The sequence below is a fragment of the Phyllobates terribilis genome, unplaced genomic scaffold, assembly GCF_046119375.1.
Source record: "Phyllobates terribilis strain yellow unplaced genomic scaffold, ASM4611937v1 Scaffold_12__6_contigs__length_324123572, whole genome shotgun sequence".
NCBI classification, from domain to species: domain Eukaryota; kingdom Metazoa; phylum Chordata; class Amphibia; order Anura; family Dendrobatidae; genus Phyllobates; species Phyllobates terribilis.
Window position 1 is genome coordinate 242591360 of NW_027362772.1, and position 72089 is coordinate 242663448.

Sequence of the window (72089 nt, forward strand, 5' to 3'; positions counted from 1 at the left end):
GCTAGGTTGGACATTATAAATCCCACCTTAACCCGATCAGAAGAATAGGCATTAGCATAGAACCGGAACTGCAGCAAGCATTGCACACAAACTCACGGCATTGTTTTGGATCCCCGTAGTACCGTGGTGGATCCGCGGGAGCAGGTGCAGCTTCAGCAGGGACTCCAGGGTTGGGGTCATCGAAGACCATTAGGAAGGCCACCAGGAAGGCCTGCAGGTCAAGGACGATAGGATCCCAAGCTTCCCATAGGGGGGTGACCCACTTCAAGGCATCCCCCGCTAGGTAGTCAATTATAAATGCCACTTTAGACCAATCAGAAGGAAAAGAAAGAGGGTAGAACTTGAAGTGCAGCATGCATTGCTCCACAAATGCACGACTTTGTTTTGGATCCCCATAGTACTGGGGCGGATCCGCAGGAACGGGTGCAGAAAGCTCCATCTGGACGGGTGCCACATTAGCCTGGAACTCAGCTAGAGAAAAAATTTTTTTTATTTATTTATTTTTAATGCACGTATTAGCTGGAAAACGTCTCAGAGAGCGAAGGCCGTGGGGCTCAACGGGAACCATGGCCTGAGCATGCTGTTATGCACACGCCCGGACTGACTGGCGTGTGCGGGTGTTGTGGTTCCACTGGACCATGGACCGGAGAGTGCCTGGAGGGGCGTGACTAAGTATCTGGCCGATCCGACCAAGGTGGCACGACGGCATACGACGCCAGTGCACCAGGGAGAAACCGGGCAGAGGGACCAGGTGCTACTCCAGGTCAAACTCCGGACACGGGGGTTGACCCACACTAGGATTACTGGAACAGGCAGGTTAGGCTGGCACAGACCGGTGGATGTAAGCAAACACGGCAGGTATGCAGATGGGTGGATACAGGCGAGTATGCAGGCAGGGAGGTACCGGCCGAAAGGACGGGCTGGAGCACAGAGAGGTTAAGACCCAGTACAGACTGGGTCACAGAACCGCAGATGCGGTAGACAACCACAGCAGAGAGGGAACGCCCGAAGCGGTGGGCAAGAACAGAGCAGGACGGGGCTGCAGGAGCAGCGAGCACAAGCAGGGCAGGACAGGACTGCCAGAGCAGCGGGCAGAAGCAGGGCAGGACGGAAACCGCAGAAGCAGTAAGCAAGATAAGAGCAGAGCAGAAACCGCAGGAGCGGCAAGCAAGGCAAGAGCAGAGTGAAAACCGCAAGAGCGGCAAGCTAAGCAGGAGCAGAGCGGACACCGCAGAGCGGTAAACAAGGCAGGAGCAGAGCAGAAACCGCAAGAGCGGCAAGCTAAGCAGGAGCAGAGCGGACACCGCAGAGCGGTAAACAAGGCAGGAGCAGAGTAGAAACCGCAAGAGCGGCAAGCTAAGCAGGAGCAGAGCGGACACCGCAGAGCGGTAAACAAGGCAGGAGCAGAGCAGAAACCGCACGAGCGGCAAGCTAAGCAGGAGCAGAGCGGACACCGCAGAGCGGTAAACAAGGCAGGAGCAGAGCAGAAACCGCAAGAGCGGCAAGCTAAGCAGGAGCAGAGCGGACACCGCAGAGCGGTAAACAAGGCAGGAGCAGAGCAGAAACCGCAAGAGCGGCAAGCTAAGCAGGAGCAGAGCGGACACCGCAGAGCGGTAAACAAGGCAGGAGCAGAGCAGAAACCGTAAGAGCGGCAAGCTAAGCAGGAGCAGAGCGGACACCGCAGAGCGGTAAACAAGGCAAGGGGATAGGACTCTGTTCACAAAGAACAGACGGAGAAGGAAAGGCAGAACCAGAAGTACGCACAGTACTTACATAGAAGTAGCGAGCGTACACTAAATTCACAACAGAGGTACAGAGACGACGAGAAGGAATTTAGGAGCGGGTTCAGACTCTGCAGAAAGACGCAGAAAACAGACATAGAGGGAAAAGGGAGACAAGGTTAAAGTAGAAACGAGGCACAGACAACAGGGAACAGAGGAACGGGAACAGAGACAGCAAGGCAGGAACACAAACAGGACTCTGTTCAGACTGGAACAGATACCGCAAGGCAGGAACACAAACAGGACTCTGTTCAGACGGGAACAGATACCGCAAGGCAGGGACACAAACAGGACTCTGTTCAGACGGGAACAGATAACGCAAGGCAGAGACACAAACAGGACTCTGTTCAGACGGGAACAGATACCGCAAGGCACAGACAGGCAGATCTAGGAATACGGCCCCTAGAAGGCGAAAGAACAGGCAAGAGGCGTGTTCACAAGAACAGACCACAGTTCAGACACAGAACTGGAAAACAGGCAGGAAAACAGGATAGGACCTGGCATGTCAGAGACAAAAAGCCAACTGACAAGAAACAATGCTCAGGCGCCATCTTGAGGAAGAAGGTGGTATAAATACCCAAAGATGGACAGCAATAGGCTGAAGGTGCAACAGGGGCGTGTCCGCAGCAGGTACAAGAAACAGGAAGTTCAGCGGGCGTCGCCCTATGCAGCCAAAGTGGAGCAGAGCAGAGCACAAGGAAAGAAGCCAGACCAGGAAGCTGGGCGGGAGATGAAGTTTGCGATCTTGCATGATGAGAGATGGAACACCATGCAAGAACGCCGCCAGGTATGCTACAGGAATGCTTTGTCAGCATCCAACGAGAGTATCTAATTACAAATTTTTAACTGCATCTAGCCCAGGAAATACTTTGTGCCTAGTAGCAGTGTCTGCTAGTCAGCGGATTATCCCGGCTGTTAAGCAAGCTACACCACCTGTAGTTTGGACACTTAATTTTTTCAAAGGAAATGCTTCGGGACCACGGGATACTCAGTGAAGAGCATCAGAAGGCACCCCAAGGCATAGGGGCTGGGATTGGCGGTAGGATGCCTTGCGGTGGACAGCCGAGCTCGATCCTTATAAAAGCTTTTTAACTGCAGCAGCTTTAGTGGACGCTACGGGAGCTGGAATTATGCGGCTGCTGGCATGAGACTTGCCCTCTAATAGATCCTTGTAAAAGGATTTAAAGTGTATTCATTCAAATTAGAGAGACAATTTAAATTAAAAAGCTTAGAGCTGCCTCCACCACAGGGGGGCTCGCCTCGACCCACCAGCGGACAGGCACCAGTATTGGGAGAGGGGGGCTGGCCGTCAGGGTCCACCGCAGCTCTGGCACAAACCCGGCGACACGGAGGTGGCACGGGCAGGAACGGACTGGCTGTGTCGGCTTCTCACTTTTTGGATTTTAGAAGGGCATGACATGCCTATATCTGTGTCTCCCCCTCCTTTTACTCCTCCACCTCTTTTCTTTTCGCATGACTATATGTACTTGTCACTTTTCCATGTGTTAGTTATGTCTTCTGAGCAGTTTGTCAGCTTTTGGACACCTTTGAAGGTGTTTTCTATGTGTTTTTATGTGTTTTTGTTTGCCTGCCATTGGTTTTAACGGTGTTCGAAGGTGTTCGACGAACAGTTCGACGAACAGTTCGGCGAACACACGGGTGTTCGACAAACCGAACCGAACTCGAACACTACGGGGGTGGCTCAACACTAGGTAGTATCACTCATTGGGAAATCTGGCTCCATACCAACAAGCTGGGCACTCAAAGCTTCCTCTTTGAGATTATGCAGTGATTGTTTCAAGAGACACAGCAGCGGGATGGTTAAGCTGATAATAGCCTGATCACCGCTCACAAGGTTGATGCAGTACTCAAAATTCTCAAGAACCTCACAAATGTCAGCGATCCACACCCACTCGACAGTTGTTATGTGTGGTGGCTGACTCAGTCTGACGGGCATGTTGAAGCTGGTATTCAGCTACTGCCCTCTGCTGTTCACTAATCCTCGCCAACATATGATAGGTTGAGTTCCACCAGGTGGGCAGGTCGCAAATGAGTCACTGACTTTGCAAATCAAATTCAAGCGCTTTTGCAGTGCTGTAAGACCAGCAAAAACGGTAGAGGAATGGCGGAAATGGGCGCTAATACGGCGCACCTTCTCAAGTAGGTACGGCAAGTCACGGTAGGTTTTCAGAAATTTCTGAACAACAAGGTTCAGCACGTGAGCCATGCATGGCACGTGTACCAGCTTGCTGACCTTTAAAGCCGCCACCAGGTTACGTCCATTATCGCAGACGACCAGACCGGGTTGGAGGTGCAGCGGGGAGAGCCACTGATCGGTCTGTTGTTTTAAAGCTTGCCACAGCTCTGCTGCAGTGTGTGCTTTCTGACCTAAACAGATCAGCTTCAGCAGAGCGTGTTGTCGCTTTGCTGATGCGCTGCTGCACAGGTCCCAGCTTGGCAGCAGAGGATGAGGAGCAGGAGGAGGGGAGAGAGGAAGTGGAATATGAAGAGGCGGAAACCCTGACAGAAGTTGGGCCCTCTATTCTTGGCGTGGGTAGGATATGTGATGTTCCAGTTTGTGCCTTTGTCCCACCCTCCACCAGGTTCACCCAGTGTGCTGTGACAGAAATGTATCGTCCGTGTCCACAACAACTTGTTCAGGTGTCTGTTGTTATGTGGACCTTCCCGGTTACGACGTTGGTGAGAGCACGGTTCAGATTGTTTAACACGTGCTTGTGTCACACAGGGACGGCACACCGGGCAAAATAATGGCGACTTGGAACACTGTATCGTGGGGCAGCCACAGTCAAGAGATCACGGAAAGACTGTGTTTGCACAAGACTAAACGGCAACATCTCCACAGCTAGCAATTTCGCAATGTGCGAGTTTAGTATTTGTGCCTGTGGGTGCGTGGCTGGGTATTTACGCTTTCTTTCCAAGCTCTCAGGCATGGACAATTAGCTGCTTCGCTGAGACAAGGAAGTGAATGTGGTTGATGTTTGTTGTGTGTGAGCAACTGCAGCTTGTGGGCAGGAGGTATGAGTGCCTGCTTCCTGAACAGCAGATTCTGAAGGACATAGCCCAGGTGACATGGCATTGGTTTGCAGATGCAGATTTGGTACCCTCGAGTTCCGCCCACCTACTGGGGTGCTTGGCTGCCATGTGGTTTCGCATACTGGTGGAGCTCAGTTTGTCTTTGCCCTGGCCTCTGCTAAACTTGGTATGGTAGATGTTATAGACTACAATGTTTTTCTCTGAAGGACTTTCAGGAAAAAAAATTCCACACAGCAGATGAACACCCCCTTGACCTGACTTGGAGCACAGCGGGGGTGTTCTTGGGAAAAGTTGACCCAGTTCTCACTCCTGGCAAACCACGACCCCTTGGTGCCTATGTTGGTGCTACATATCCATCTTCTTGTGTGTTGCTGTCATGGCTATGCATGCCAACGGTCCAGGTCGGATCAGTGGACTCATCATCAACCACCTCATCTTCCATCTCGTCCTCCTTCCCAGTTGACATTGTAGGCTGACCTGATGGCAACTGTGTCTCATCATCATAAGCCTCCAACTCTGGAGACAGTAAATGACGTTCCTGCAAGTGGCTTTCTCCTGACCTTAGTTCCTCAAATACTTGAGCATCAACGCACGCCACCTCCTCTTGTCCCTCTTCAATGCTGCACGGTTATAGGCCAGAGCCAACCAAAGGAAACGTACCAAACAGATCCTAGGAGTGGCCACGCTTGGGGTCATATGTCTCCTGTGACTGATAATGGCAGGAGGAAGGAGAACCAGCTTCAGGACTGGATGGGCCAGCCTTCTGTGTATCCACAGTACTGTAGACTGTGTGGTCATGGAAGATTTGTTGCTGCTTGACAAATGCGTAGAGGCCTTGTCTGCTATCCAAGACAGAATCTGCTCTCGCTCTTCTGGCTTCCACACACGTTTACGTTCCAGACCGGGAAATTTTCCCAGGAACATAGTGGATGCATCAAGCTTCTTCTGACCTGACACAGACTGAGTGCCTTCTTGTGCACCACTGACAACACTGACCACATCCACGTCACTTAACAACAGGCTTTTTGGGCATTTTCAGTTGTTGATGGCACAAGCCAAGCTAGCTGTTACAGCCAAAATAGTGAGTCAACCATGACTCGGCCCATAGGGCTAATTTTTCCAAACCCTATGCATATTGTGCAGTGGACAAACCAGGACAGTATTCCTACTCCAGCTTAACTACTATTTGTGATTGGAGACCCTTGGGATGGTGGCTTCCTGCGTCAACCATAACTCAGCCAGGAAAATCCCTGACTCTCCTAAACCTAGGTGCTTGTGCTCCCCCTTCTGGTAAGGGATGAGGCATGTGTGTGCATGAGTGGATACCTGATGTAGGGAGCTCCATTTTCCTCCAGACATGATACCACCCCACTTAGGGAGGTGATACCATTGTGACTGGACCGCAGGGGCGCCATAAGTGCTGGAGAATAGCGAACTAAAAATGATGTATGACAGAGGGACCTAGAAAATGTATAAGTCAGGGCCCTCCCAATTGTAAAAGGGGAAAAAAAGCCACAACAGTATGTGTGAACAAACACTATTTTTTTGTTTCTCTGGTTTATTTAGCCTTATATACTAGTGATTATGCAGGAAAAACTGTTTTTTAACCTTTTGGCCTGTTAAATGCATTTTAGGTTACGTTTGGTAGTTGTTCTTGTGTGTCTGTAAAAGTGGCATAATAATGCGACAAACTTATTCCCAGAAACCATATGTGAGTCAGAAATGCATGCAGGCACATTCTCCGGGCTCTTCCCATTCTGTTTCATCACTTTCCCATCCATTTCAGCCTTTTCCTCAGGCCCCCAGAGCCCTTTGTAGGGTCCAGCAGAAAATTACTCGCATTCCCCATTGACTTACATTGCACTCGCTATTCGGAACTAATATGCGATTATTACAACGTACTCGTTACGAGTATAGTGATTACGAATATTACGGTATTCGCTCATCACTAAATCCACACCTAAGTATATCAATAAAGTTTTGTCAACGCAAAAAAAAACAGGAAGTATCAAAAACAAAGCAGCTTTATTTAAAGCATGACACATCAACAAGAGACAAAATAATAGAGTCAAAAACGAGAAAAAAAGCAATGTTTAAAAAAAGCACACACAAAAATGCATCCGAGTGCAGTCCAATATTGCATTGATTTGCATGGCCGTGTGCAATTCGAACATCAGGTAAAACTCAGGCATGAAGCGAAACATTGGTCCGAGTGTGATCTAATGTTTTGTTGGATCGCAGTCTTATCTGCACGAGCCCTTAACCTGAAGAAAACGTCTAGCTGAAAACGGCCAGCAAACACTGAAAAGTCCTGGCAAAATCACACACTTTTTTTTACAGAATTTTTGATGCAGCTTTGTCCATTCAGTCATGTCAATACGTATCCATAATTTTCTAGTACGAATGACACAGGATTGGCACAATGTAGAAAAGATGTCCCAAAGTTCTCATTTAATGATAAACAAAAGAATTTGCTAAAACAGACATATCCCGAAATCCGGCAGATCTACTTTAATGGGTAAGTTCACACAAGCGTATAAAACATCGGTCAGAGTTTCATCCAGAAAAGTGGGACGATTTTTTTTCTCACTTGTCATCTGTGTGTAATCCATTTTTTTTACAGCAACTATTAACCATTTACAGTTTCCTATGTTACAGAACTGCAATGTATCTGTAAAAATCGTATAATATACTGTGGCTCTTTATGGCATATGCTTTTTTTTTGCGCACCCATGGACTTGAATGGGTGAGTCTCATCCGATTTACAGTAGAAACTAGTGCACTACTGCAGGCTGCCATTTTTTCACACACAGATTCGGTCAGTGAAAAAAATTGTTCATCTTCACTGCCCCATTTAATAATATTGGTTCGAGTAATGTCAATTTTTTCACGGATAGAACTCGGACCGAAAATATGGTCATGCAAAGAGGCCCAAGCACTGATGGTTGAACAGTTACAACCTTCATTTTTTTTTGCATTTTATTTCATTATTAATTTGGTTTAAAAAAAAGGAGTCGCAAGGAACCAGACAAATATATATGCACAGGGGTATACAAGGTTATAAATTAGGTAAGAATATTAATATATACAAAACTATATGTGTGCATACATATAGGATATAAAATGCCAAAGAAAGACTAAACAGAAAATAGAAGAGAGCAAAACACGTAAGAACAGATAAAAAAGTCCATAGAGTATAGGTACAGATAGTGCTAAATAGTTAGTACATACCGAAATAACAGCAGAGGACTAACGTATCCTATCATTTTGTGTCTTAGAAGTTGTTAAACAACATGCCAGAAAGGTGAATGAGATAGACTGATATTGCAGAAAGAATGTCAGTGGATTTTTCGATTTGCTTCACTTTCCCCTAATGGCCTCTAATGGCCTAAATGAGCAGATACTGTATTGTACAACTGCTTTATTTAGATAAATATGTTTTTGACCCAACCTTTGAATGACATTTTAATTAAAAGTCTATTCTCCTCAACAGCAGAACAATTATCCTATGCTCGACATATATACTATTTTTTGATACACATATTAATTAGTTATATACTCTTATTACTCACATACAAGTGAGCCTACAAAATTTTTAAATCCGAAAGCAAATTTTCTGTATGGATCCTCGAAATAACATTCCCTGCCCCAGGACTGTACAATCGATGGAAAATCCAGGAGACATGTGCGATTTTGATCTGAGGGTCAAATTAAAATCGGTTATGCTAGTCTATGGGTCCATGAAAAAATAGGTCACTCGGATGACATATAAGTGCGGTCCAATATTCACAGACTGTCAGAATGAAGAAGGTGGAGAAGCTTTTTTTTCCCTAGGTATGAGAAAAACTGATGACACTTGGACCATTTATTGATTGACATATATGTCAAGTAAACAAAAATGTTAAAAACATTGGAAGGTGAGCCAGACCAAACAGGAGGAGACAGTACAACGTAAGCACAAAATAAATATATCTAGAAATTAAATATGCTATTAAACCTCTAAAATAATACAAAAGTACCATAAGCAAGTCAATAAAATCATCAGCCCACAAAGAGTATAATGAAATAAAAATTGAAAAGTTACTTGGCTATAAATGATTTACAGTTTATTAAATAGTAACAAACACTCCACAACTATGCTGAAACAAGAAATCTATGTCCATGCTAAAGAGAGAACTAGAAGTTGGCAAAGTGGTAAACATAGCAAAGAATAATAGGCGTATGACTACATATCAGACAATATCTGTGTTCTGCTGCTGGAGTGGTGCCGAAACCCGACCTACTGTTCGGCAAAGTAGGAGGACGCAGATACTGTTTAGTATGTCGGACACTTAGCTGCCTGCACCTCTCTCATCTCTTCTGTCTATTAGTTGACAGCTGGTTGATAGCATTTAGATGTTGCTAGCACAGTCAGTCAAACAGCAGCTGCACTGGTAACATCTTACGCTGCTGTCCAGTGTACTCACTTACCGCACAGTATATTACCAGATTCTATCAGGAAGTCCCTCCTCTCGACTCTACAGGACCCCACTGACTATAAGGGCTTATACTATACAGAAGAAAGAAACTCTGGAGATTAAAAATTACTCTGTCTTACAAACTATGCTCCTCTGGGGATCGCTGATGTGTGATGGTCCAGGTATCGACCACCACTGCATAAAGTATGATCATTCGCTGGATGTCATAGCTGCAGGACATTATGGGGAGGTCTGTGCAGCAATATAAATTACATTAGCTTGCTCTCTGATGTTTCAGTAGTGTGGTAAATAGTACCAGGCAAGTTTTTTTTTTTTAATTTTGTGGATCGAAAATCGTATCTCAAACTGTTGAAATTCATATGAAACGGCTAATTTCAGGAAATTTGACTCACACTCGATCCTCCACAGATCAATCCACTCATCTTTAGTCATAACATAAAGCAAAAAATGGAAGATCTCAAAGATTTTCACCACACAAGGTTTCAAAGGTTTTTAATGTAAGCACTAACATTATCCAAAGCCAGCTTTCCAGAAACCATATCAGGTTCGTTAAAGTAGCTGACAATTCCATGGAAGCCATCTTTAACATGATACCATGTGACCGGGACTCTATTGTCCTCCAGACGTTTCTTATAGAGTATCCCATCATCACGAAGAACATCAAACTCACATGTTAGTATGTAGGCCTGTGGTAATTGATTGATCACAGAATCATCGGACAACAATGGGGAACACGGAAGGTCAAGAGTTATCTTAACTTTCTCATAAATCTCTTTATTAAAGGGTGCCATGATGTTAGGTTTGTAGCCTTTGACCTTAAATTCCTCAGAATTTTTCTCTTATTTCAGGAGGAACATGGCTGCCCTTTATAATTTCTTTTGATAAAGAAGGATCACCACCTATATAGGTCAACAGGTAGTATAGGACATCTTCTTGGAGTAACAAAGGGACCATCTTGTTTTGTTGGTATGAGGGTAAATTGAGGTCCGCCACCTGGACCACTGGGTACATCATCACCTGGGCAAAAAGCTTTGGGATATCTGTCCTGCCCACAAGAGCTTGACAAACACCAGCTGTGAGATTACCCCCGGCACTGTCTCCACATATTATAATAGAAGAAGGATCGACTCCATGTTCTTGCGCCGTCTTCAGGAAGTGAACTGTGGCCAAGACACAGTCATCCAATGCAGCTGGGCATCTGTGTTCTGGTGCCAGGCGGTACCTGAAATATAGATATGCATAAAAAAAATTATATTGGAGTTTTGTGGTTTAGAAAACGAGGGTCAATATCTGTATAATAAAGAACACAATATCCATTGTTTACCACCTCTACCCATTTCATATAGTTTGCAGGCACTTTGCATAAGGTATTATTAATTGCTCCCAATAAAAATGAGCCATGGCCAAGCTCAGATCGAGAACCTTTTCTTGTAGTTACTCTTGACCCTAAGTGATAGTGGTCCTGAGCTGGGTATCCTCTGTACAAGGACAGAAGTTGTCTAAAGCAGGCAGCTCAGCTCCTTCATTACACTATTTTAGTTAAAATACATGGAAATACAGCTTTAATTTTCCAAAAATGGGAGCTGAAAATTGAGTTATTGTCTTGGACATTTCCTGTATTTTTTTGTTTTTAATCAATCTCCCCTCCAGGCATTTTGTATGAAAATAAACGCAGTTGCAGTAGTTACCCCCAAAAATCAATCAGATTTCATCTATAATCAGCTTTAATCAGGTTGGTTGCTTTAGACAACTCATTTTTATCTACAGTAATTGTCACCATACCTACAAACTGAAGTGATAAAAATCCAATATCATCGTCACTACATCCCTACATTAATTAAAACATCAGGAAATGTTAGTGGAATGTTGTCACCTTACCCAACAGAGACAACCACTGCTCCAGAATTCTTCATTAGGTATCGGCATAAAGTTTCATAGGTGTCTAAGCCAAATGAACAAGGGATTAGTTATTAGGATCCATTCTACTATCAGTGTCATAGAAATTCTCAGGAGCCATTCTATCAGGACCCGTTAAAAAATGGCCATAATAATCTATTATATTTACTTAACTAGATGATTCTGGATGCTGCTAGCTACAAAAGAAAGTTGGGTACTTAAAAGTGGAAATGGGGGTCTTCTGCTTCTCTTTTCCTTTGCAGTGTTGTTGCCTATTTTCTACTGCACAATGTGGGTCACAAAACCTCCTTTCCTTTAAAAGGTTGTAAAAAGGTTGAAAGGGTCCCAAAACTCACTTACAAATAAGTGGCCTGCCACCATGATGGTGGCTGAAGCTATTGCTGGGAAAGTTCCTTTTAGGTTAGGCTTGGTTGGCCCCTTCTTTGTTGGGTGGCTTGCTCCATTCTGGTTAAGCACTTATTACATTATTTATATTACATGCTATACTCATGCTGCTTTATGCATATGTATGAACAAATGTATGAGGGGCAAGTGGATGTTTGATGATCAGTATGAGTGCCGACTGGATGAAAAAGCACCGGGTCAGTATGCATGGTAGGGTGATGGGGTGACTGTCTCAGTCCAAAATGCTGTCATGATGACATGAAAATGACAGCTAAAGGGGTTTTCCCACGAACGAAAGCTGATTTTAATCAATAGATCTTGGAATAATAATAACTTCCTCAATTGGATGTGTTTAAATAAAATGTTCCTGTGCTGAGATAATCTTATAATGTCCCTGCTGTGTACTGTGTAATGACTGTGTCTGACCGTGTACGGAACATGGTCTGATCATACCACAGCTCCTGGGCAGGGAAAGAAGGAAAAGAGTATACAGACATTACAGCAGGGGATCACAGCTGATTCTTTCTGTGAGGTAAGACATTTCCCTGCCTGTTTTTAAACCATGTTTTACCTCAAAGAAAGAATCAGCTGTGATCCCCTGCTGTAATGTCTGTATTCTCTTTTGCTTCCTCCCCTGCCTAGGAGATGTGGTATGATCAGACCATGTTCCGTACACAGTCAGACACAGCCATTACACAGGGGCACATTTATAAGATTATCTCAGCACAGGAACATTTTATTTAAATACATTGAATTGTGGAACTTATTATCATTCCAAGATCTATTGATTAAAAATAACTTTTATTTGTGGGAAAACCCCTTTAACCCCTTAATAACATCTGACGTACTAATACGCGTCTGTGCCCTGGGACTTAAGAGCCAGACCCGTATTAGTACGTCATCGCGATCGCGCGCGCACACAGGCTGTGCGGGCGCGATCGCCGCCGGGTGTCAGCTGATTGTCACAGCTGACACCCGGTACTATGTGCAGGGAGCGGTCCTGCACCGCTCCCAGCACATTAACCCCCGCGATGCTGCGATCGAAGTCGATCGCGGCATTGCGGGGGCAAGGGGAGGTGATCGGCGATACTCACCTCCTCTTCCGGCTTCCAGCGCAGTCTGCAAAGGCTTCCCGGGTGTTGCCATGATGACCCGATGTCGTCATGACAACATCCGGGTCACCAGAGAGCAGGAAGATTGCTTGGACATGCGCAGTGCATCTCCAAGCAATCTTCACACTGTGCACTTCTGACAGCCTTCATGGCATAGGGATGGTGCTCCATTCCTGTGCCATGCAGGCGATCAGAAAAAAAAAAGTGAAAGTCCCAGAGTGGGACAAAGTAATAAAGTGTATAAACTGTGTGAAAGTGGAAAAAAAAAAAAAAATGTGCAAAAATATTATAAAAAAATAAAAAAAATAATACACCAAAAATAAAAATATAATGTACCCATCAATAAATATTATTATAAAAAAAATAAAAAAAAAACAATAAAAGTACACATATTTGGTATCGCCACGTCCGGAACAACCTGACCTATAAAACTGTCCCACTAGTTAACCCCTTCAGTGAACACGGTAAAAAAAAAAAAAAAAAAAAAACGAAGCAAAAAACAATGCTTTATCACCATACCGCCAAACAAAAAGTGGAATAACACGCGATCAAAAAGACGCATATAAATAAAAATGATACCGCTGAAAACGTCATCTCGTCCCGCAAAAAACAAGCTGCCATACAGCTCCATCAGCCGAAAAATAAAAAAGTTATAGCTCTCAGAATAAAGCGATACTAAAAAATATTTTTTTCTATAAAATAGCTTTTATTGTGTATAAGCGCCAAAACATAGAAAAATGATACAAATGTGGTACCGCTGTAAATGTACTGACCCGAAGAATAAAGCTACCTCATCAATTTTACCACACGCGGAACAGAATAAAAAAAAAAACAAAACAACAATTCCTGAATTGTTGGTTTTTGTTTATTCTGCCTCCCAAAATCGGAATAGAAAGCGATCAAAAAATGTCACGTGCCTGAAAATGGCACCAATAACAACGTCAAGTCATCCCGCAAAAAACGAGCCGTCACATGACTGTCTGCCAAAATCTGGAAAAATTATAGCTCTCAAAATATGGCGATGCAAAAACTAGATTTTACAAAAAATGCGTCTTTTAGTGTGTGACAGCTGTCAGTCATAAAAACCCCATATGATTCTGACATTGCTGTAATCACACCGACCCGAAGAATAAAGTCGTCTAATCACTTATACCGCACAAGGAACGGCGTCAAAAATAAACTCTTGGGTTAGGATTGGGCTAGGGTTAGGGCTGGGTTTGGGGCTAGGGTTGTGCTGGGGCTAGGGTTGTGCTGGGTCTAGGGTTGTGCAGGGGCTAGGGTTGTGCTGGGGCTAGGGTTGTGCTGGGGCTAGGGTTGTGCTGGGGCTAGGGTTGTGCTAGGGTTAGGGCTGGGGTTGGGATTTTTTTCAAAAGTAAGAAAAAAAGATGACGATATGGCGACTAGTGTTGAGAGCAAGTGCTCGCTACTTGAGTTTGCATCGGGTGCTCTGGTATGCATTGAGCATCGTGGGTATTTGAGTGACAAGCTCGAGTCTCTGCCCCATATGCTTCGCGGCCAAAAAACTTTACGGGGATTGCCTGCCATGCACGAGCGATCCCCGCATGTTTTTTTTTGGGTGTCTAATAACCGTGAAACATGCGGAGCAGGGACTCGAGCATGTCACTCGAGCACACGCTGTACATGGTGCATACCTGAGTACCCGATGCAAACTCAAGTAGCGAGCACTTGCGCTCAAGAATAATGACAACTTATTCAAAATGATGACCTAATGTAAACAAATTCTGTGCCGTACCTCTGGGATCAAAATGTTCACTATACACCTTAATAAAATCCTTGAGGGGTATAGTTTCCAAAATGGGGACACTTGTGGGGGAGCTCCACTGTTTAGGCACATCACGGGCTCTCCGAACGCGACATGGTGTCCGCTAACAAATTGAATGGAAAATCGGCTCAAATTGTTAGCGGACGCCATGTTGCGTTTGGAGAGCCCCTGTGTGCCCAAACATTGGAGCTCCCCCACAAGTGACCCCATTTTGGAAACGAGACCCCCCAAGGCACCTATCTAGATGCATAGTGAGCACTTGGAACCCCCAGGTGCTTCACAAATTGATTCGTAAAAATGAAAAAGTGAAAAAAAAAACACTTTTTCATTTTTATGAATCAATTTGTGAAGCACCTGGGGTTCCAAGTGCTCACTATGAATCTAGATAGGTGCCTTGGGGGGTCTAGTTTCCAAAATGGGGTCACTTGTGGAGGAGCTCCAATGTTTGGGCACACAGGGACTCTCTAAATGCAACATGGTATCCGCTAACAAATTGAATGGAAAATCGTCTCAAATTGTTAGCGGACACCACATTGCGTTTGGAGAGCCCCTCTGTGCCCAAACTTTGGAGCTCCCCCACAAGTGACCCCATTTTGAAAACTAGACCCCCCAAGGCACCTTTCTAGATGCATAGTGAGCACTTGGAACCCCCAGGTGCTTCACAAATTGATTCGTAATAATGAAAAAGTGAACAAAAAAACACTTTTTCATTTTTATGAATCAATTTGTGAAGCACCTGGGTTCCAAGTGCTCACTATGAATCTAGATAGGTGCCTTGGGGGGTCTAGTTTCCAAAATGGGGTCACTTGTGGGGGAGCTCCAATGTTTGGGCACACAGGGACTCTCCAAATGCAACATGATATCCGCTAACAAATTGTCGGCTCAAATTGTTAGCGGATATCATGTTGCATTTGGAGAGTCCCTGTGTGCCCAAACATTGGAGCTCCCCCACAAGTGACCCCATTTTGGAAACTAGACCCCCCAAGGCACCTATCTAGATGCATAGTGAGCACTTGGAACCCCAGGTGCTTCACAAATTGATTCATAAAAATTAAAAAGTGTTTTTTTTTTCACTTTTTCATTATTACGAATCAATTTGTGAAGCACCTGGGGTTTTCAAGTGCTCACTATGCATCTAGAAAGGTGCCTTGGGGGGTCTAGTTTCCAAAATGGGGTCACTTGTGGGGGAGCTCCAAAGTTTGGGCACAGAGGGGCTCTCCAAACGCAATGTGGTGTCCGCTAACAATTTGAGCCGATTTTCCATTCAATTTGTTAGCGGATACCATGTTGCATTTAGAGAGTCCCTGTGTGCCCAAACATTGGAGCTCCCCCACAAGTGACCCCATTTTGGAAACTAGACCCCCAATGCACCTATCTAGATGCATAGTGAGCACTTGGAACCCCTAGGTGCTTCACAAATTGATTCATAAAAATGAAAAAGTGTTTTTTTTTTCACTTTTTCATTATTACGAATCAATTTGTGAAGCACCTGGGGGTTCCAAGTGCTCACTATGCATCTAGAAAGGTGCCTTGGGGGGTCTAGTTTCCAAAATGGGGTCACTTGTGGGGGAGCTCTAAAGTTTGGGCACAGAGGGGCTCTCCAAACGCAATGTGGTGTCCGCTAACAATTTGAGCCGATTTTCCATTCAAATTGTTAGCGGATACCATGTTGCATTTAGAGAGTCCCTGTGTGCCCAAACATTGGAGCTCCCCCACAAGTGACCCCATTTTGGAAACTAGACCCCCCAAGGCACCTATCTAGATGCATAGTGAGCACTTGGAACCCCTAGGTGCTTCACAAATTGATTCGTAAAAATGAAAAAGTGTTTTTTTTTTCACTTTTTCATTATTACGAATCAATTTGTGAAGCACCTGGGGGTTCCAAGTGCTCACTATGCATCTAGAAAGGTGCCTTAGGGGGTCTAGTTTCCAAAATGGGGTCACTTGTGGGGGAGCTCCAAAGTTTGGGCACAGAGGGGCTCTCCAAACGCAATGTGGTGTCCGCTAACAATTTGAGACGATTTTCCATTCAATTTGTTAGCGGATACCATGTTGCATTTAGAGAGTCCCTGTGTGCCCAAACATTGGAGCTCCCCCACAAGTGACCCCATTTTGGAAACTAGACCCCCCAAGGCACCTATCTAGATGCATAGTGAGCACTTGGAACCCCTAGGTGCTTCACAAATTGATTCGTAAAAATGAAAAAGTGGTTTTTTTTTCACTTTTTCATTATTACAAATCAATTTGTGAAGCACCTGGGGGTTCCAAGTGCTCACTATGCATCTAGAAAGGTGCCTTGGGGGTCTAGTTTCCAAAATGGGGTCACTTGTGGGGGAGCTCCAAAGTTTGGGCACAGAGGGGCTCTCCAAACGCAATGTGGTGTCCGCTAACAATTTGAGCCGATTTTCCATTCAATTTGTTAGCGGATACCATGTTGCATTTAGAGAGTCCCTGTGTGCCCAAACATTGGAGCTCCCCCACAAGTGACCCCATTTTGGAAACTAGACCCCCCAAGGCACCTATCTAGATGCATAGTGAGCAGTTGGAACCCCCAGGTGCTTCACAAATTGATTCGTAACAATGAAAAAGTGTTTTTTTTTTCACTTTTTCATTTTTACGAATCAATTTGTGAAGCACCTGGGGGTTGCAACTGCTCACTATGCTTCTAGATAGGTGCCTTGGGGGGTCTAGTTTCCAAAATGGGGTCACTTGTGGGGGAGCTCCAATGCTTGGGCACACAGGGGCTCTCTAAACGCAACATGGTGTCCGCTAATTATTCAAGCAAATTTTACAATCAAAAAGTCAAATGGCGCTCCTTCCCTTCCGAGCCCTACAGTGCGCCCAAACAGTGTTTTTTCCCCAAATATTGGGTATCTGTGTGCCCAGGGGAAATTGCACAACAAATTTTGCGGTCCATTTTTTCTTGTTGCCCCTGTGAAAATAAAAAAATTGGGTCTAAAGTAACATTTTTGTGAAAAAAGTTAAATGTTCATTTTTTTCTTCCACATTCAAAAAATTCCTATGAAGCACCTGAAGGGTTAATAAAGTTCTTGAATGTGGTTTTGAGCACCTTGAGGGGTGCAGTTTTTAGAATGGTGTCACTTTTGGGTATTTTCTGTCATAAAGACCTCTCAAAGTGACTTCAAATGTGATGTGGTCCCTAAAAAAATGGTTTTGTAAATTTTGTTGGAAAAATGAGAAATCGCTGGTCAACTTTTAACCCTTATAGCTCCCTAACAAAAAAAAATTTGGGTTCCAAAATTGTGCTGATGTAAAGTAGACATGTGGGAAATGTTATTTATTAACTCTTTTGTGTGACATATCTCTCTGATTTCAGGGCTTAAAAATTCAAATTTTGAAAATTGCAAAATTTTCAAAATTTTCGCCAAATTTCTGTTTTTTTCACAAATAAACGCAAGTGATATCGAAGAAATTTTTCCACAATCATGAAGTACAATATGTCATGAAAAAACAATCTCAGAATCAGGGGGATCCGTTGAAGTGTTCCAGAGTAATTACCTCATAAAGTGACAGTGGTCAGAATTGTAAAAATTGGCCTTGTCATTAACGTGCAAACCACCCGCGGGGCTTAAGGGGTTAAACAAGCATAATGTTTTAATGGATGGAGATAGGTAAATGGTTTAAAAAAAAGTGAAATGTTAGGCTCACCTGGAGAGGTGGATTCATGAAGACACTGGTCCAGGTATACTCACAGACACAGGGCATTTACACAGCTGGCTGGATGGCATGTGAGCGTAGTGTTGAGCCAGCGGCTCTTATGAGAGCTGTCGTCACTACCCAGCACCTGTGAATTTACTGCTATTCACAGATATCGAAGCCGGATGTAAGGAACTTGGACTAAGATGGAGGAGATTCATGGGAACATTTTTTAAATAAATTGATGAACAAGGGATATTGTGGGAGAGGCTTCATTCAAATAAAGCACAGTGGGTACGGACAGTATTCAGACCTCTTTAAATTTTTCACTCTTTGCTTCATTGCTGCCATTTGGTAAATTCTACAAAGTTCATTTTTTCTCATTAAAGTACACTCTGCACCCCATCTTGACTGAAAAAAACATAAATGTAGAAATTTTTGCAAATTTATTAAAAAAGAAAAACTGAAATATCACATGGTCATAAGTATTCAGACCCTTTGCTCAGACACTCATATTTAAGTCACATGCTGTCCATTTCCTTGTGATCCTCCTTCAGATGGTTCTACTCCTTCATTGGAGTCCAGCTGTGTTTAATTAAACTGATAGGACTTGATTTGGAAAAGCACACACCTGTCTATATAAGACCTCACAGGTCACAGTGCATGTCAGACCAAATGAGAATCATTTTCTCAAAGGAACTGCCCAAGGAGCTCAGAGACAGAATTGTGGCAAGGCACAGATCTGGCCAAGGTTATAAAAGAATTTCTACATTACTCAAGGTTCCTAAGAGCACAGCGGCCTCCATAATCCTTAAATGAAAGAAGTTTGGGACCACCAGAAGTCTTCCTAGACCTGGCTGTCTAGCCAAACTGAGCAATCGTGGGAGAAGAGCCTTGGTGAGAGGTAAAGAAGAACTCCAAGATCTCTGTGGCTGAGCTCCAGAGATGCAGTAGGGAGATAGGAGAAAGTTCCACAAAGTCAACTATCACAGCAGTCCTCCACCAGTCGGGCCTTTATGGCAGAGTAGCCAGACGGAAGCCTCTCCCTAGTGCAAGATATATGAAAGCCCGTATAGAGTTCGCTCAAAAACTCATGAAGGACTCCCAGACTATGAGAGATAAGATTCTCTGGTCTGATGAGACAAAGATAGAACTTTTTGGTGGTAATTCTAAGCGGTGTGTGTGGAGAAAACCAGGTACTACTCATCACCTACCCAATACAATCCCAACAGTGAAACATGGTGGTGTCAGCATCATGCTATGGGGGTGTTTTTCAGCTGCAGGGACAGGACGACAGGTTGCAATTGAAGGAAACATGAATGCAGCCAAGTACAGAGATATCCTGGATGAAAACCTCTTTCAGAGTGCTCTGGACCTCAGACTTGGCCGAAGGTTCAACTTCCAACAAGACAGTGACCCTAAGCACACAGCTAAAATAACAAAGGAGTGGCTTCAGAACAACTCCGTGACCATTCTTGACTGGCCCAGCCAGAGCCCTGTCCTAGACTCAATAGAGCATCTCTGGAGAGACCTGAAAATAGCTGTCCACCAACGTTCACCATCCAACCTGACGGAACTGGAGAGGATCTGCAAGGAAGAATGGCAGAGGATCCCCAAATCCAGGTGAGAAAAACTTGTTGAATCATTCCCAAGAAGACTCATGGCTGTACTAGCTCAAAAGGGTGCTTCTACTCAATACTAAGCAAATGGTCTGAATACTTATGACCATGTGATATTTCAGTTTTTCTTTTTTAATAAATTTGCAAAAATTTCTACATTTCAGTTTTTTTTCAGTCAAGATGGGGTGCAGTGTGTACTTTAATGAGAAAAAAAATAAACTTTTTAGAATTTACCAAATGGCTGCAATGGAACAAAGAGTGAAAAATTTAAAGGGGTCTGAATACTTTCCGTACCCACTGTATTATTTTCAGTGTGTGTGTGTTTTTTATTACTGGGTTGGTAATGGGGGAGTCTGATAGCCAGCTGACATTACACAGCAACCCTAAAAAATATTATCCCAATTGCCACTGGACCAGGTCAATTGGGATGATTCTGGCAGAGCACCAGAATTGTCACATCTAATATGATATGTCAATTTTGTGGCAGCAGCGGGCTAGTATTTTTATACTGGCAAGGGGACAATATCTTTCCCCAGCCTGACAATATCAGCCCCCAGCTGTCTGCTTTACCGTGGCTGGCTATCAAGAATAGGGGGTACCCCAAGTAATTTTTTTTTTTAATTAATTAAAATTAACTATTTATTTAATAGGTGTAAAAAAGGTTAAAAACGCCCTTTAGTGCCACATGAAATGCACTAAAGGGTGCAACTTTATAATATTTAGAGGGAGGAGGGGCACACATTAATCTAAGCTCTGCCTCCTATAACAACTTTCCCTGATCTGCTTCCAAAGGAGAGTGTGCCGAGCATCATGCCACCGGGTCTTCTATATGACCCAATGACACAATGCGGCCAATCACATTAATGCCAGTAGCCAACATGGCTACGGCATTACTGTGTATGGTGGGCAATCTCCACATGTTTATTGGCTGTCTAACAGCTGTGAAACAAGCAGGCCGGGGACTCGAGCATGGCGCTCGAGCACCCGCGATACTTGATCTAGTGATGCTCGATCGAGTATTGAGCAGTGCCAAGCATGCTTGCTTATCACTAGTGCTTAGGATTCAAAATCTAGCTTTTAGGAAATCGTTTCAGAAATTCCAGCATTTTTTTTCTCCTGAAGCGTCTTTTCCAAGATTATGTTTTTTTTTTCAGTGTTTTCCCAGTGTTTTTAACATCCTTTTTTAATTCAAGAATGAAGAATCAGCTAGTTGTTATTCAAGCAAAAAGACTTAACAAAGCTTTTAAAAATACGCACGGGATTTATTTGAGGTTTCCCATTGACTTGTATTATAAATGATAGAACAATTTGAAAGAGGAAAATGCCTGAAGATTGGTCAGGTCACTTCTTTTAACCGCTTGGCGTCTTAGGAAACCTGAAGTGATTAAAAGACACTCAAAAGCCCCAACATGTGAACAGAATGTAATTTTTATATATCAAAATACATATCTTCATTCTTTTTTGTATTTCTGGATGATTTTTTTAGGCAGGTTTCAGAACAGACTTGCTCCAAACCCACCTGAAAAAGGTATCACGTGTACATACCTTTATACAGCAGAATGAATATGTAAGTACATCCCTTCACACAATGGATCAATCTTTGAACCACAGAGTTTGATTTTCTTACCAATACTTCCAAACATGAATCCTCCTCCATGAAAGAACATGATTCCTTTTCTGCCACCAGCTGAAGGAGATCGGGGCTGGTAGACTCTCACTGGTACTCCTTCAAATTGTAGGTCTTTTGTGAAGATCTCTAGATCCTCCTTCAACTTAGGCATTAAAATGTTTAGTAGAAAATTAATAGGTCCTGCAACGTTCCATAATCCAAGTTTATCAAGAATCTTCCCCTGTAAAGCAAAGAAAAGAATAAGTGAAAAATCGCCAAGGCATGTCCGATGTTGATCCAAGTGTTGGATCAAAATAGACAATGTAAGTGAAGAAATCAGACAACTCTCGGATGCCATCCCGGTGCGATCAGATTTTCAAGAACTTTTAACTGAGAGAAGATGGAGAAACTTGGATGACACGCTGATGAAACTTGGTCAATTTTTCTCATATGTGAAAAAAACTAATGTCTGAATGTGGGCTATAAGAAAAACAGTCCAATTTTCATCAGTATTTTTGATCAGTTTCATCAGAGTTTGGTCAGTGTCAGTTTTTACTATAAGAGTTTGATCAGTTTTTCTGATATGCAAAAAGAGTTTATTCAAGTTTCTCTCATCAAATAGTCCATGACAATTGGACAGCACATGAATGACACCTGAGTGCTGTCCATTCTTATCACTTCCCCTCTATCAGTATTTGGTCAGTATTTTTTCTCAGGAGTGGGAGCCAAAACCAGGTGAGGAACAATCAGAGAAAAGGTATAATAGAAACAAGTCACCAATTCTGCATTTATCACCCACTCCTGGTTTTGGCTCCCACTCCTGAGAAAAAATACTGACCGAATACTGATAGTGGGACCTTAGCCTTAGGCCAAGTTCATACAGTACAGACCAAAAGTTTGGACACACCTTCTCATTTAAAGATTTTTCTGTATTTTCATGACTTTGAAAATTGTACATTCACACTGAAGGCATCAAAACTATGAATTAACACATGTGGAATTATATACTTAACTAAAAGTGTGAAAAAACTGAAAATATGTCTTATATTCTAGGTTCTTCAAAGTAGCCACATTTTGCTTTGATGACTGCTTTGCACACTCTTGGCATTCTCTTGATCAGCTTCAAGAGGTAGTCACCGGAAATGGTTTTCACTTCACAGGTGTGCCCTGTCAGGTTTAATAAGTGGGATTTCTTGCCTTATAAATGGGGTTGGGACCATCAGTTGTGTTGTGCAGAAGTCTGGTGGATACACAGCTGATAGTCCTACTGAATAGACTGTTAGAATTTGTATTATGGTAAGAAAAAAGCAGCCAAGTAAAAAAAAACGAGTCACCATCATTACTTTAAGAAATGAAGGTCAGTCAGTCCGAAAAATTGGGCAAACTTTGAAAGTGTCCCCAAGTGCAGTTGCAAAAACCATCAAGCGCTACAAAGAAACTGGCTCACATGAGGACCGCCCCAGGAAAGGAAGACCAAGAGTCACCTCTTCTTCTGAGGATAAGTTTATCCGAGTCACCAGCCTCAGAAATCGCAGGTTAACAGCAGCTCAGATTAGAGACCAGGTCAATGCCACACAGAGTTCTAGCAGCAGACACATCTCTACAACAACTGTTAAGAGGAGACTTTGTGCAGCAGGCCTTCATGGTAAAATAGCTGCTAGGAAACCACTGCTAAGGACAGGCAACAAGCAGAAGAGACTTTTTGGGCTAAAGAACACAAGGAATGGACATTAGACCAGTGGAAATCTGTGCTTTGGTCTGATGAGTCCAAATTTGAGATCTTTGGTTTCAACCACCGTGTCTTTGTGCGATGCAGAAAAGGTGAACGGCTGGACTCTACATGCCTGGTTCCCACCGTGAAGCATGGAGGAGGAGGAGGTGTGATGGTGTGGGGGTGCTTTGCTGGTGACACTGTTGGGGATTTATTCAAAATTGAAGGCATACTGAACCAGCATTGCTACCACAGCATCTTGCAGCGGCATGCTATTCCATCCGCTTTGCGTTTAGTTGGACCATCATATATTTTTCAACAGGACAATGACCCCAAACACACCTCCAGGCTGTGTAAGGGCTATTTGACCAAGAAGAAGAGTGATGGGGTGCTACGCCAGATGACCTGGCCTCCACAGTCACCAGACCTGAACCCAATCGAAATGGTTTGGGGTGAGCTGGACCGCAGAGTGAAGGCAAAAGGACCAACAAGTGCTAAGCATCTCTGAGAACTCCTTCAAGATTGTTGGAAGACCATTTCCAGTGACTACCTCTTGAAGCTCATCAAGAGAATGCCAAGAGTGTGCAAAGCAGTCATCAAAGTAAAAGGTGGCTACTTTGAAGAACCTAGAATATAAGACATATTTTCAGTTGTTTCACACTTTTTTGTTAAGTATATAATTCCACATGTGTTAATTAATAGTTTTGTTGCCTTCAGTGTGAATATACAATTTTCATAGTCATGAAAATACTGTACTTTCAGTATGTGGTCAGTATTTTCCATCAGTATTTGTAAGCCAAATTCAGGAGTTAAGCAATCAGAGGAAAAGTATAATAGAAACACATCACCACTTCTGTATTTTTTACCCACTCCTGGTTTTGGTTTACAAATACTGATGGAAAATACTGACCACATACTGAATATGTGAACGTGGCCTTACACATAGACTTGCACTGGTGAGTTTTATCTGAGACTTGGATTAAAATCTGACAACCAATCAGTCTGCAAAAATACACTGATGTGTGAACAGCTTCAGGTAATAACAGGTAGGAGTGCTGTCCATGAAAAGCATGTACTTCTTACTCTGTAAAAAGTTGGCCAATCATAAGCAGGCAGCATCATCAAGGGAAAAAAAGAACACCCCCCACAATAGTTTAGAACTGACTTTAACTTGTGTGAAACATGTAATGACAGACAATCTGCTCTTCCCACTGACCTACCTGAAGAGCTGTGTGTGATTACGGGGAATAGAGCAGAGATGAGTTTGATTCCATACACCTTTCATCTTTCATCTCATGGCAGTCAGTGGGTGGGGTGGAACATTATAGAAGAGCTTTGTCCCATTACAGTCACCTGTGCATCTGCAGCTCTTCTTTCACAGCGCTGTCAGCTCTGATATAGCCATCCCCCCACACTGACTGCCCTAAGATGAGTGATAAACAGTGATTATAATCACGCTCATCTCTATTCTACTCCCAGTACTTGTAATTATTCTGCAGAGTGAGGAGATCAGACTCGGTGTCATTACATGTCTCACCCCAAATAATGCCTATTCTAAGCTATTTTAGAGGAGTGTTCTTTTTTCCCCTGTATGTTGCTGCCTGCTTATGATTGGTCAATCTCATACAGAGGAAAAAGTACAGACCTCCCAAAGCCAAATCTCTTGTAACATCCCCTTGCGCTTAAGATAAATTACATCCTAAACTATACAAGCTAATATCTCCCCAATGTAGTAGAGAAATTAAAATTTACAATCACTTGAAAAAATATTCATACCCCGTGAAGTTTTCTGTATTTTTTCATGTTACACCTAGAAACGTGTTTTTTATTTCGATTTTATGTGATATACCAAACTAAGTAGCAAGCATTTGTGAAGTGTAAAGGAAATGATACATGGTTCTCTAATTATTTTAAAAACATAAATCTGCAGCCATTATTTCATGATGTGCCCAGTTTAACATTTTTAAACTGGTGAAAGGTCCAATTTAACGCCAAAATAGGTTTTTGTAATATATATGTATACACACACATATATATATATATATATATATTATATAGTATTGTATGTCTATAGCTTTTACATTTTCAAGTAGGTTTTCTCTGCCTGAGCTTATAGAATAAATCATTGTAAAACTGCAGCAATTAATTGCCAAGAATTAGAAATAAAAAGTGCCCATAACTAGAATTCTGAGACTGGAGAAAGAACAAGTAGGAAAACAAAGGAAAGGTAAAATTCTTCAGATTTAGGCTATGCACTCACCAGGATGAATGAGCCAACAACAAATGTATGAGTTGTCTTAAGAAATTTAGGATTTGCAATCCCTGGTGGGAACTCCGCTTTCGAGGATTCATACCAGGTGACCCCCAAAAATATCAGAAGGCACAAGACAAGAGAAATGACGATTACTCCGAGCATTCTTGCGGCTTCTGTCCTTTCTGGTAGAGATGAGCGTTGTTCTACTCGAACTGTTCGCCAATCTCAAATTCGAGCTGTTTTGGGCGGTGTTCGAGCCGTTCGGCGAACACGAACAATTTGAGAAAAATTCGGCTGTTCGAGTTTATGTTCGATAACTGTTCGTGCACCAAAATTATAACTGGATTTTTTCTCAGTAATGATGAAAATTAATGTTAATACGCAGTTTGAGTGTACAGCGGGGTGGGGGGAGGGGCAGGGGATGGATCTCTGCAGGAACAATGAAGATCTCCATTTTTTTTTCTCTTTCCCGCATTTACAGTGGGGAGGTGCAATCTGTCAGCCTATCAGCAGCGCACACACGGAGCGAAGTGCTTTTTTTCACACAAGCAAGGGCATGTGTCATTGGCAGTGTATGTCACATGTCCTTGCCCTATAAGACCAAGCCATTTTCCCCGTCGCCACCATTTTCTCACTGCTGCAGCTGCGTGTTAGACGGCACCGCTGTTGCTGTGTGCGCTATACCTTGTTAATTTCAAGCCAATTTTCGCACAAATATACAGATAGCTTGGGAGTAGGGAATAGTTGTGATTGCAGTCCTTTTAAGGACTAGGTTACAGCATTTCCTACGACTTTTATCAGGGAGGTCTGTGCTCTTAAATAGATCGGTTGTGGGAGTAAAGACTAATTGTAATTGCAGTCCTTTTCAGGACTAGGTTACATGAGTTCCTATCAGTTTTTGCCAGGCAGGTCTGTGCCAGTGCTGTGCAAGTTTTTTTCACAGCATTTGGCTGAATCTAGCAAAGCTAATCCTTTTTGGCCTATTGCAGAGTGTGTTAGTCAGTGGAGTAGCCTATCTGTGTTGCAAGATATACCACCTGTGTATAGAATACCAATTTTTTTACTGCACCTAGTGAAGTAAAATCTTTTGGGCATAGCATCATTCTATTAGTCCATCTATACTGACCTCCATCAGGTTGCAAATTAAAACTAATTTTTATCTGCATCTACAGTACCTCTGAAAAAATATTTGGGCTTCTAGCAGTGTGTGGGACTTGTTCTATTAATCCATCTATACTGACCTCCATCAGGTTGCAAACTGAATATATTTTTTTCTGCATCTACCTCTGAAAAAATATTGGGCTTCTAGCTGTGTGTGGGTCTTGTTCTATTAATCCATCTATACTGACCTCCATCAGGTTGCAAACTGAATATATTTTTTTCTGCATCTACCTCTGAAAAAATATTTGGCCTTCTAGTAGTGTGTCGGACTTTCTCTATTAGTCCATCTATACTGACCTCCATCAGGTTGCAAATTAAAACTAATTTTTATCTGCATCTACAGTACCTCTGAAAAAATATTTGGGCTTCTAGCAGTGTGTGGGACTTGTTCTATTAGTCCATCTATACTGACCTCCATCAGGTTGCAAACTGAATATAGTTTTTTCTGCATCTACCTCTGAAAAAATATTGGGCTTCTAGCTGTGTGTGGGTCTTGTTCTATTAATCCATCTATACTGACCTCCATCAGGTTGCAAACTGAATATATTTTTTTCTGCATCTACCTCTGAAAAAATATTTGGCCTTCTAGTAGTGTGTCGGACTTTCTCTATTAGTCCATCTATACTGACCTCCATCAGGTTGCAAACTGAATATAATTTTTTTCTGCATCTAGCTCTGAAAAAATATTTGGCCTTCTAGTAGTGTGTCGGACTTTCTCTATTAGTCCATCTATACTGACCTCCATCAGGTTGCAAATTAAAACTAATTTTTATCTGCATCTACAGTACCTCTGAAAAAATATTTGGGCTTCTAGCAGTGTGTGGGACTTGTTCTATTAGTCCATCTATACTGACCTCCATCAGGTTGCAAACTGAATATATTTTTTTCTGCATCTACCTCTGAAAAAATATTGGGCTTCTAGCTGTGTGTGGGTCTTGTTCTATTAATCCATCTATACTGACCTCCATCAGGTTGCAAACTGAATATATTTTTTTCTGCATCTACCTCTGAAAAAATATTTGGCCTTCTAGTAGTGTGTCGGACTTTCTCTATTAGTCCATCTATACTGACCTCCATCAGGTTGCAAATTAAAACTAATTTTTATCTGCATCTACAGTACCTCTGAAAAAATATTTGGGCTTCTAGCAGTGTGTGGGACTTGTTCTATTAGTCCATCTATACTGACCTCCATCAGGTTGCAAACTGAATATAGTTTTTTCTGCATCTACCTCTGAAAAAATATTGGGCTTCTAGCTGTGTGTGGGTCTTGTTCTATTAATCCATCTATACTGACCTCCATCAGGTTGCAAACTGAATATATTTTTTTCTGCATCTACCTCTGAAAAAATATTTGGCCTTCTAGTAGTGTGTCGGACTTTCTCTATTAGTCCATCTATACTGACCTCCATCAGGTTGCAAACTGAATATAATTTTTTTCTGCATCTAGCTCTGAAAAAATATTTGGCCTTCTAGTAGTGTGTAGGACTTTCTCTATTAGTCCATCTACACTGACCTCCATCAGGTTGCAAATTAAAACTAATTTTTATCTGCATCTACAGTACCTCTGAAAAAATATTTGGGCTTCTAGCAGTGTGTGGGACTTGTTCTATTAGTCCATCTATACTGACCTCCATCAGGTTGCAAACTGAATATATTTTTTTCTGCATCTACCTCTGAAAAAATATTGGGCTTCTAGCTGTGTGTGGGTCTTGTTCTATTAATCCATCTATACTGACCTCCATCAGGTTGCAAACTGAATATAATTTTTTTCTGCATCTAGCTCTGAAAAAATATTTGGCCTTCTAGTAGTGTGTCGGACTTTCTCTATTAGTCCATCTATACTGACCTTCATCAGGTTGCAAATTAAAACTAATTTTTATCTGCATCTACAGTACTTCTGAAAAAATATTTGGGCTTCTAGCTGTGTGTGGGACTTGTTGTATTAGTCCATCTATACTGACCTCCATCAGGTTGCAAACTGAATATATTTTTTTCTGCATCTACCTCTGAAAAAATATTTGGCCTTCTAGTAGTGTGTCGGACTTTCTCTATTAGTCCATCTATACTGACCTCCATCAGGTTGCAAATTAAAAATAATTTTTATCTGCATCTACAGTACCTCTGAAAAAATATTTGGGCTTCTAGCTGTGTGCGGGACTTGTTGTATTAGTCCATCTATACTGACCTCCATCAGGTTGCAAACTGAATATATTTTTTTCTGCATCTACCTCTGAAAAAATATTTGGCCTTCTAGTAGTGTGTCGGACTTTCTCTATTAGTCCATCTATACTGACCTCCATCAGGTTGCAAATTAAAACTAATTTTTATCTGCATCTACAGTACCTCTGAAAAAATATTTGGGCTTCTAGCAGTGTGTGGGACTTGTTCTATTAGTCCATCTATACTGACCTCCATCAGGTTGCAAACTGAATATATTTTTTTCTGCATCTACCTCTGAAAAAATATTGGGCTTCTAGCTGTGTGTGGGTCTTGTTCTATTAATCCATCTATACTGACCTCCATCAGGTTGCAAACTGAATATATTTTTTTCTGCATCTACCTCTGAAAAAATATTTGGCCTTCTAGTAGTGTGTCGGACTTTCTCTATTAGTCCATCTATACTGACCTCCATCAGGTTGCAAATTAAAACTAATTTTTATCTGCATCTACAGTACCTCTGAAAAAATATTTGGGCTTCTAGCAGTGTGTGGGACTTGTTCTATTAGTCCATCTATACTGACCTCCATCAGGTTGCAAACTGAATATAGTTTTTTCTGCATCTACCTCTGAAAAAATATTGGGCTTCTAGCTGTGTGTGGGTCTTGTTCTATTAATCCATCTATACTGACCTCCATCAGGTTGCAAACTGAATATATTTTTTTCTGCATCTACCTCTGAAAAAATATTTGGCCTTCTAGTAGTGTGTCGGACTTTCTCTATTAGTCCATCTATACTGACCTCCATCAGGTTGCAAATTCAAAATAATTTTTTTTTGCATCTAACCCAGCCAATAGTTTTGGCTTAATACCACAGTTTGGCCACTCAGCTCTGCTCGGTTACCATCCATTGTTTTTTTGTGCAAACAACTCCAGAGTTGTGAATTAGTTAACCACCAAAATGAGTGGAAAAAGGCCTGCTGCTGGTGGAAAGGGGAATAGGCGTGTTGGGAAGGGGAAAAAAGGTTGTGTCCGTGGGGTAGGTGTTAAAGCAACAGTAACATCTGCAGAAGAAAGACCATCTTCCAGCCAAACTAAAATGTCTACTTCTTTTAGCGGACAATGTGATAAGATCCCTTTCTTACGGCCACGCCAATCGCTACAAATTCCAGATGAGGCACAAAAACAGCAGGTGCTTCAACGGATATCAAGTGCTCCTTTAAGTGGGCTCTCCTCCACATCAACTTCAACATCACAAATACTCCAGTCCTCAAAGGTGTCACCCAAATCGCACTTGCTTCCTCACAGCTCCCAAATCTCCAGCTGCCCGTCTGAGTATGAGGTAGAACAGATGTGTAGCGCTGGCGTCCCTGCCCTCTGCTAGGCAGGGACGCTGCTCCCCTCACCGCTCTGCTCCGTGCCCGGCGTCCTCTCCCCGCTCTGCTGTCAGCGCGCGCTCCTTCCCGGCGTCCTCCTCCCGCTCTGCTCTCAGCGCGCGCTCCTTCCCGGCCCCTGTGCTTAGGGCGCGCGCGCGCGCGCTCCCCTCCTCTTAAAGGGGCCGCGCGCGCCGTCCTAAGGAGTCCCCGGCCAATGGCCGGAGGACTTCATCATATATAAGGCACCTCCTCCAAAATGGAGGTGCCCGAGCAATGTTGTTTGCACCTGTGTCTCACCTGTGCTTCAGCCCTCAGGTCCCGTTGCCAGTTACCTGCCAGTTACCTGCCAGTTTCCTGCCAGTTTCCTGCCAGTTTCCTGCTAGTTACCTGCCTGATTCCTGCCTGAATACTTGTTACCTGTCTGCCAGTCTGAGGTCCGACGGTCTGCCTTACTACTCCTGTCAGTCTGTCTAAAGGACCAGCCTGCCCGCTCACCTGGGAGCGCATATCAGCTACCTGCCTGCTTGCCTGAGGTCCGACGGTCTGCCTTACTACTCCGGTCAGTCTGTCTATGGACCAGCTTGCCCGCTCACCTGGGAGCGCTTCTCCGTTATCTGCCTGCTTGCCAGCCCGGAGGCTCCGTTGTCACGTGCTGTGACCACCAGCTATCTCAGAGACTCTTGCCCGCTCACCTGGGAGCGCATCTCCGTTACCTGCCTGCTTGCCAGCCCGGAGGTCCCGTTGTCACGTGCGGTGACCACCAGCTATTCCAGAGACTCTTGCCCGCTCACCTGGGAGCGCTTCTCCGTTACCTACCTGCCTGCCAGCCCGGAGGTTCCGCCGTCACGTGCCGTGACCACCTGCTATTCCAGAGACTCTCGCTTGCTCACCTGGGAGCACACATCTACCATCTGCCTGCTAGCCTACCCGGAGGCTCTGCCATCACAGGTCGTACCTACCCCTTACCCAGAGACTGCCCTGATCACTTGCCGTAACTCCCTGTCCGTTCACCCAGAGACTGCCACCCGCTCCCTTACAAGGGCCGCCCCCTTGTATAGTAGCTCAGAGGTTCCGCCTCCCGGACCCGTTACAGTTTGCTCGGGCCATGGAACCCGGTGGCACCCAAGCTCCCTCGCTCTCGGACCTCTGTCTTGAACTGTCCCGTCAGAGGTCCCAACAGGAGGCCATCCTGGGTCACCTGCGGAATGTTAATACTCGCCTGAACACTCTGTCTGATCCACCAACAACCTCCGCCAGTGCCATATCTTGCAATCCGGCAGCTCCGCTGCCCACTAATACTATGGTATCCTACCCCGGACCCCGGCTTTCTGCACCTCCTCGCTTCGGAGGCGACCCCGTCCAGGCTCGGGGCTTCATAAATCAGTGCACCCTGCACTTTGAACTTTTGTCCCATCAGTTTAATTCCGACCGGGCCAAAATTGCCTTTATCATGTCCCATCTCACCGGGGAGGCCCTGGCCTGGCTAAATCCTCTATGGGAGAGAGGAGACCCCCTGGTGTCCAACTTGCCTGCTTTTCTCTCGGCTTTCCGGAAAGTCTTCGACGAACCCGGACGGAAGACCTCATCCGCATCCTCTCTGCTACGCCTCCGTCAGGAGGGTCTCACCGTGGGCCAATATGCCATACGGTTCCGCACCCTTGCCTCGGAGCTGGCCTGGGATAACGACGCTCTGGTATCCGTCTTCTGGGAGGGTCTGTCCGGTCGTATTAAAGATGAACTTGCTGGTCGGGACATTCCTACCTCTCTCGATGATCTAATAACCCTTGCCACCCGGATTGACCTACGGTTCCAGGAGCGTGCCAAAGAGGTCACCCGTGAGAGAAGGATTCCACGTTTAGCTCCTACTTTCCAGAAACCCGTCATTCCCTCCATCTCTCCCCAGGTACACTCTCCTGAGCCTATGCAGGTCGACCAGACCAAGATGGTCAAAACCCGTCAGGACTCACGCCGTGCTGAGGGGAGCTGCTTCTACTGTGGCAGTAAGGAGCACCGGATCCGTGCCTGCCCGGAGAGGTCGGGAAACGCCTGTGTCTAGGTTCGCTCAGAGAGGTCCACCTAGACAAGAATAAATCCTCTCCATCCCTGCTGTTGTCAGTTTCGATTATCTACGGGGAGAACCGTTATTTCGAACTAGCCCAACTTGACTCTGGAGCAGCCGGGAACCTTATTTCACAGTCCCTGGTTGAGAAATACCGCATCCCCACCAAACCTCTGGCTGTACCCTTGTCTGTCGCTGCCGTGGATGGGGGCCTCTTACCTCGCCCCATTCAACTCATCACCGAATCCATTACCCTGCAGGTGGGAATGCTGCATTCTGAAAGTATCTCCTTTCATGTTCTGCCTGGACTCTCTCACGCCCTCTTGCTAGGTCTGCCCTGGCTCCAGAGACATGCACCCGTGCTAGACTGGCAAACCGGAGAGGTCCTTCGCTGGGGACAAGACTGTCATAAAACCTGCCTGGTTCCCGTCCATCCCGTCCGTCCCTCTCCTACCCCAGCTAATCTACCTGGACTTCCGATTCCTTATTGGTCTTATGCAGATGTCTTTAATAAAAAGGAGGCAGAGACATTACCACCACATAGACCATACGACTGTCCCATCGATCTGCTACCCGGTACTACTCCTCCCCGTGGGCGTATCTATCCTTTATCCGCTGCTGAGACCCGGTCAATGTCCGAATATATTGAGGAGAATCTGGCCAGAGGATTCATCCGGAAATCTACCTCCCCGGCGGGAGCAGGCTTCTTTTTCGTCAAAAAGAAGGACGGCTCTCTCCGTCGCTGTATAGACTATAGAGGCCTAAACCTGATCACGGTGAAGAATAAGTACCCCCTTCCGCTCATTCCAGAATTATTTGATCGCCTGAGGGGGGCTAGGATCTTCACCAAACTGGACCTTCGTGGGGCGTACAACCTGGTTCGTATTCGTCAGGGGGATGAATGGAAGACGGCATTCAACACCCGGGACGGCCACTATGAATACCTGGTAATGCCCTTTGGTCTCTGTAACGCTCCTGCCGTCTTTCAAGAGTTGGTCAATGACATCTTCCGGGACCTTCTCTACTCCTGCGTAGTGGTGTACCTGGACGACATCTTGGTCTTCTCTCCGGATCTCCAGACTCACCGGAGGGACGTTCGTCAGGTCCTGCTCAGGCTAAGGCAGAACCATCTCTACGCTAAATTTGAGAAGTGCCTCTTTGAGCAGACCTCGCTTCCGTTTCTGGGCTACATTATCTCTCAGACCGGCCTACAAATGGATCCTGAGAAACTGTCTGCCATCGAGAAATGGCCCCGACCGGAGGGGTTGAAGGCCATTCAGCGATTCCTGGGCTTCGCCAACTACTACCGCCTCTTCATACCACACTTCTCTTCCCGGACGGCCCCAATTTCTGCGCTCACCCGTAAAGGTACTAATCCCAAAGAGTGGCCACCCGAAGCAGAGGAGGCCTTTCTTTCCCTTAAACAGGCCTTCTCTTCCGCCCCGGTGCTGCATCGCCCAGATGGCAACAAACAGTTCTTCCTGGAAGTTGACGCCTCCTCCTCTGGAGCCGGAGCGGTACTTACTCAAAAATCATCTTCCGGGAGGATGGTAACTTGTGGCTTCTTCTCTAAACTCTTCTCCTCCTCTGAGCGCAACTATTCCATAGGAGACCGAGAGTTATTGGCCATCAAACTGGCATTGGAGGAGTGGCGTTACCTGCTCGAGGGGGCTCTTCACCCGGTAATAATTTACACTGACCACAAGAACTTGGCTTACCTCCAGCATGCCCAGAGACTTAACCCGCGCCAAGCCCGGTGGTCCTTGTTTTTTGCTCGTTTTGATTTTGTCCTTCATTTTCGCCCGGCTGACAAAAACGTCAAGGCGGACGCCTTGTCTCGGTCCTTTCTGGTGTCTGATCTCGAGGAGGATCCGAAACATATCATCGATCCCGCCAGAGTAATGCAGGTGGCTCCCGTGAGTCTAAATCGTCTTCCTCCTGGTAAGACGTTCGTACCAGTACCTGATCGGGAGAAGATCCTACACTGGGGTCATTCGTCTAAACTAGCTGGCCACGCCGGTCAGAAAAAGACCCTCCAGCTTATTACCCGGCACTACTGGTGGCCTAACCTGCACAAGGATGTAATAGACTTTGTTTCTGCCTGTGTGTCCTGCGCCCGCAACAAAGTTCCGAGACACCTGCCGGCCGGCCGCCTCCTACCTCTGCCAGTACCTGCTGCCCCCTGGCAGCATATAGCGATGGACTTCATTACTGATCTACCCGTCTCTGCCGGTTGTACGGTCATTTGGGTGGTCGCTGACCGCTTCTCCAAGATGGCTCACTTCATTCCACTGCCAGGTCTTCCGTCTGCACCCGAGCTGGCTAAAGACTTTATCCGCCACATCTTCCGTCTTCATGGCCTGCCCCGTCACATCGTGTCGGATCGTGAGGTACAGTTCACTTCCCGTTTCTGGAGAGCCACTTGTAAATTGCTGGACGTCACCCTGGACTTCTCCTCCGCTTACCACCCACAGTCTAATGGTCAAGTGGAGCGGATCAATCAGAACCTGACCAGTTACCTTCGGCACTTCGTTAATGCCCACCATTCTGACTGGGTGGATCTCCTGCCATGGGCCGAATTCTCGTACAACAATCACGAGAGCGAGTCTTCCTCCAAATCCCCGTTTTTTGTAGTCTACGGTCAGCATCCTCGGATCCCGTTTCCCGTCTCCACCTCGGCGGACAATCCGGCTGCGGAATCTCTTGTTAACAAATTTTCCTCCATATGGGAGAGTACCCGGTCCGCACTCCTTCTGTCATCCGAGCGTATGAAAAGACACGCTGACAAAAAACGTCTGGACCCTCCTCAATTCCGCCCTGGGGATAAAGTCTGGCTCTCGTCCAAATATGTCCGGCTCAAGATCCCTTCCTATAAGTTAGGGCCTCGGTTCATCGGTCCTCTGGAGGTCATCAGTCAGATCAACCCGGTGGCCTATAAATTGAAACTCCCGGCCAACTTACGGATCCCTAACTCCTTCCATGTGTCTCTCCTCAAACCTGTGGTGCTTAACTCTTTTTCCAAGTCTACAGGTACGCCTCCTGCTCCGGTTTCTGCTGAGGACGAGTTTGAGGTAGAGAACATTCTTGCCACCAAAAGGGTAAGAGGAAAGACCTTTTTTCTGGTAGATTGGAAGGGGTTTGGTCCTGAGGAGAGAACGTGGGAGCCTCGGGAGAACATCCATGCCCCTCTCATCCTAGCTAAATTTCTGTCTGGCCTAAAAAAGGGGGGGCCTAAAGGGGGGGGTACTGTAGCGCTGGCGTCCCTGCCCTCTGCTAGGCAGGGACGCTGCTCCCCTCACCGCTCTGCTCCGTGCCCGGCGTCCTCTCCCCGCTCTGCTGTCAGCGCGCGCTCCTTCCCGGCGTCCTCCTCCCGCTCTGCTCTCAGCGCGCGCTCCTTCCCGGCCCCTGTGCGTAGGGCGCGCGCGCGCGCGCTCCCCTCCTCTTAAAGGGGCCGCGCGCGCCGTCCTAAGGAGTCCCCGGCCAATGGCCGGAGGACTTCATCATATATAAGGCACCTCCTCCAAAATGGAGGTGCCCGAGCAATGTTGTTTGCACCTGTGTCTCACCTGTGCTTCAGCCCTCAGGTCCCGTTGCCAGTTACCTGCCGGTTACCTGCCAGTTTCCTGCCAGTTTCCTGCCAGTTTCCTGCTAGTTACCTGCCTGATTCCTGCCTGAATACTTGTTACCTGTCTGCCAGTCTGAGGTCCGACGGTCTGCCTTACTACTCCTGTCAGTCTGTCTAAAGGACCAGCCTGCCCGCTCACCTGGGAGCGCATATCAGCTACCTGCCTGCTTGCCTGAGGTCCGACGGTCTGCCTTACTACTCCGGTCAGTCTGTCTATGGACCAGCTTGCCCGCTCACCTGGGAGCGCTTCTCCGTTATCTGCCTGCTTGCCAGCCCGGAGGCTCCGTTGTCACGTGCTGTGACCACCAGCTATCTCAGAGACTCTTGCCCGCTCACCTGGGAGCGCATCTCCGTTACCTGCCTGCTTGCCAGCCCGGAGGTCCCGTTGTCACGTGCGGTGACCACCAGCTATTCCAGAGACTCTTGCCCGCTCACCTGGGAGCGCTTCTCCGTTACCTACCTGCCTGCCAGCCCGGAGGTTCCGCCGTCACGTGCCGTGACCACCTGCTATTCCAGAGACTCTCGCTTGCTCACCTGGGAGCACACATCTACCATCTGCCTGCTAGCCTACCCGGAGGCTCTGCCATCACAGGTCGTACCTACCCCTTACCCAGAGACTGCCCTGATCACTTGCCGTAACTCCCTGTCCGTTCACCCAGAGACTGCCACCCGCTCCCTTACAAGGGCCGCCCCCTTGTATAGTAGCTCAGAGGTTCCGCCTCCCGGACCCGTTACAAGATGGTTGAGTCTGCAGAGCTGTTTACTCATACTATAGCCTGGGAATCAGAGGTCGACTCCAGCGCTTCTGTGAATCCAGACGAGGAAATGATCTGCACTGATGCCCAGAATCTTTATGAGTCGGATCCAGGACCAGATGCAGAAGGTTCTGACCATAATGTAGACCCTCATTCCCAAACTGTAACTCCTGTTGGTGGAGACAATGAGGAAGACGATGATCAGACTCAAATACCTGATTGGAGCGACAACTTTAGTTTTTTGTCAGGGCAGGAACAGGTTGGCTCTGAGGACGACGGGTGTGATAACGCACAGGGTGATGATGATGAGGTCGGAGATCCCACTTACTGTCAACCCACAGTCAGCCAAGAGATGAGGTCAGCAGAGGAGGTGGAGGAAGATGCTAGTGACGACGAGGTCAGGTTGCGCCTTCCTGGACAGAGACGTAGTACTGGAAGCACGTCAACAACTGCATCCTCAAACACAACTCTGCCTCTCACCACAAGTCGTGGTGGCTCTTCAGGTCGCATGGGTGCTAAGCCTTGCATAGCCTGGGCATTTTTTCAGATCGATAAAGATGACCCAACTCGTGTTATCTGTAACATTTGTCAGCAAAAGCTAAGTAGAGGCCAAAAAATACATAGTTTGAGTACTTCATGCATGAACCGGCACATGGACATGAAGCATAAGTTGCAGTGGGAAGCTCAGTGTGCTACAATGCGGCCTAGCCGGCCGGGCCAACCACCGTCTGCCATATCTTGTGCATCCGCGGCCTCTTCATCCTCTGTGACTGGGGGGACAGCAGTCACACCTGTTTTGGGGCGCAGACCTGCCACCTCTTTACCCGCAACAGCCAGCGTGATTGGCAGGTCATCATTTTCTTTGGAGGTGGTAACACCAGCTGGTGTTGAGCGCTGTCCGACATCGATAGCACCACCTTTGGATGAAGGCAACCTAACATGTCCGCCTGCATCTTCCTCACAGACCGGCAGTTTGCCGGGGACACCCTTATCAACCCCGTCTAAGCACAATAGCCAGCCCTCGGTCCCTCAGATGTGGACAAGTAAAAGACCATTTCCTCCTAGCCATGAGAAAGCTAAGAGGTTGAATTTCACCATCTGCAAGCTCTTGGCTACAGAAATGCTGCCTTTCCGCCTGGTGGACACAGAGGATTTTCGAGACCTTATGTCCGTCGCAGTGCCCCAGTACCAGATGCCCAGTCGGCACTACTTCTCAAAGAAAGGTGTGCCTGCGCTCCACCAGCATGTCGCACACAACATCACCGCTTCTTTGAGAAACTCTGTGTGTGACAGGGTGCATTTCACCACAGACACTTGGACGAGTAGGCATGGACAGGGGCGTTACATGTCGCTGACTGGGCACTGGGTAACTATGGTGACAGCAGGACAAGGGGCTGCTGTCCAAGTCTTGCCGTTCCCACGAGTTGTGCGTCAATCCTCTTTATGTCAAAGTTCCTCCACTGCTTCTGCCTCCTCAACCTCCTCTCGGTCTTCCACCTGCACCCAAAGCCTGTCTGGTCATGCCATAAGCTTTCTAACTGCGCAGAAGGGATCCTGCACACCTCCTTACTATGCTGGCAGTAGGGCTCAACGTCATCAGGCGGTTTTTACATTGAAATGTCTGGGAAATGTGAGTCACACAGCTGAGGAGTTGTGGTCAGCTCTGGAGAACCAATTTCATGAATGGTTGTCTCCACTGGACCTGAAACCAGGGAAGGCCGTGTGCGACAATGCTGCAAACCTGGGTGCGGCCCTTCGCCGGGGCAATGTCACACACGTGCCTTGTATGGCTCACGTGTTGAACCTGGTTGTCCAGCAATTTTTAGCCCACTATCCCAGACTAGATGGCCTTCTGCAGAGGGCACGGTCGCTGTGTGCTCACTTCCGCCGTTCGCATCCCGCAGCTCAGCGACTTACATCTCTACAGAAGTCGTTGGGCCTGCCACTTCACCGGCTAAAATGCGATGTGCCTACCCAGTGGAATTCAACTCTGCACATGTTGCAGCGACTGTGGCAGCACCGACAAGCCCTGGTGCAATACGTTCTGACGTATAGCCTGGGCCAACGAGATTCAGAGGTGGGGCAAATCACGCTGGAGGAGTGGTCTCAGATCAGGGACCTATGCACCCTTCTGCACAGTTTTGAAATGGCGACGAAGATGTTTAGTGCTGACGATGCCATTATCAGCATGACTATTCCGGTGATTTATATGCTGGAGCACATGTTAAACAGAATTCGGAGTCAGGTGGTGGCACAAGAGGAGGTGGAGGAAGTAGAGGAGGAGGAGTTGTATGCGGAAGGGCTAACATCTGCAAGGTCCAGAAGGTCGGCAGCACGAAGGCGGCAGGCATGTGAGGGTGGGGGAGATGGTTTTACCAGGGCGCATGGTAGCAGCCAAACTAGTGAGGAAGGTTCAGGAGCCCAGGAAGAAGTGGAGGACGAACTGATGGTAGACTCATCAGATGAGGGAGACCTTGATCACATTTCTGTTGTGCGAGGTTGGGGGGAGAGGACAGAGGAAGGAAGCATGATTGTTACCTCGCTACCAACACAACAGGGACTTGGTGCTCCTGGATGCGCAACACACATGAGTGCCTTCTTGCTGCACTACCTGCAACATGACCCTTGAATTGTGAGAATTAGAAATAATCCTGACTACTGGGTTGCCACACTGTTAGATCCCCGGTACAAAAGTAAATTTGCAGAAATTATTCCTGCCATAGAAAGGGATGCACGCATGCAGGAGTATCAGCAGAGACTGTTGCAGAATCTTACATGTGCTTTTCCACAAAATACCAGTGGTGCACGTAGTGAATCTCACAGTTCCAACTTGCCAACCGTGGGACCGTCAAGTGTTCAGCACTCAAACCGTAACAGAACCACAGTATCTGCTGGTAACATCAATTTTGCGGAATCATTTCACCACTTTTTTAGCCCATCCTTTGCAAGGCCACAGGAGACAAGAAGTCTGACACATAGTCAACGCCTAGGAGTATCTCCAAGTAAACATTGAAGCCACGACTGTGTCACTGGACCCTTGCTCTTTTTGGGATTCCAATCTGGATAAATGGCCGGAGCTAGCCACTTACGCCTTGGAGATCTTGTCATGCCCCGCAGCCAGCGTTCTGTCTGAACGTGTGTTCAGCGCTGCTGGTGGTGTGCTGACAGATAAGCGCACGCGGCTCTCCACTGATAATGTAGACAGACTCACGTTCATAAAGATGAACAAATCATGGATCCGAAACGACTTTTCTACCCCTGTGTCATCCTGGGGAGAGTAAAAGCTTGATGATTGGTTAAAATCACCCTACCAAACGTTTTAAGCTTTCAAATTACTAATCAAGTTTATCTGTATCTTGACTGGAAAATAATTTGGGCTTTGTAGCAGTGTGCAGCACTGATCCTATTAGGCCATCTATAATAAGCTCCACCAGATTTAAAATTAAAAATAATTTTTAGCTGCATCTAGCCCGGAAAATAATTTTGGGGCTCCGAGATGCGCAAGACACATAAGTGCCTTCTTGCTGCACTACCTGCAGCATGACCCTCATATTGTCAGAATTCGAAGTAATCATGACTACTGGGTTGCCACACTCTTAGATCCCCCAAACTTTTCGATCAACCTTTTCATTTTAATAAAGACCAAAAAAATGGTCATTTTTGAAATTATAAGCATTAGCAGGTTGTTAGAAACTGAAATCAAACAGTTTTCAACTCAAAACTTTATTCTAGGTGATGTTACATTTTCACATAGGACCCCTTGTTCGAAAGGAGCTTCTGAACTCTCTCGTCCATTGAATTTGTCAGGTTTTGGATGGTTTCTGCTTCAATTGTTTTGCATGAGGACAGAATACCCTCCCAGAGCTGTTGCTTAGATGTGAACTGCCTCCCGCCATCATAGACACTCCTTTTAATGATGCTCCAAAGGTTCTGAATGGGGTAGAGGTCAGGGGAGTATGGGGGTCACACCATAAGTTTGTCCCCTTTTATGCCCATATCAGCCAGAGATGCAGATGTTTTATGTGCAGCATGAGATGGTGCATTATCATGCAGAAAAATGATCTTGCTGTGAAATACACGGTTCTTCTTCTTGAACCATGGCAGGAAGTGCTGTTTGAGAAAATCCACATACATTATGGAGTTCATCTTTAGCGCCTTCAGGGATCCTAAAGGGGCCGACAATCTCTCTCCCCATGATTCCAGCCCAAAACATTACTCCACCTCCTCCTTGTTGGCGCTGTAGCCGTGTTTGCGTGGGGTGTCCATCAACCAGCCATCCTCCACTCCATCCATCTGGACCATCGAGCGCTGCACGGCACTCATCCGTGAACAAAACAGTTTTGAAATCAGTCTTCATGTAATGTTTGGCCCACTGGAGCCGTTTCTGCTTGTGTGAAGTGGATAGAGGAGGTCGACAGGATGGCGTATGCACAGCTGCAAACCTCTGAAGGACCCTGTATCTTGTTGTTCGGGGGACGTTGGAGGCACAAGCAGCTTCAAAAACTTGTCTGCTGCTATGACAAGGCTTTTTTGCCGCTGCTCTTTCAACCTGACGTAATTGCCTGTAGGAAAGAGTCCTCAATTTGCCCTTATCAGCACGCACACGTGTGTACTGTGAATCAGCTACATACTTCTTGATTGCCAAGACACTTCATCCTGATCATCGCACAATGTTGATTGTAGTCATGCCTTGACCTAAACACTCCACAATTTGTTGCTTCTCAGCAGCCGACACATCCTTTTTCTTTCCCATTTTGGCAGAAAATGTAGGCTGCTTAATAATGTGAGAGAGCCTTCTTAAGTAGTCTTGCCTTTCATTGGACACACCTGCCAAACTAATTAGCACAGGTGTCTGCAATTGCTTACAGTGATATAAAGAGCCCTGACACACATCACCATCAATGAGTTTAACTGACAAACAAACAAATTCTTCCCTTATCACTCCTAAACACTTTTTGCATAATAATTTGGAACGCGGTGTACATGTGCTTTTCCACAAAACACCAGCGGTTCACGTAGTGAATCTTACAGTTCTAACTTGCCAACCGTGGTCTGTATGGAATTGTTCAGTAAAGGGCCCAAAATTAAGATAACATAGATGGGAGAGGTCTCTATGAATAGGAATTCCTAAGTATTTGATACCCTGTGAGGGCCAGGCAAAGGGAAAGTTGGACTGGATGGAATCCTATATGGATTTGGGGAGGGAGACATCGAGGGCCTCAGACTTCGCTGCATTGATTTTAAAATTTTACCATGTAACAAAGTGATCTATTTCAGCCATAACAGCATGGATGGATATATGTGATTGAGTGATATATACTAGGACATCATCAGCAAATAGAGAGCACTTGTACTCGGTGCCTCCCACCTCAATCCACCTAATATTGGGGTTATGGCGAATTGATGAGAGCAGGTGCTCCGTCACTAGGATGTATAAGAGAGGGGACAGAGGACATCCCTGCCTTGTCCCATTGGTGATTGTGAAAGGTGATGAAAATGTTCTGACGCACCCCCTGGGCCTTGGGACACCCGGAGCCGGACCCTTTTTGGTGGATGCTGGTGGTTGTAGTCTTCGTGGCGGCGACCCGGTTCCGTGGCTCAGGGCGGTCAAACCAGTGGCGGAACTATTTATGTGGTTTTGATGTTTAAATGTCCGACTACGCCACCCGTGGATTGCGGTCAGAGTGAACCGCCGCTACAGGGCAGACCGCTGAGGCTGGTGTTGTGGGTGCAGCAGAGCGTAGCATAACTCCCCACGGGAGGAGTATAGCCTCAGGGCAGTGTATGCGGAGGATGGGGGTGATGGTGCAGGGCAGCAGCAGTAACGACACGGAGTCAGTGATGCAGTCCAGGGCCTTTACTCACAGTTGTTATTATCCAGACCACGTCTGCAGGTAACGGCTGCCCACGTCGTACTGTGCTCACCAGGTGAGGGGCTCAGACAACTCCCAGATAACTTTGGAGCACTTCACAGGACCCCCTTTGTGTGTCCTTTGTCTGGCCTTTCTTACCAACACTTCTGTCCGGCTGCCTCGGGCCTCCTCTTGGTAAACTTGGCGCCAGTTTCCCTGACCCTATGTGGTGCCTTCCTAGCGGGTGTAGCGAGGGGCTGCGCCACATAAAATGTCAGAGCCTCCGGTTTCTAGCTGAGGGTCGTTTCCTGCCTCCACTAGTTCGGGGACCGGTCTCCCCCTTTGGCCTGACCCCTCCACGCAGGTGGATTCGGGCGTGTGGTGGCGACTCGCCCGTCCGCACCCCTGGGATCCCTTCATTCCTCGTTCCTGGAGCCTTCTCCGCTCCTCTTCCTTCCTTCTCCCTCTTCCAGGCCTGGGCCTCTGTTACTAGGCCCGCCTCCGGAGCAGAGCTCATGCAGAGCCCCTGCTCCCTGCCACTTCTGCTCAGACTTCTCTGCACTGAACTAAGATGGTGCCCACCTTTTATACTCCCTTCTCAATGCACCCAGGAACTGCTTCCTCCCTGCTCCTGCACTACAGGGTTCCCCTTCCTCAGTGTTCCCTCCCCCCACTCCAGCCAGGGACAGGGACTGTCGTGCCCATCTCAGGGGCATATTGGTCGCCCTGCCCCACGGCAATGTGGTGTAATGCATGCAGGTGTCGGGTCCTGATCCACACTCCATCCTTACCTGAGAGTGAGATATCACACCTCTGGGTGAGGTGCAATACGTCTGTAGCAACCGAGCCCTCAGGGTGCTACAGTTCCATTTATCTTCAGCCTAGGTGACGTATTGCGATACAGGGCCGTGATTTTGGCTATAAAAGGGTCCCCTAGACCCCTACCCCAAGCTTTTTAAGAGAATCATATATGGCGTGCCAGGAGACTCTATGGAATGCTTTCTCAGCATCCGACGAGAGTATCTAATTACAAATTTTTAACTGCATCTAGCCCAGGAAATACTTTGTGCCTAGTAGCAGTGTCTGCTAGTCAGCGGATTATCCCGGCTGTTAAGCAAGCTACACCACCTGTAGTTTAGACACTTAATTTTTTCAAAGGAAATGCTTCGGGACCATGGGATACTCAGTGAAGAGCATCAGGAGGCACCCCAAGGCATAGGGGCTGGGACTGGCAGTAGGATGCCTTGCGGTGGACAGCCGAGCTCGATCCTTATAAAAGCTTTTTAACTGCAGCAGCTTTAGTGGACGCTACTGGAGCTGGAATTACGCGGCTGCTGGCATGAGACTTGCCCTCCAATAGATCCTTGTAAATGGATTTAAAGTGTATTCATTCAAATTAGAGAGACAATTTAAATTAAAAAGCTTAGAGCTGCCTCCACCACAGGGGGGCTCTCTCGACCCACCAGCGGACAGGCACCAGTATTGGGAGAGGGGGGCTGACCATCAGGGTTCACCGCGGCTCTGGCACAAACCCGGCGACACGGAGGTGGCACGGGCAGGAGCGGACTGGCCGTGTCGGCTTCTCACTTTTTGGATTTTAGAAGGGCATGACATGCCTATTAGTGTTGAGCCACCCCCGTAGTGTTCGAGTTCGGTTCGGTTCGTCGAACACCCGTGTGTTCGCCGAACTGTTCGTCGAACTGTTCGTCGAACACCTTCGAACACCGTTAAAACCAATGGCAGGCAAACAAAAACACATAGAAACACATAGAAAACACCTTCAAAGGTGTCCAAAAGCTGACAAACTGCTCAGAAGACACAACTAACACATGGAAAAGTGACAAGTACATATAGTCATGCGAAAAGAAAAGAGGTGGAGGAGTAAAAGGAGGGGGAGACACAGATATAGGCATGTCATGCCCTTCTAAAATCCAAAAAGTGAGAAGCCGAGACGGCCAGTCCGCTCCTGCCCGTGCCACCTCCGTGTCGCCGGGTTTGTGCCAGAGCCGCGGTGAACCCTGACGGCCAGCCCCCCTCTCCCAATACTGGTGCCTGTCCGCTGGTGGGTCGAGAGAGCCCCCCTGTGGTGGAGGCAGCTCTAAGCTTTTTAATTTAAATTGTCCCTCTAATTTGAATGAATACACTTTAAATCCATTTACAAGGATCTATTGGAGGGCAAGTCTCATGCCAGCAGCCGCGTAATTCCAGCTCCAGTAGCGTCCACTAAAGCTGCTGCAGTTAAAAAGCTTTCATAAGGATCGAGCTCGGCTGTCCACCGCAAGGCATCCTAGTGCCAGTCCCAGCCCCTATGCCTTGGGGTGCCTCCTGATGCTCTTCACTAAGTATCCCGTGGTCCCGAAGCATTTCCTTTGAAAAAATTAAGTGTCCAAACTACAGGTGGTGTAGCTTGCTTAACAGCCGGGATAATCCGCTGACTAGCAGACACTGCTACTAGGCACAAAGTATTTCCTGGGCTAGATGCAGTTAAAAATTTGTAAGTAGATACTCTCGTTGGATGCGGAGAAAGCATTCCATAGAGTCTCCTGGCACGCCATATATGATTCTCTTAAAAAGCTTGGGGTAGGGGTCTAGGGGACCCTTTTATAGCCAAAATCACGGCCCTGTATCACAATACGTCACCTAGGCTGAAGATAAATGGAACTGTAGCACCGAGGGCTCGGTTGCTACAGACGTATTGCACCTCACCCAGAGGTGTGATATCTCACTCTCAGATAAGGATGGAGTGTGGATCAGGACCCGACACCTGCATGCATTACACCACATTGCCGTGGGGCAGGGCGACCAATATGCCCCTGAGATGGGCACGACAGTCCCTGTCCCTGGCTGGAGTGGGGGGAGGGAACACTGAGGAAGGGGAACCCTGCAGTGCAGGAGCAGGGAGGAAGCAGTTCCTGGGTGCATTGAGAAGGGAGTATAAAAGGTGGGCACCATCTTAGTTCAGTGCAGAGAAGTCTGAGCAGAAGTGGCAGGGAGCAGGGGCTCTGCATGAGCTCTGCTCCGGAGGCGGGCCTAGTAACAGAGGCCCAGGCCTGGAAGAGGGAGAAGGAAGGAAGAGGAGCGGAGAAGGCTCCAGGAACGAGGAATGAAGGGATCCCAGGGGTGCGGACGGGCGAGTCGCCACCGCACGCCCGAATCCACCTGCGTGGAGGGGTCAGGCCAAAGGGGGAGACCGGTCCCCGAACAAGTGGAGGCAGGAAACGACCCTCAGCTAGAAACCGGAGGCTCTGACATTTTATGTGGCGCAGCCCCTTGCTCCACCCGCTAGGAAGGCACCACATAGGGTCAGGGAAACTGGCGCCAAGTTTACCAAGAGGAGGCCCGAGGCAGCCGGACAGAAGTGTTGGTAAGAAAGGCCAGACAAAGGACACACAAAGGGGGTCCTGTGAAGCGCTCCAAAGTTATCTGGGAGTTGTCTGAGCCCCTCACCTGGTGAGCACAGTACGACGTGGGCAGCCGTTACCTGCAGACGTGGTCTGGATAATAAGAACTGTGAGTAAAGGCCCTGAACTGCATCACTGACTCCGTGTCGTTACTGCTGCTGCCCTGCACCATCACCCCCATCCTCCGCATACACTGCCCTGAGGCTATACTCCTCCCGTGGGGAGTTGTGCTACGCTCTGCTGCACCCACAACACCAGCCTTAGCGGTCTGCCCTGTAGCGGCGGTTCACTCTGACCGCAATCCACGGGTGGCGTAGTCGGACATTTAAACATCAAAACCACATAAATAGTTCCGCCACTGGTTTGACCGCCCTGAGCCACGGAACCGGATCGCCGCCACGAAGACTACAACCACCAGCATCCACCAAAAAGGGTTCGGCTCCGGGTGTCCCAAGGCCCAGGGGGTGCGTCAGAACATTTTCATCACCTTTCACAATCACCAATGGGACAAGGCAGGGATGTCCTCTGTCCCCTCTCTTATACATCCTAGTGACGGAGCACCTGCTCTCATCAATTCGCCATAACCCCAATATTAGGTGGATTGAGGTGGGAGGCACCGAGTACAAGTGCTCTCTATTTGCTGATGATGTCCTAGTATATATCACTCAATCACATATATCCATCCCTGCTGTTATGGCTGAAATAGATCACTTTGTTACATGGTAAAATTTTAAAATCAATGCAGCGAAGTCTGAGGCCCTCGATGTCTCCCTCCCTAAATCCATATAGGATTCCATCCAGTCCAACTTTCCCTTTGCCTGGCCCTCACAGGGTATCAAATACTTAGGAATTCCTATTCATAGAGACCTCTCCCATCTATGTTATCTTAATTTTGGGCCCTTTATTGAACAATTCCATACAGACCACGGTTGGCAAGTTAGAACTGTAAGATTCACTACGTGAACCACTGGTGTTTTGTGGAAAAGCACATGTACACCGCGTTCCAAATTATTATGCAAAAAGTGTTTAGGAGTGATAAGGGAAGAATTTGTTTGTTTGTCAGTTAAACTCATTGATGGTGATGTGTGTCAGGGCTCTTTATATCACTGTAAGCAATTGCAGACACCTGTGCTAATTAGTTTGGCAGGTGTGTCCAATGAAAGGCAAGACTACTTAAGAAGGCTCTCTCACATTATTAAGCAGCCTACATTTTCTGCCAAAATGGGAAAGAAAAAGGATGTGTCGGCTGCTGAGAAGCAACAAATTGTGGAGTGTTTAGGTCAAGGCATGACTACAATCAACATTGTGCGATGATCAGGATGAAGTGTCTTGGCAATCAAGAAGTATGTAGCTGATTCACAGTACACACGTGTGCGTGCTGATAAGGGCAAATTGAGGACTCTTTCCTACAGGCAATTACGTCAGGTTGAAACAGCAGCGGCAAAAAAGCCTTGTCATAGCAGCAGACAAGTTTTTGAAGCTGCTTGTGCCTCCAACGTCCCCCGAACAACAAGATGCAGGGTCCTTCAGAGGTTTGCAGCTGTGCATATGCCATCCTGTCGACCTCCTCTATCCACTTCACACAAGCAGAAACGGCTCCAGTGGGCCAAACATTACATGAAGACTGATTTCAAAACTGTTTTGTTCACGGATGAGTGCCGTGCAGCGCTCGATGGTCCAGATGAATGGAGTGGAGGATGGCTGGTTGATGGCACCCCACGCAAACACAGCTACAGCGCCAACAAGGAGGAGGTGGAGTAATGTTTTGGGCTGGAATCATGGGGAGAGAGATTGTCGGCCCCTTTAGGATCCCTGAAGGCGCTAAAGATGAACTCCATAATGTATGTGGATTTTCTCAAACAGCACTTCCTGCCATGGTTCAAGAAGAAGAACCGTGTATTTCACAGCAAGATCATTTTTCTGCATGATAATGCACCATCTCATGCTGCACATAAAACATCTGCATCTCTGGCTGATATGGGCATAAAAGGGGACAAACTTATGGTGTGACCCCCATGCTCCCCTGACCTCTACCCCATTCAGAACCTTTGGAGCATCATTAAAAGGAGTGTCTATGATGGCGGGAGGCAGTTCACATCTAAGCAACAGCTCTGGGAGGGTATTCTGTCCTCATGCAAAACAATTGAAGCAGAAACCATCCAAAACCTGACAAATTCAATGGACGAGAGAGTTCAGAAGCTCCTTTCGAACAAGGGGTCCTATGTGAAAATGTAACATCACCTAGAATAAAGTTTTGAGTTGAAAACTGTTTGATTTCAGTTTCTAACAACCTGCTAATGCTTATAATTTCAAAAATGACCATTTTTTTGGTCTTTATTAAAATGAAAAGGTTGATCGAAAAGTTTGGGGGATCTAAGAGTGTGGCAACCCAGTAGTCATGATTACTTCGAATTCTGACAATATGAGGGTCATGCTGCAGGTAGTGCAGCAAGAAGGCACTTATGTGTCTTGCGCATCTCGGAGCCCCAAAATTATTTTCCGGGCTAGATGCAGCTAAAAATTATTTTTAATTTTAAATCTGGTGAAGCTTATTATAGATGGCCTAATAGGATCAGTGCTGCACACTGCTACAAAGCCCAAATTATTTTCCAGTCAAGATACAGATAAACATGATTAGTAATTTGAAAGCTTAAAACGGTTGGTAGGGTGATTTTAACCAATCATCAAGCTTTTACTCTCCCCAGGATGACACAGGGGTAGAAAAGTCATTTCGGATCCATGATTTGTTCATCTTTATGAACGTGAGTCTGTCTACATTATCAGTGGAGAGCCGCGTGCGCTTATCTGTCAGCACACCACCAGCAGCGCTGAACACACGTTCAGACAGAACGCTGGCTGCGGGGCATGACAAGATCTCCAAGGCGTAAGTGGCTAGCTCCGGCCATTTATCCAGATTGGAAGCCCAAAAAGAGCAAGGGTCCAGTGACACAGTCGTGGCTTCAATGTTTACTTGGAGATACTCCTGTACCATCGTCTCTAGGCGTTGACTATGTGTCAGACTTCTTGTCTCCTGTGGCCTTGCAAAGGATGGGCTAAAAAAGTGGTGAAATGATTCCGCAAAATTGATGTTACCAGCAGATACTGTGGTTCTGTTACGGTTTGAGTGCTGAACACTTGACGGTCCCACGGTTGGCAAGTTGGAACTGTGAGATTCACTACGTGCACCACTGGTATTTTGTGGAAAAGCACATGTAAGATTCTGCAACAGTCTCTGCTGATACTCCTGCATGCGTGCATCCCTTTCTATGGCAGGAATAATTTCTGCAAATTTACTTTTGTACCGGGGATCTAACAGTGTGGCAACCCAGTAGTCAGGATTATTTCTAATTCTCACAATTCGAGGGTCATGTTGCAGGTAGTGCAGCAAGAAGGCACTCATGTGTGTTGCGCATCCAGGAGCACCAAGTCCCTGTTGTGTTGATGGCGAGGTAACAATCATGCTTCCTTCCTCTGTCCTCTCCCCCCAACCTCGCACAACAGAAATGTGATCAAGGTCTCCCTCATCTGATGAGTCTTCCATCAGTTCGTCCTCCACTTCTTCCTGGGCTCCTGCACCTTCCTCACTAGTTTGGCTGCTACCATGCGCCCTGGTAAAACCATCTCCCCCACCCTCACATGCCTGCCGCCTTGGTGCTGCCGACCGTCTGGACCTTGCAGATGTTAGCCCTTCCGCATACAACTCCTCCTCCTCTACTTCCTCCACCTCCTCTTGTGCCACCACCTGACTCTGAATTCTGTTTAACATGTGCTCCAGCATGTAAATCACCGGAATAGTCATGCTGATAATGGCATCGTCAGCACTAAACATCTTCGTCGCCATTTCAAAACTGTGCAGAAGGGTGCATAGGTCCCTGATCTGAGACCACTCCTCCAGCGTGATTTGCCCCACCTCTGAATCTCGTTGGCCCAGGCTATACGTCAGAACGTATTGCACCAGGGCTTGTCGGTGCTGCCACAGTCGCTGCAACATGTGCAGAGTTGAATTCCACCGGGTAGGCACATCGCATTTTAGCCGGTGAAGTGGCAGGCCCAACGACTTCTGTAGAGATGTAAGTCGCTGAGCTGCGGGATGCGAACGGCGGAAGTGAGCACACAGCGACCGTGCCCTCTGCAGAAGGCCATCTAGTCTGGGATAGTGGGCTAAAAATTGCTGGACAACCAGGTTCAACACGTGAGCCATACAAGGCACGTGTGTGACATTGCCCCGGCGAAGGGCCGCACCCAGGTTTGCAGCATTGTCGCACACGGCCTTCCCTGGTTTCAGGTCCAGTGGAGACAACCATTCATGAAATTGGTTCTCCAGAGCTGACCACAACTCCTCAGCTGTGTGACTCACATTTCCCAGACATTTCAATGTAAAAACCGCCTGATGACGTTGAGCCCTACTGCCAGCATAGTAAGGAGGTGTGCAGGATCCCTTCTGCGCAGTTAGAAAGCTTGTGGCATGACCAGACAGGCTTTGGGTGCAGGTGGAAGACCGAGAGGAGGTTGAGGAGGCAGAAGCAGTGGAGGAACTTTGACATAAAGAGGATTGACGCACAACTCGTGGGGACGGCAAGACTTGGACAGCAGCCCCTTGTCCTGCTGTCACCATAGTTACCCAGTGCCCAGTCAGCGACATGTAACGCCCCTGTCCATGCCTACTCGTCCAAGTGTCTGTGGTGAAATGCACCCTGTCACACACAGAGTTTCTCAAAGAAGCGGTGATGTTGTGTGCGACATGCTGGTGGAGCGCAGGCACACCTTTCTTTGAGAAGTAGTGCCGACTGGGCATCTGGTACTGGGGCACTGCGACGGACATAAGGTCTCGAAAATCCTCTGTGTCCACCAGGCGGAAAGGCAGCATTTCTGTAGCCAAGAGCTTGCAGATGGTGAAATTCAACCTCTTAGCTTTCTCATGGCTAGGAGGAAATGGTCTTTTACTTGTCCACATCTGAGTGGAGGGGTCAGGCCAAAGGGGGAGACCGGTCCCCGAACTAGTGGAGGCAGGAAACGACCCTCAGCTAGAAACCGGAGGCTCTGACATTTTATGTGGCGCAGCCCCTTGCTCCACCCGCTAGGAAGGCACCACATAGGGTCAGGGAAACTGGCGCCAAGTTTACCAAGAGGAGGCCCGAGGCAGCCGGACAGAAGTGTTGGTAAGAAAGGCCAGACAAAGGACACACAAAGGGGGTCCTGTGAAGCGCTCCAAAGTTATCTGGGAGTTGTCTGAGCCCCTCACCTGGTGAGCACAGTACGACGTGGGCAGCCGTTACCTGCAGACGTGGTCTGGATAATAAGAACTGTGAGTAAAGGCCCTGAACTGCATCACTGACTCCGTGTCGTTACTGCTGCTGCCCTGCACCATCACCCCCATCCTCCGCATACACTGCCCTGAGGCTATACTCCTCCCGTGGGGAGTTGTGCTACGCTCTGCTGCACCCACAACACCAGCCTTAGCGGTCTGCCCTGTAGCGGCGGTTCACTCTGACCGCAATCCACGGGTGGCGTAGTCGGACATTTAAACATCAAAACCACATAAATAGTTCCGCCACTGGTTTGACCGCCCTGAGCCACGGAACCGGATCGCCGCCACGAAGACTACAACCACCAGCATCCACCAAAAAGGGTTCGGCTCCGGGTGTCCCAAGGCCCAGGGGGTGCGTCAGAACATTTTCATCACCTTTCACAATCACCAATGGGACAAGGCAGGGATGTCCTCTGTCCCCTCTCTTATACATCCTAGTGACGGAGCACCTGCTCTCATCAATTCGCCATAACCCCAATATTAGGTGGATTGAGGTGGGAGGCACCGAGTACAAGTGCTCTCTATTTGCTGATGATGTCCTAGTATATATCACTCAATCACATATATCCATCCCTGCTGTTATGGCTGAAATAGATCACTTTGTTGCATGGTAAAATTTTAAAATCAATGCAGCGAAGTCTGAGGCCCTCGATGTCTCCCTCCCTAAATCCATATAGGATTCCATCCAGTCCAACTTTCCCTTTGCCTGGCCCTCACAGGGTATCAAATACTTAGGAATTCCTATTCATAGAGACCTCTCCCATCTATGTTATCTTAATTTTGGGCCCTTTATTGAACAATTCCATACAGACCACGGTTGGCAAGTTAGAACTGTAAGATTCACTACGTGAACCACTGGTGTTTTGTGGAAAAGCACATGTACACCGCGTTCCAAATTATTATGCAAAAAGTGTTTAGGAGTGATAAGGGAAGAATTTGTTTGTTTGTCAGTTAAACTCATTGATGGTGATGTGTGTCAGGGCTCTTTATATCACTGTAAGCAATTGCAGACACCTGTGCTAATTAGTTTGGCGGTGTGTCCAATGAAAGGCAAGACTACTTAAGAAGGCTCTCTCACATTATTAAGCAGCCTACATTTTCTGCCAAAATGGGAAAGAAAAAGGATGTGTCGGCTGCTGAGAAGCAACAAATTGTGGAGTGTTTAGGTCAAGGCATGACTACAATCAACATTGTGCGATGATCAGGATGAAGTGTCTTGGCAATCAAGAAGTATGTAGCTGATTCACAGTACACACGTGTGCGTGCTGATAAGGGCAAATTGAGGACTCTTTCCTACAGGCAATTACGTCAGGTTGAAACAGCAGCGGCAAAAAAGCCTTGTCATAGCAGCAGACAAGTTTTTGAAGCTGCTTGTGCCTCCAACGTCCCCCGAACAACAAGATGCAGGGTCCTTCAGAGGTTTGCAGCTGTGCATATGCCATCCTGTCGACCTCCTCTATCCACTTCACACAAGCAGAAACGGCTCCAGTGGGCCAAACATTACATGAAGACTGATTTCAAAACTGTTTTGTTCACGGATGAGTGCCGTGCAGCGCTCGATGGTCCAGATGAATGGAGTGGAGGATGGCTGGTTGATGGACACCCCACGCAAACACGGCTACAGCGCCAACAAGGAGGAGGTGGAGTAATGTTTTGGGCTGGAATCATGGGGAGAGAGATTGTCGGCCCCTTTAGGATCCCTGAAGGCGCTAAAGATGAACTCCATAATGTATGTGGATTTTCTCAAACAGCACTTCCTGCCATGGTTCAAGAAGAAGAACCGTGTATTTCACAGCAAGATCATTTTTCTGCATGATAATGCACCATCTCATGCTGCACATAAAACATCTGCATCTCTGGCTGATATGGGCATAAAAGGGGACAAACTTATGGTGTGACCCCCATGCTCCCCTGACCTCTACCCCATTCAGAACCTTTGGAGCATCATTAAAAGGAGTGTCTATGATGGCGGGAGGCAGTTCACATCTAAGCAACAGCTCTGGGAGGGTATTCTGTCCTCATGCAAAACAATTGAAGCAGAAACCATCCAAAACCTGACAAATTCAATGGACGAGAGAGTTCAGAAGCTCCTTTCGAACAAGGGGTCCTATGTGAAAATGTAACATCACCTAGAATAAAGTTTTGAGTTGAAAACTGTTTGATTTCAGTTTCTAACAACCTGCTAATGCTTATAATTTCAAAAATGACCATTTTTTTGGTCTTTATTAAAATGAAAAGGTTGATTGAAAAGTTTGGGGGATCTAAGAGTGTGGCAACCCAGTAGTCATGATTACTTCGAATTCTGACAATATGAGGGTCATGCTGCAGGTAGTGCAGCAAGAAGGCACTTATGTGTCTTGCGCATCTCGGAGCCCCAAAATTATTTTCCGGGCTAGATGCAGCTAAAAATTATTTTTAATTTTAAATCTGGTGAAGCTTATTATAGATGGCCTAATAGGATCAGTGCTGCACACTGCTACAAAGCCCAAATTATTTTCCAGTCAAGATACAGATAAACATGATTAGTAATTTGAAAGCTTAAAACGGTTGGTAGGGTGATTTTAACCAATCATCAAGCTTTTACTCTCCCCACGATGACACAGGGGTAGAAAAGTCATTTCGGATCCATGATTTGTTCATCTTTATGAACGTGAGTCTGTCTACATTATCAGTGGAGAGCCGCGTGCGCTTATCTGTCAGCACACCACCAGCAGCGCTGAACACACGTTCAGACAGAACGCTGGCTGCGGGGCATGACAAGATCTCCAAGGCGTAAGTGGCTAGCTCCGGCCATTTATCCAGATTGGAAGCCCAAAAAGAGCAAGGGTCCAGTGACACAGTCGTGGCTTCAATGTTTACTTGGAGATACTCCTGTACCATCGTCTCTAGGCGTTGACTATGTGTCAGACTTCTTGTCTCCTGTGGCCTTGCAAAGGATGGGCTAAAAAAGTGGTGAAATGATTCCGCAAAATTGATGTTACCAGCAGATACTGTGGTTCTGTTACGGTTTGAGTGCTGAACACTTGACGGTCCCACGGTTGGCAAGTTGGAACTGTGAGATTCACTACGTGCACCACTGGTATTTTGTGGAAAAGCACATGTAAGATTCTGCAACAGTCTCTGCTGATACTCCTGCATGCGTGCATCCCTTTCTATGGCAGGAATAATTTCTGCAAATTTACTTTTGTACCGGGGATCTAACAGTGTGGCAACCCAGTAGTCAGGATTATTTCTAATTCTCACAATTCGAGGGTCATGTTGCAGGTAGTGCAGCAAGAAGGCACTCATGTGTGTTGCGCATCCAGGAGCACCAAGTCCCTGTTGTGTTGATGGCGAGGTAACAATCATGCTTCCTTCCTCTGTCCTCTCCCCCCAACCTCGCACAACAGAAATGTGATCAAGGTCTCCCTCATCTGATGAGTCTTCCATCAGTTCGTCCTCCACTTCTTCCTGGGCTCCTGCACCTTCCTCACTAGTTTGGCTGCTACCATGCGCCCTGGTAAAACCATCTCCCCCACCCTCACATGCCTGCCGCCTTGGTGCTGCCGACCGTCTGGACCTTGCAGATGTTAGCCCTTCCGCATACAACTCCTCCTCCTCTACTTCCTCCACCTCCTCTTGTGCCACCACCTGACTCTGAATTCTGTTTAACATGTGCTCCAGCATGTAAATCACCGGAATAGTCATGCTGATAATGGCATCGTCAGCACTAAACATCTTCGTCGCCATTTCAAAACTGTGCAGAAGGGTGCATAGGTCCCTGATCTGAGACCACTCCTCCAGCGTGATTTGCCCCACCTCTGAATCTCGTTGGCCCAGGCTATACGTCAGAACGTATTGCACCAGGGCTTGTCGGTGCTGCCACAGTCGCTGCAACATGTGCAGAGTTGAATTCCACCGGGTAGGCACATCGCATTTTAGCCGGTGAAGTGGCAGGCCCAACGACTTCTGTAGAGATGTAAGTCGCTGAGCTGCGGGATGCGAACGGCGGAAGTGAGCACACAGCGACCGTGCCCTCTGCAGAAGGCCATCTAGTCTGGGATAGTGGGCTAAAAATTGCTGGACAACCAGGTTCAACACGTGAGCCATACAAGGCACGTGTGTGACATTGCCCCGGCGAAGGGCCGCACCCAGGTTTGCAGCATTGTCGCACACGGCCTTCCCTGGTTTCAGGTCCAGTGGAGACAACCATTCATGAAATTGGTTCTCCAGAGCTGACCACAACTCCTCAGCTGTGTGACTCACATTTCCCAGACATTTCAATGTAAAAACCGCCTGATGACGTTGAGCCCTACTGCCAGCATAGTAAGGAGGTGTGCAGGATCCCTTCTGCGCAGTTAGAAAGCTTGTGGCATGACCAGACAGGCTTTGGGTGCAGGTGGAAGACCGAGAGGAGGTTGAGGAGGCAGAAGCAGTGGAGGAACTTTGACATAAAGAGGATTGACGCACAACTCGTGGGGACGGCAAGACTTGGACAGCAGCCCCTTGTCCTGCTGTCACCATAGTTACCCAGTGCCCAGTCAGCGACATGTAAAGCCCCTGTCCATGCCTACTCGTCCAAGTGTCTGTGGTGAAATGCACCCTGTCACACACAGAGTTTCTCAAAGAAGCGGTGATGTTGTGTGCGACATGCTGGTGGAGCGCAGGCACACCTTTCTTTGAGAAGTAGTGCCGACTGGGCATCTGGTACTGGGGCACTGCGACGGACATAAGGTCTCGAAAATCCTCTGTGTCCACCAGGCGGAAAGGCAGCATTTCTGTAGCCAAGAGCTTGCAGATGGTGAAATTCAACCTCTTAGCTTTCTCATGGCTAGGAGGAAATGGTCTTTTACTTGTCCACATCTGAGGGACCGAGGGCTGGCTATTGTGCTTAGACGGGGTTGATAAGGGTGTCCCCGGCAAACTGCCGGTCTGTGAGGAAGATGCAGGCGGACATGTTAGGTTGCCTTGATCCAAAGGTGGTGCTATCGATGTCGGACAGCGCTCAACACCAGCTGGTGTTACCACCTCCAAAGAAAATGATGACCTGCCAATCACGCTGGCTGTTGCGGGTAAAGAGGTGGCAGGTCTGCGCCCCAAAACAGGTGTGACTGCTGTCCCCCCAGTCACAGAGGATGAAGAGGCCGCGGATGCACAAGATATGGCAGACGGTGATTGGCCCGGCCGGCTAGGCCGCATTGTAGCACACTGAGCTTCCCACTGCAACTTATGCTTCATGTCCATGTGCCGGTTCATGCATGAAGTACTCAAACTATGTATTTTTTGGCCTCTACTTAGCTTTTGCTGACAAATGTTACAGATAACACGAGTTGGGTCATCTTTATCGATCTGAAAAAATGCCCAGGCTATGCAAGGCTTAGCACCCATGCGACCTGAAGAGCCACCACGACTTGTGGTGAGAGGCAGAGTTGTGTTTGAGGATGCAGTTGTTGACGTGCTTCCAGTACTACGTCTCTGTCCAGGAAGGCGCAACCTGACCTCGTCGTCACTAGCATCTTCCTCCACCTCCTCTGCTGACCTCATCTCTTGGCTGACTGTGGGTTGACAGTAAGTGGGATCTCCGACCTCATCATCATCACCCTGTGCGTTATCACACCCGTCGTCCTCAGAGCCAACCTGTTCCTGCCCTGACAAAAAACTAAAGTTGTCGCTCCAATCAGGTATTTGAGTCTTATCATCGTCTTCCTCATTGTCTCCACCAACAGGAGTTACAGTTTGGGAATGAGGGTCTACATTATGGTCAGAACCTTCTGCGTCTGGTCCTGGATCCGACTCATAAAGATTCTGGGCATCAGTGCAGATCATTTCCTCGTCTGGATTCACACAAGCGCTGGAGTCGACCTCTGATTCCCAGGCTATAGTATGAGTAAACAGCTCTGCAGACTCAACCATCTGTTCTACCTCATACTCAGACGGGCAGCTGGAGATTTGGGAGCTGTGAGGAAGCAAGTGCGATTTGGGTGACACCTTTGAGGGCTGGAGTATTTGTGATGTTGAAGTTGATGTGGAGGAGAGCCCACTTAAAGGAGCACTTGATATCCGTTGAAGCACCTGCTGTTTTTGTGCCTCATCTGGAATTTGTAGCGATTGGCGTGGCCGTAAGAAAGGGATCTTATCACATTGTCCGCTAAAAGAAGTAGACATTTTAGTTTGGCTGGAAGATGGTCTTTCTTCTGCAGATGTTACTGTTGCTTTAACACCTACCCCACGGACACAACCTTTTTTCCCCTTCCCAACACGCCTATTCCCCTTTCCACCAGCAGCAGGCCTTTTTCCACTCATTTTGGTGGTTAACTAATTCACAACTCTGGAGTTGTTTGCACAAAAAAACAATGGATGGTAACCGAGCAGAGCTGAGTGGCCAAACTGTGGTATTAGGCCAAAACTATTGGCTGGGTTAGATGCAGAAAAAAATTATTTTGAATTTGCAACCTGATGGAGGTCAGTATAGATGGACTAATACAAATAGTCCCACACACTGCTAGAAGCCCAAATATTTTTTCAGAGGTACTGTAGATGCAGATAAAAATTATTTTTAATTTGCAACCTGATGGAGGTCAGTATAGATGGACTAATAGACCAAGTCCCACACACTGCTAGAAGCCCAAATATTTTTTCAGAGCTAGATGCAGAAAAAAATTATTTTTAATTTGCAACCTGATGGAGGTCAGTATAGATGGACTAATAGACCAAGTCCCACACACCGCTAGAAGCCCAACTATTTTTTCAGAGCTAGATGCAGAAAAAAATTATATTCAATTTGCAACCTGATGGAGGTCAGTATAGATGGACTAATAGACCAAGTCCCACACACTGCTAGAAGCCCAAATATTTTTTCAGAGCTAGATGCAGAAAAAAATTATTTTTAATTTGCAACCTGATGGAGGTCAGTATAGATGGACTAATAGACCAAGTCCCACACACTGCTAGAAGCCCAAATATTTTTTCAGAGCTAGATGCAGAAAAAAATTATTTTTAATTTGCAACCTGATGGAGGTCAGTATAGATGGACTAATAGACCAAGTCCCACACACCGCTAGAAGCCCAAATATTTTTTCAGAGCTAGATGCAGAAAAAAATTATTTTTAATTTGCAACCTGATGGAGGTCAGTATAGATGGACTAATAGACCAAGTCCCACACACTGCTAGAAGCCCAAATATTTTTTCAGAGCTAGATGCAGAAAAAAATTATTTTTAATTTGCAACCTGATGGAGGTCAGTATAGATGGACTAATAGACCAAGTCCCACACACCGCTAGAAGCCCAACTATTTTTTCAGAGCTAGATGCAGAAAAAAATTATATTCAATTTGCAACCTGCTGGAGGTCAGTATAGAAGGACTAATAGAACAAGTCCCACACACTGCTAGAAGCCCAAATATTTTTTCAGAGCTAAATGAAGAAAAAAATTATTTTTAATTTGCAACCTGATGGAGGTCAGTATAGATGGACTAATAGACCAAGTCCCACACACTGCTAGAAGCCCAAATATTTTTTCAGAGCTAGATGCAGAAAAAAATTATATTCAGTTTGCAACCTGATGGAGGTTAGTATAGATGGACTAATAGAATGATGCTATGCCCAAAAGATTTTACTTCACTAGGTGCAGTAAAAAAATTGGTATTCTATACACAGGTGTTATATCTTGCAACACAGATAGGCTACTCCACTGACTAACACACTCTGCAATAGGCCAAAAAGGATTAGCTTTGCTAGATTCAGCCAAATGCTGTGAAAAAAACTTGCACAGCACTGGCACAGACCTGCCTGGCAAAAACTGATAGGAACTCATGTAACCTAGTCCTGAAAAGGACTCCAATTACAATTAGTCTTTACTCCCACAACCTATCTATTTAAGAGCACAGACCTCCCTGATAAAAGTCGTAGGAAATGCTGTAACCTAGTCCTTAAAAGGACTGCAATCACAACTATTCCCTACTCCCAAGCTATCTGTATATTTGTGCGAAAATTGGCTTGAAATTAACAAGGTATAGCGCACACAGCAACAGCGGTGCCGTCTAACACGCAGCTGCAGCAGTGAGAAAATGGTGGCGACGGGGAAAATGGCTTGGTCTTATAGGGCAAGGACATGTGACATACACTGCCAATGACACATGCCCTTGCTTGTGTGAAAAAAAGCACTTCGCTCCGTGTGTGCGCTGCTGATAGGCTGACAGATTGCACCTCCCCACTGCAAATGCGGGAAAGAGAAAAAAAAATGGAGATCTTCATTGTTCCTGCAGAGATCCATCCCCTGCCCCTCCCCCCACCCCGCTGTACACTCAAACTGCGTATTAACATTAATTTTCATCATTACTGAGAAAAAATCCAGTTATGATTTTGGTGCACGAACAGTTATCGAACATAACCTCGAACAGCCGAATTTTTCTCAAATTGTTCGTGTTCGCCGTCCGGCTCGAACACCGCCCAAAACAGCTCGAATTTGAGATTGGCGAACAGTTCGAGTAGAACAACGCTCATCTCTAATGCCTATATCTGTGTCTCCCCCTCCTTTTACTCCTCCACCTCTTTTATTTTCGCATGACTATATGTACTTGTCACTTTTCCATGTGTTAGTTGTGTCTTCTGAGCAGTTTGTCAGCTTTTGGACACCTTTGAAGGTGTTTTCTATGTGTTTCTATGTGTTTTTGTTTGCCTGCCATTGGTTTTAACGGTGTTCGACGAACAGTTCGACGAACAGTTCGGCGAACACACGGGTGTTCGACGAACCGAACCGAACTCGAACACTACGGGGGTGGCTCAACACTACTTTCTGGCTTTCTTTCACTTCTTGGTCTCCTCTAATACTAATGGCCATGTAGTAATTACAGGGTAACGGAGTTTTACAAGTTCTTACAGGAAAAGTGCCGCCCACAGGAGCTTTACAACTGAATCATAATAATAATAATAATATTTACATTGAAGTTGCCAAATATTCAAGTGCAAAAAGACCTTCTCTGTGCGGATCTTCTGTCATTTCCTGCCTTCCCTTGGCAATAAAGTGGGTTTAGAAAATTATAAATAAATTGACAACAAGGTGGTACAGTACAATTTTTTCTTCTTTTCAAACAAAAATTCACAACTTTACATGAGCCCCACTGTTACTTTTCGGACTGTGATATAATTTAAAATTAGCAACGTTCTCCTTATGGATGCAGCCAATTTTTCGTTTTTTTTTTCCTTCTCATTGTTTTTCCTCCCCCTTTTCAAAGAGCCATTACATTCATATTTTTTTCATAGATATAGCTTTATGAGGGCTTGTCTTTTTATGGGACAGGTTGTGTCTTTGAAAGACACCATTCATTTTGCCTTATTGTAAATAAGAAAATGGGAAACAAAAACCCAAGTGCGGTGAAATGGTGAGAAAATCCCACAATTTTGCCATGGTTCTTAAGTTTAATTTTTACAACATTATTTGCGTAATAAAATCACCTTTGAATATCATTCTTCAGGTCAGTATGATTCTGGTGATATCAAACATGTGCAGTTTTTTAACTATTTTAGTTGCTTAAAAAAAATTCCGAACTTTGAAGAAAAAAAATTCTGTTTTGTGTTGGCATTTTCCAAGAGCTTTTTTATTTTTTCAACGGTGGAGCTATGTATGGGTTTGTGTTTTAGCATGGGAAGCTGACTTTTTAATTATACCATTGAATAAATATTACATTTTGATTCAAGATTTTGTGGGAGGAGCAGTGAGAAAAAAAACAACAATTTTAAGTTTTTTTGATTTTTCTCTCGTTACATTTATTGTATGAATTAAATAGCCTTGTGTGAGCCCTGGACAGATAGACAAGAAGAGTATCTACAGAGCAATAGAAAGACTCAAAAAAGGTGTTCTGTTTAGTTTAGAAAGTAAATGCAGTACAGAGGAGACTATAGGGAGTCACTGAAAGCTGCAATCATTACAGAGAACTGGATCACTGCCTGAATACCTCTCCCATTTAAAAAGAGAACCGGTTGAACCTGTTGCATCACAACCCTGTTTTCTGAACCATATGTTTTTTTCAGTATATAATTAATTGCACCACCCGCTTCAGGGTTATTGTCGTCATCCACCTGAATCCTTATAGAACCTTCCTCCCTTAGACTTCTGGCTCATCATTTAGGGGACTTTAAAACTCCAGAAAAACACTCACATATTTAACCACTCAGGGGAACCATTTAGAAACAGATATGTTCTCTTCTTGCAGATTACCCATTTAGAAGTAGCTATGTCCTCTTGATTTAGCTGGTTGGCATAGTAAATAGTGTTGCGCGAGCAAGCTCAACACTGCTCGGTACTCGCCTGAGCATCACGCTACTCGGAATGTTCGGCGATCACCGAGCATTTCCGGGTTACTCGGGTGGGAGCTCGGGTCTCCGCCCTGCATGTTAGGCGCTCTTTACAGAGCCAATGAACATGCAGGGATTGCCAGCCAGTCACTGTAATGCTGCAGCCATGTTGGTTGTGGGCATTACAGTGATTGGCTGGCCGCACAGCGTCACCTCGAGTATTTAAAACTGGGCGCCGCCATATTGGACACAGTCGCTCTGGATCAGACAGTGTAGGGACAGCGCTGCTGATTTAGGGAGAGATATATCCTGCGAAATAGTTAGTGTAGGGTCTGTAAAGTCTGTCAGATCAAACAAGCAGTCCTTCTCAGGACTAATATCCATCCCAGATATCAGGCAGGCAGGTAGGCAGGCAGGCAGGCTGTATAGGAGACGCAATGGTTATACCAGCAAACGCTGCATTACAGCCCTGTGTGCTCCTGTTGCTGAAATTGCTGGACTTAGCTCCAGGTCTCGGGGGCCAGGAAAAATCCTTTTTTTTCATCTAAATCCTCTTTTGTTTTCCTCCTTCACACTGTACAAATACCCGTCTTATTAACCTTTTGGTGTCCCCCCCCCTCCCAAAAAAAAGTGTGCCTCTGATTTTTCAGACACAAATATATCTGTTGAAAATAGTCTGGTGTAGGCTAGAGAAATAGAAGTGTGGTTTTGCAATTCCACGGTTCAAACCTCTGTATTATCCAGTTTTGGGCCATTTGTATCTAAAAAAAAAACAGTTTGAGTGTGTCGCTCACTGTTCAGCCGCAAATATATATATTTAAAAAAGTCTGTTATACACCAGTAAATTATAACTGTAATTTTGCTGTTCCACGGTAAAAAATCTCTATTATCCTGCTTTTGGCATTTTTTGCCGTAAAAAAAAAACTAATAGTGTCTCCCTGATTTTTCAGACACAAATATATCTGTTGAAAATAGTCTGGTGTAGGCCCGAGAAATACAAGTGTGGTTTTGCAGTTTCCATGGGTCAAATCTCTGTATTATCCTGCTTTTTTGCATTTTTGCCGTAAAGAAAAACAGTAGTGTCTCCTGATTGTTCAGACACAAATATATCTGTTGAAAATAGTCTGGTGTAGGCCCGAGAAATACAAGTGTGGTTTTGCAGTTCCACGGGTCAAATCTCTGTATTATCCTGCTTTTGGCATTTTTTGCCATAAAGAAAAACATTAGTAGTGTCTCCTGATTGTGCAGACACAAATATATCTGTTGAAAATAGTCTGGTATACACCAGTAAATTATAACTGTGGTTTTGCTGTTCCACGGTAAAAAATCTCTATTATCCTGCTTTTGGCATTTTTTGCCGTAAAGAAAAACATTAGTAGTGTCTCCTGATTGTTCAGACACAAATATATCTGTTGAAAATAGTCTGGTATACACCAGTAAATTATAACTGTGGTTTTGCTGTTCCACGGTAAAAAATCTCTATTATCCTGCTTTTGGCATTTTTTGCCATAAAGAAAAACATTAGTAGTGTCTCCTGATTGTTCAGACACAAATATATCTGTTGAAAATAGTCTGGTATACACCAGTAAATTATAACTGTGATTTTGCTGTTTCACGGTAAAAAATCTTTATTATCCTGCTTTTGGCATTTTTTGCCATAAAAAAAACCTAATAGCGTCTCCTGATTGTTCAGACACAAATATATCTGTTGAAAATAGTCTGGTATGCACCAGTGAATTATAACTGTGGTTTTGCTGTTCCACGGTAAAAAATCTCTATCATCCTGCTTTTGGCATTTTTTGCTGTAAAAAAAAAACTAATAGTGTCTCCCTGATTTTTCAGACACAAATATATCTGTAGAAAATAGTCTGGTGTAGGCCCGAGAAATACAAGTGTGGTTTTGCAGTTCCACGGGTCAAATCTCTGTATTATCCTGCTTTTTTGCATTTTTTGCTGTAAAGAAAAACAGTAGTGTCTCCAGATTGTTCAGACACAAATATATCTGTTCAAAATAGTCTGGTGTAGGCTCGAGAAATACAAGTGTGATTTTGCAGTTCCACGGGTCAAATCTCTGTATTATCCTGCTTTTGGCATTTTTTGCCATAAAGAAAAACATTAGTAGTGTCTCCTGATTGTTCAGACACAAATATATCTGTTGAAAATAGTCTGGTATACACCAGTAAATTATAACTGTGGTTTTGCTGTTCCACGGTAAAAAATCTCTATTATCCTGCTTTTGCCATTTTTTGCCATAAAAAAAAAACTAATAGTGTCTCCTGATTGTTCAGACACAAATATATCTGTTGAAAATAGTCTGGTATACACCAGTAAATTATAACTGTGGTTTTGCTGTTCCATGGTAAAAAATCTCTATTATCCTGCTTTTGGCATTTTTTGCCGTAAAAAAAAACTAATAGTGTCTCCCTGATTTTTTAGACACAAATATATCTGTTGAAAATAGTGTGGTGTAGGCCCGAGAAATACAAGTGTGGTTTTGCAGTTCCATGGGTCAAATCTCTGTATTATCCTGCTTTTTTGCATGTTTTGCTGTAAAGAAAAACAGTAGTGTCTCTTGATTGTTCAGACACAAATATATCTGTTGAAAATAGTTTGGTGTAGGCCCGAGAAATACAAGTGTGGTTTTGCAGTTCCATGGGTCAAATATCTGTATTATCTTGCTTTTGGCATTTTTTGCCGTAAAGAAAAACATTAGTAGTGTCTCCTGATTGTTCAGACACAAATATATCTGTTGAAAATAGTCTGGTATACACCAGTAAATTATAACTGTGGTTTTGCTGTTCCACGGTAAAAAATCTCTATTATCCTGCTTTTGGCATTTTATGCCGTAAAAAAAAACTAATAGTGTCTCCTGATTGTTCAGACACAAATATATCTGTTGAAAATAGTCTGGTATACACCAGTAAGTTATAACTGTGGTTTTGCTGTTCCACAGTAAAAAATCTCTATTATTCTGCTTTTGGCATTTTTTGCCTTAAAAAAAAACCTAATAGTGTCTCCATGATTTTTCAGACACAAATATATCTGTTGAAAATAGTCTGGTGTAGGCCCGAGAAATACAAGTGTGGTTTTGCAGTTCGATGGGTCAAATCTCAGTATTATCCTGCTTTTTTGCATTTTTTGCTGTAAAGAAAAACAGTAGTGTCTCCTGATTGTTCCGACACAAAGATATCTGTTGAAAATAGTCTGGTGTAGGCCCGAGAAATACAAGTGTGGTTTTGCAGTTCCATGGGTCAAATCTCTGTATTATCCTGCTTTTTTTAATTTTTTGCTGTAAAGAAAAACAGTAGTGTCTCTTGATTGTTCAGACACAAATATATCTGTTGAAAATAGTTTGGTGTAGGCCCGAGAAATACAAGTGTGGTTTTGCAGTTCCATGGGTCAAATATCTCTATTATCCTGCTTTTGTCATTTTTTGCCGTAAAGAAAAACATTAGTAGTGTCTCCTGATTGTTCAGACACAAATATATCTGTTGAAAATAGTCTGGTATACGCCAGTAAATTATAACTGTGGTTTTGCTGTTCCACGGTAAAAAATCTCTATTATCCTGCTTTTGGCATTTTATGCCATAAAAAAAACCTAATAGTGTCTCCTGATTGTTCAGACACAAATATATGTGTTGAAAATAGTCTGGTATACACCATTAAGTTATAACTGTGGTTTTGCTGTTCCACGGTAAAAAATCTCTATTATTCTGCTTTTGGCATTTTTTGCCTTAAAAAAAACCTAATAGTGTCTCCCTGATTTTTCAGACACAAATATATCTGTTGAAAATAGTGTGGTGTAGGCCCGAGAAATACAAGTGTGGTGTAGCGTCGGCGTCCCTGCCTCCTGCTAGGCAGGGACGCCGTTCCCCTCACCTCTCCGCTCCGTGCCCGGCGTCTTCCTCCCGCTCTGCTGGCAGCGCGCGCTGCTTCCCGGCCACTGTGCTTAGGGCGCGCGCTCCCCCTCTCTTAAAGGGGCCGCGCGCGCCGTCCTAAGGAGTCCCCGGCCAATAGCCGGAGGACCTCACCATATATAAGGCACCTCCTCCAAAATGGAGGTGCCCGAGCAATGTTGTTGCAAAGCCTTTCAACTCTGCTTCAGCCCTCAGGTCCCGTTACCAGTTACCTGCCAGTTACCTGCCAGTCACCTGCCAGATTCCTGCTTGATACCTGCCTGATACTTATCTATCTGCTTTCATTCCTGCGGTCCGACAGTCTGCCTACCAGCCCTGCCAGTCTGTCTATGGATCAGTCTGCCCGCTCACCTGGGAGCGCTCACCTGCTACCTGCCTGCTAGCCTACCTGGAGGCTCCGCCGTCACGTGCCGTGACCACCTGCCTGTCCAGAGACTCTTGCCCGCTCACCTGGGAGTGCTTATCTGCTACCTGCCTGCTAGCCTACCTGGAGGCTCCGCCGTCACGTGCTGTGACCACCTGCCTGTCCAGAGACTCTTGCCCGCTCACCTGGGAGCGCTCATCTGCTACCTGCCTGCTAGCCTACCTGGAGGCTCTGCCGTCACGTGTCGTGACCACCTGCCTGTCTAGAGGCTCTTTCCCTGCTGTCACTTGCCGTGACCACCCGCCTGTCTAGAGACTCTTATCCCGCTGTCACTTGCCGTGACCACCTGCCTGTCTAGAGACTCATACCCTGCTGTCACTTGCCGTGACCACCCGCCTGTCAAGAGACTGTTCCCGTCACTTGCCGTGACCTCCTGCCCTTCTACCAAGAGATTGTCCCTGTCACTTGCCGTGACTACCTGCCCACCTTCCCTGGGAGCCACTCGCTTCCTTACAAAGACTGCCCCTTTGTATAGTAGCTCAGAGGTTCCACTTCCCAGACCCGTTACAGTTTGCTCGGGCCATGGAACCCGGTGGCACCCAAGCTCCCTCGCTCTCGGACCTATGCCATGAACTTTCCCGTCAGAGGTCTCAACAGGACTCCATCCTGGGTCACCTGCGTAATGTTAACTCTTGCCTGGACACATTGGCTACCTCATCGGGAGCGGCCTCCACTCGCACACTTACTACCCCGGCACCGCCGCTGCCCATCAATACCAATACCATGGCATCTCTTCCTGGTCCCCGCCTCTCCGCCCCGCCTCGCTTTGGCAGAGATCCCTGCCAGGCACGGGGCTTCATTAACCTGTGCACTCTGCACTTCGAACTGTTGGCACACCAGTTTTCCACCGACCGAGCAAAAGTAGCCTTCATCATGTCCCATCTCACGGGGGAGGCACTGGCTTGGCTAAATCCTCTATGGGAGAGAGGAGACTCCCTGGTGTCCAACCTGCCAGCCTTTCTCACGGCTTTCCGGAAAGTCTTCGACGAACCAGGACGGAAGACCTCATCCGCATCATCTTTGCTACGCCTCCGTCAAGGAAGTCTCACCGTGGGCCAATATGCCATACGGTTCCGTACCCTTGCTTCGGAGCTGGCCTGGGATAACGACGCCCTGGTGTCTGTCTTTTGGGAGGGTCTGTCCGGCCGTATTAAAGATGAGCTCGCCGGTCGGGACATTCCTACCCCTCTCGACGACTTAATAACACTTGCCACCCGGATTGACATCCGGTTCCAGGAGCGCGCCAAAGAGGTCACCCGTGAGAGGAGGTTTCCACGTCTAGCCCCTACCTTCCAGAAACCCGTCACTTCTCCCGTTACTCCCCAGGCGCACTCACCCGAGCCTATGCAGGTCGACCAGACCAAGATGGTCAAAACCCGTCAAGAGTTACGCCGTGGCGAGGGGAGCTGCTTCTACTGTGGCAGTAAGGAGCACCGGATCCGTTCCTGCCCGGAGAGGTCGGGAAACGCCTGTTTCTAGGATCGCTCAGAGAGGTCGTCCTAGACAAGAGTAAACCCTCTCCATCTCTGTTGCTGTCGGTCTCTATCATCTGCGGGGAGAACCGTTATTTTGAACTAGCTCAACGTGACTCTGGAGCTGCCGGAAATCTCATTTCTCAGTCCCTGGTAGAGAAATACCGCATTCCCACCAAACCTCTGGCTGTACCCTTATCTGTCGCCGCCGTGGATGGGGGCCTCTTACCACATCCCATCCAACTCATCACCGAATCCATAACTCTGCAGGTGGGAATGCTGCACTCTGAGAGCATCTTCTTTCATGTTCTGCCTGGACTCTCTCACGCCCTCTTGCTAGGCCTACCTTGGCTTCAGAAACATGCACCCGTGCTTGATTGGCAGACCGGAGAAGTCCTTCGCTGGGGGCAGGACTGCCATAAGACTTGATTAGTTCCCGTCCATCCTGTCCGTCCTTCTCCTACCCCAGCCAATCTACCTGGTCTTCCGGTTCCCTATTGGTCTTATGCGGACGTCTTTAATAAAAAGGAGGCAGAGACATTACCCCCTCATAGACCATACGACTGCCCAATCGACCTGATACCCGGCGCTACTCCTCCCCGTGGGCTTATTTACCCTTTGTCCGCTGCTGAGACCCGGTCCATGTCTGAATATATTGAGGAGAATCTGGCCCGGGGATTTATCCAGAAATCTACCTCCCCGGCGGGAGCAGGCTTCTTCTTCGTCAAAAAGAAGGACGGCTCACTCCGTCCCTGTATAGACTATAGAGGCCTTAACCAGATCACGGTGAAAAATAAATACCCCCTTCCGCTCATTCCTGAATTATTTGACCGTCTGAGGGGGGCTAGAATCTTCACCAAGCTGGACCTCCGTGGGGCGTATAACCTGGTCCGTATCCGTCAGGGGGATGAATGGAAGACGGCATTCAACACCCGGGACGGCCACTATGAATACCTTGTAATGCCCTTCGGTCTCTGTAACGCTCCTGCCGTCTTTCAAGAGTTGGTCAATGACATCTTCCGGGACCTTCTCTACTCCTGCGTGGTGGTGTACCTGGACGACATCTTGGTCTTCTCTCCGGATCTTCTCATTCACCGGAGGGATGTTCGTCAGGTCCTGCTCAGGCTCAGGCAGAACCACCTCTACGCTAAATATGAGAAGTGCCTCTTTGAGCAGACCTCGCTTCCGTTTTTGGGCTACATAATCTCTCAGACCGGCCTACGAATGGATCCTGAGAAACTGTCTGCCATCCAGAAGTGGCCCCGACCAGAGGGGTTGAAGGCTATTCAGCAGTTCCTGGGCTTCGCCAACTACTACCGCCTCTTCATACCGCACTTCTCTTCCCGGACTGCCCCAATCTCTGCGCTCACCCGTAAGGGCGCTAATCCCAGAGAATGGCCGCCCGAAGCAGAGGAAACCTTTCTTTCCTTAAAACAGGCTTTCTCTTCCGCCCCGGTGCTGCATCGTCCGGACGGCAACAAACAATTCTTCCTGGAAGTTGACGCCTCCTCCTCCGGAGCCGGATCGGTACTTACCCAAAAGTCGCCTTCCGGAAGAATGGTAACTTGCGGCTTCTTCTCCAAACTCTTCTCCCCTTCTGAGTGCAATTATTCTATAGGAGACCGAGAGTTATTGGCCATTAAGCTGGCACTGGAGGAGTGGCGTTACCTGCTCGAGGGGGCTCTTCACCCGGTAATAATTTACATGGACCACAAGAACTTTGCTTACCTCCAGAGCGCCCAGAGACTTAACCCGCGCCAAGCCCGGTGGTCCTTGTTTTTTTCCCGCTTTGATTTCGTTCTTCATTTTCGCCCGGCAGACAAAAACATCAAAGCTGACGCCTTGTCTCGATCCTTTCTGGTCTCTGATCTAGAGGAGGAACCTAAGCACATCATTGATCCCGCCAGAGTAATGCAGGTGGCCCCCGTGAATCTAAATCGTCTCCCTCCCGGTAAGACGTTCGTAACAGTACCTGATCGGGAGAAGGTCCTACACTGGGGTCACTCGTCTAAGCTAGCTGGCCACGCCGGTCAGAAAAAGACCCTCCAGCTTATTACCCGGCATTACTGGTGGCCTACCCTGCACAAGCACGTAATAGACTTTGTTTCAGGCTGTGTGTCCTGCGCCCGCAACAAGGTTCCGAGACACCTGCCAGCCGGTCGCCTCCTTCCTCTTCCAGTACCTGCTGCCCCGTGGCAGCATATAGCTATGGACTTTATAACGGATCTCCGTGTCTCTGCCGGTTGTACGGGCATTTGGGTGGTCGCTGACCGCTTTTCCAAGATGGCCCACTTCATTCCCCTGCCAGGTCTCCCGTCTGCACCCGAGCTGGCTAAAGACTTTATCCGCCACATCTTCCGTCTCCATGGCCTGCCCCTCAACATCGTGTCGGATCGTGGGGTTCAGTTAACCTCACACTTCTGGAGAGCCACATGTAAGCTGCTAGACGTCACCCTGGACTTCTCCTCCGCTTACCACCCACAGTCCAATGGTCAAGTGGAGCGGATCAATCAGATCCTGACCAGCTACCTCCGGCACTTCGTTAATGCCCACCATTCGGACTGGGTGGATCTCCTACCATGGGCCGAATTCTCTTACAATAATCACGAGAGCGAATCTTCCTCCAAATCCCCGTTTTTTGTAGTCTTCGGTCAGCATCCTCGGATCCCGTTTCCCGTCTCCACCTCGGTGGACAATCCGGCTGCGGAATCTCCCGTTGGCGAATTTTCCTCCATTTGGGAGACTACCCGATCCGCACTTCTTCGCTCATCTGCTACCTGCCTGCTAGCCTACCTGGAGGCTCTGCCGTCACGTGTCGTGACCACCTGCCTGTCTAGAGACTCTTTCCCTGCTGTCACTTGCCGTGACCACCCGCCTGTCTAGAGACTCTTATCCCGCTGTCACTTGCCGTGACCACCTGCCTGTCTAGAGACTCATACCCTGCTGTCACTTGCCGTGACCACCCGCCTGTCAAGAGACTGTTCCCGTCACTTGCCGTGACCTCCTGCCCTTCTACCCAGAGACTGTCCCTGTCACTTGCCGTGACTACCTGCCCGCCTTCCCTGGGAGCCACCCGCTTCCTTACAAAGACTGCCCCTTTGTATAGTAGCTCAGAGGTTCCACCTCCCAGACCCGTTACATGTGGTTTTGCAGTTCCATGGGTCAAATCTCTGTATTATCCTGCTTTTTTGCATTTTTTGCTGTAAAGAAAAACAGTAGTGTCTCCTGATTGTTCCGATACAAAGATATCTGTTGAAAATAGTCTGGTGTAGGCCCGAGAAATACAAGTGTGGTTTTGTAGTTCCACGGGTCAAATCTCTCTATTATCCACTTTTGGGCCATTTTTACCTAAAAAAAAAACAGTTTGAGTGTGTCGCTCACTGTTCAGCCGCAAATATATCTATTTAAAATTTTCTGGCATACCCCAGTAAACAATAACTGTGGTTTTGCCATTCCATGGTAAAAAATCTCTATTATTCAGCTTTTGGTATTTTTTCCGCAAAGAAAAACAGTAATAGTTTCTCCCTGATTGTTCAGATTGTTTAAAAGAGTCGGGTGTAGGCCAAAGAAATAGAACTGTGGTTTTCCTCTTCCACGGTTCTAATCTACTTTTTATTACCCTTTTTCCATTGATAGTGCGAGTGTAAGCTATTTTACTTCCTTTACAATGGGCAAGGTGCGTGGCAAGGGACGTGGAAGTGGACGTTCTGGTGATGGTGCGTGCAGAGGACGGGGCCGTGGCCAAGGTGAAAATGTGCCACAACCAACAGCCACATCTTCTCGCTCCCACTTCTTGACCGAATTACTAGGGAAGCACAGAACAACACCAGTATTGCGAACTGATCAGTGTGAACAGGTTATTAATTGGATAGCAGACAATACTTCCAGTTACCTGGGCACCACCACCTCCGGTCTGTCTTCCACACGGTCAACTCTTAGTAGCCGTGAGTCTCTACCGCATACTCCTCCTCACCCTGATGCTCCTTCCTCCCACCATGCCGAGTGTCATCAGACAGCAACTGATCCCACACTTGTACACTCTGAAGAGCTGTTCACTGGTCCATTTCCATATTTATGCCCCTCGCCTGCTCCGCTTGAAGTGGTGGAAGAGGAAATCACATGTAGCGATGCCCAAATATTTGAACAGTCACGGCCATAGGAAGTCAACGCTGGCAATTTGTCACAAGAGGTGGACGATGACAAGACACAATTGCCAGGAAGTGAGGAGGAGGATTGTGGTGCGCAAGTGGAAGAGGAGGAGATGGTGGATGATCTAGTAACTGACCCAACGTGGCAGGAGGACATGCAGAGCGAGGCCAGCAGCACACAGGTTGAGGGAAGCAGAGTACCCCAACAGGCAGGAAGAAGCAGTGTGGTGGCTGCACACAGAAGGCGGGCAACAGTTCCCCGTAACACCAACAGGAGGGATGTTGCCAGTACAACCTGTAGGTCTTCCAGAGTCTGTAATTTTTTTAAAGACTCTGCTGATAACCCCAAAAAGGCCATTTGTACCACCTGCCATGTCAGCATCAGCAGGGGTGACAAAACTACCAGCTTGACCACTACCAGCATGATCAGGCACATGGCAGCAAAGCACCCGACTTTGTGGGGCGAACCCCAGGGTCCACGACCAGTGTCAGCGGGTGTCACCACTGCTTCTTCCGCTGTTGTGCGTGCAATAGAACCCCCTGTTGTGTGTGCAAGGCAATCCCGTGTCCATACTGCATGCAAAGATGCCCCCTCCTCTCAGTCTTCACTTGTTATGTCAGTTTCTCAAGAAACAGCATCAATGTCCACGTCCACGTCCCACCGCAGCGTTCAATTGTCCATATCCCAGACCTTTGAATGAAAGCGGATATTCGCAGTTAACGCCCCACAGGCCACAGTCCTAAATTCGCTAATTTCGCGACTGCTTGCATTGGAAATGCTGCCTTTTAGGCTGGTTGAGACGG

The 72089-nt window shown here is 46.5% G+C and overlaps 1 pseudogene; it reads right to left on the minus strand.

The window, feature by feature from the left end:
* Positions 1 to 6939: 6939 nt before the first annotated feature.
* Positions 6940 to 25540, minus strand: LOC141172484 (arylacetamide deacetylase-like 4; annotated as a pseudogene).
* Between the last annotated feature and the right edge of the window lie 46549 nt (positions 25541 to 72089).